Source organism: Zeugodacus cucurbitae, chromosome 5 (assembly GCF_028554725.1).
Source record: "Zeugodacus cucurbitae isolate PBARC_wt_2022May chromosome 5, idZeuCucr1.2, whole genome shotgun sequence".
NCBI lineage: Eukaryota > Metazoa > Arthropoda > Insecta > Diptera > Tephritidae > Zeugodacus > Zeugodacus cucurbitae.
The window spans coordinates 46209094-46281182 of NC_071670.1; the positions used below are offsets into that span (position 1 = coordinate 46209094).

Here is a 72089-nt window from a genome sequence, read left to right on the forward strand (position 1 = left end):
AATTCCAAAGCATTCCACAATGCATCCACATAATTCGCGTTTATGTGTGCATTGGTGGATATACAACTCTAAGAACACACCATTGACATACAGTATACTCTCGAAAAGTAAATTCTCAGAAAGTAAATAATCGCGGAAAAGTTAATCACCTTTAAGAATACACATGCACCTCGAAAAAGTAAATTTTTTAATTTACTTTTCAGAGAGTGTGATAAAAAATTCGAAACGAAGCAAGCAGCGTTTTTTACGATGTTGCAAAAACACTTACACTCTTGTTTATCGCGTCTTTTTAGTAAATAAACTCTCCTACTTAATCCACTGGTTTCAAAATGAAAACGATGCAAATCAGGTGTCAGATTTTTTGAATTGTCGTACAAAAATAGTCAGAAACAAGTAAGGAATGGCTAAGTTCGGGTGTAACCGAACATTTTATACTCTCGCAATTTATTTATTTAACTTTATTTATAATATATAATACACAATTTGACCCACATATTCATCATATATATTGTATAAAGTCCATTGAAAGTTGGAAACTATAATATTAGGTTAGAAGCACCGAGGTCCTCAGGTTCGATTAATGGGGCCTTGAAAACCTATGGTCTGATTTCGGCGAATTTTATAATGGGGCTGCCACACTATAAAGGTAGTATTTGTGCAAAGTTCTGCATCGATATCTTCACTAGTACTTACATTATATATTGTAAAGTAAACGATTCAGATAGTCTTCAAAGTTCTGTTATATAGGAAGTCGGCGTGGTTGTGAAGCGATTTGGCCTATTTTCCCAACATATCATTGGGATGTAAGGAAACTATTACAAACCAAGTTTCATTGAAATCGGTCGAGTAGTTCCTGAGATATGGTTTTTGACCCATAAGTGGGCGACGCCACGCCCATTTTCCATGTTGTAAAAAAATCTGAGTGCAGCTTTCATCTGTCATTTCTTATGTGAAATTGAGTGTTTCTGACGGTTTTCGTTAGTGAATTAACCCACTTTTAGTACTGTTCAACCTAACTTTTGTATAGGAGGTGGGCGTGGTTATGATCCGATTTCTTTCATTTTTGGACTGTATTAGGAAGTGGCTAAAGAAAACGACTGCAGAAAGTTTGGTTTATATAGCTCTATTGGTTTGCGAGATATGTACAAAAAACTTAGTAGGGGGCGGGGCCACGCCCACTTCCCTAAAAAAATTACATCCAAATATGCCCCTTCATAGTGCGATCCTTCATACCAAATTTTATTTTCATAGCTTTATTTATGGCTTAGATATGGCACTTTATGTGTTTTCGGTTTTCGCCATTTTGTGGGCGTAGCAGTGGTCCGATTTTGCTCATTTTCGAAAGCAACCTTCCTATGGTGCCAAGATTCATCAAGATATCTTAATTTTTACTCAAGTTACAGCTTGCACAGACGGACGGACGGACGGACGGACAGACAGACATTCGGATTTGAACTCCACTCTTCACCCTGATCACTTTGGTATATATAACCCTATATCTAACTCGTTTAGTTTTGGGTGTTACAAACAACCGTTATGTGAACAAAACTATAATACTCTCTTTGCAACTTGATGCGAGAGTATAAATATATTGCAAAAGAAAAAAAACAAAAGAATATTCAAGATTTTTTCTCTTCATAGTAAATACATATGTATGTATGTAAATGTAAATATGTTTTTCATGTAAATCCATATGTTTTATTGAAGCAAATAAATGAATGAATTTTTTAAGTTTAACAATGCATTTAATATTATAAAAACAGATAATTTATGTATATATTTGGAAAAGTAAATTACCCAAAATACCAATCGATTTACTTTTCGAGAGTATACTGTACTAGTATTAGCAGCAGTGAAATATTTATGTACGTATCTTGCAACAAATAACACATACACGTGTTTATCCACCGTTAGAAATCAGCACGAGAGGGAGGCTATACATAAATTATATCTCTCAAATATCACCACAGGCATTATTTCACCAACCTGTTATATTAAACCGCTGCCGACGTGCGTGCTTTATTGTTGGAATGAGAATCTTGGATACAGGCGATTTCCCGAAAATTCAATAAATTCTTGTTTACATTGTGAAACGTGTACGTGTTCAGGCTGCAGTGTGCATCATTGGATAATTAAGGAATTTTTGACAATTTTTTTATTATTTTTACCATAATGAAAAGTATAAAATTCAACTTTCATTTTGTGTCTTTTAGCCCAAATCAAATCAGTAGGCTGAGATAAATCAGTAGGCAATGACCAGGCTACTGAGTTATCTATGAAATTTAGTATACTATACTATGTACATACAGCATGTGAAGCTTTCCTAAATTGTTGCATGTAAAGTCAGTTTTCGTTAAAAATATTTACATGCCGTACAGAGCTCTGTCAATGTTGTTGATGTTGGTGGGCTGGTATTTGTGACTATGTAAAATCCCTAGAAGCGATATCGATGCAAGTGCATTACATTGCGTGGCAATCACTCTATTCACATAATCCGTGGGCAGGGTATTTCGGTTGAGTGCCTCACGCTTATTGCATTACTGCAAGAGCCAAAGCGACCACGACCAGAGCGAACCAATAAACACAATGCAACAGTAATAAATAGGAAACGCTAAAAGCTTGTACAGATGTGCATATATACAACACACCAAATTCCAATATCTCTGCAACAGGTGAAGTCCAAGGGCATATGATCCGCCTACATGGTGTAATGATTTGAATGAAAATTCTGAAGTATTGACGTGAATATCACAGAAGCACTTAGGTATGTAAACTAATTTTGGCAGCTTACATCAAAATTGGCTACGCGTTTTGACTTTGGTGTTTCGAACTCAATTTAGTAAAAGAAACCATGGCAACGAGTGAGGTACATAGAATATTTGTATTTATCTCTGAGTTTAAATCGGAACATTTCATAAATTTGGAAATAGTAAAAACAATTAGTAGATATGTATATAGGAAAGCCTACATACTACCATAAAGTTACGTAGTCGCTTTATAACTGTGGACGAAAGAGAAATCTGGTAAAGACAAGAGATTTCCTTTGTCTCTCGAAATGGTAGACTTCAATCAACGAATTATTGGACCAATTTTGCAGATCTTCAGACGTCGCTTTTTTATATATATCAAGAAGCTGGTGCAGTGATTAAATATAACAAGCTAAAAGGAAACTATTTTATTTATTTTTTCAAGGGACTTACTTGATGTGAAAATAGCAGAATTATGAAATAAAAGAAAAAGGAGGTAAAGTAATCAGACAGGCAGCTGAATAAAGACATTCGGTAGACAACTAAGTTGCAGACAATCAGCTAACAAAAGAGACATTAAATACGGTTAAACAGTATTACCTAAATAATTTTATAGTTCAGGTACATAAATGTCATCAGCTCATACTAAGCTCATCAACTCATATTAAGCTATTACCCATCTGCTTTAACGACATCAATGCATGTGAGATACCTTGTGAGTAAAATAATACTGACCGTTGTATGGATGGCTGATGAATAGCGTACTCAATCAAGTCGCGCTCAGCCATTCATCACTACACCTCGTCTATATAAATCCTCATATTTCCATGCATCAATTTATCTTGCTTATGTTTTCAGGTGATAGATTACCGGCAGAACTATTCAAATACGGCGGCGAAGAACTGATAAGGTGCATGCATCAGCTTCTTTGCAGAATATGGTCGGAAGAAAGCATGCCTGACGATTGGAATCTCAGTGTGCTCTGCCCAATCCATAAAAAGGGAGATCCCACAATCTGCGCCAATTACCGTGGGATCAGCCTCCTAAATATCGCATACAAGGTTCTATCGAGCGTATTGTGTGAAAGACTAAAGCCCACCGTCAACAAACTGATTGGACCTTATCAGTGTGGCTTTAGACCTGGAAAATCGACAACTGACCAGATATTCACCATGCGCCAAATCTTGGAAAAGACCCGAGAAAAGAGGATCGACACACACCACCTTTTTGTCGATTTTAAAGCTGCTTTCGACAGCACGAAAAGGAGTTGCCTTTACGCCGCGATGTCTGAATTTGGTATCCCCGCAAAACTAATACGGCTGTGTAAATTGACGTTGAGCAACACCAAAAGCTCCGTCATGATTGGGAAGGACCTCTCCGAGCCGTTCGATACCAAACGAGGTTTCAGACAAGGTGACTCACTATCGTGCGACTTCTTTAACCTGATGCTGGAAAAAATTATAAGAGCTGCAGAGCTAAACCGAGAAGGTACAATCTTCTACAAGAGTGTACAGCTCCTGGCGTACGCCGATGATATTGATATCATCGGAAGCAACAACCGCGCCGTTTGTTCTGCTTTTTCCCGCATGGATAAGGAGGCGAAGCGAATGGGTCTGGAGGTGAATGAGGACAAGACGAAATATCTCCTGTCATCAAACAAACAGTCGGCGCATTCGCGTCTTGGCTCCCACGTCACTGTTGACAGTCATAACTTCGAGGTCGTAGATAATTTCGTATACCTGGGAACCAGCATCAACAACACGAACAATGTCAGCCTCGAAATCCAGCGCAGAATAACTCTTGCCAACAGGTGCTACTTTGGACTGAGTAGGCAATTGAACAGTAAAGTCCTCTCTCGACGAACCAAAATCAAGCTCTACAAGTCGCTTATCATTCCCGTCCTGCTGTACGGTGCAGAAGCTTGGACGATGTCAACATCAGATGAGACGACACTAGGAGTTTTCGAGAGGAAAATTTTGCGCAAGATTTATGGTCCTCAGAACATTGGCAACGGCGAATACCGCAGACGATGGAACGATGAGCTGTACGAGTTATACGACGACATTGACATAGTTCAGCGAATAAAAAGACAGCGGCTACGCTGGCTAGGTCATGTTGTCCGAATGGACGAAAACACTCCAGCCCTGAAAGTGTTCGATGCAGTACCCGCCGGAGGAGGCCGAGGAAGGGGAAGGCCTCCACTCCGTTGGAGGGACCAGGTGGAGAGCGACCTGGTTACACTTGGGATCTCCAACTGGCGCCGAACTGCGAAGGAGAGAGACAGGTGGCGCACTATCGGTGATTCGGCTATAACCGGCTAAACGGTTGCAACGCCAATCACACATGTTTTCAGGTGCACCATACAATTTTGCTGAAATAACTTGTTGCTACTTGCCCCTTCATCGGTAGGCATATTAAAATAATGGCATCATCAAAAAAATTAGACGATAATTTCGCGCGTGTAGACAACGCTGTCAACTTGATGCAGGGGCTGTGAATTAGCAGAGGACTAAAAACAAAACGAGCAGAACATGAAATATAAGGACATTCAGGCAACTAACCAACCGGAAAGGCAAACCAAATCAAAACAGCAGTACAGCGGCCTACTGGCTAGCTCAACAACAAACATCGTTAAGTTGATGCTGGCGGCAGTCAAGCAAGAGAATTCAAATAAAATGGAAATAAGCAAATGTGAAGCGTTGCGATAAAGTGGAATAAGCGGAATTCAAAAGAAGCGGGTGTGCTATTGATTGTCTTGATGATGATGATAATGTTGCTACCTATGATGATAATTTTACTATATAGTAAGAATATTTATAGCGGTAATGATTTTTATTATAATATGTATAAACTGAAATCAGTTCACGATAAAGAGCGGCGGTGCGTTTACGTGACGATGTGTTCATTTATAAGTGTAAACTTGCGTACCCTTCCCTTTTTTCCCTTCAACTTACTTTTCATTCGTATTTTGAGCAAATATTTCATGCTTCAATTCCGAACCGTTTATATACATACTTTTCGGACATTTATTTCCACACGTAAAATATTATGAAGGAAAACTTGGCATCCTTTTTTCATTTCTCTATTTTCTTTACTTCCTCAAATTTTCGCAACAGTGCCCACGGTTTCTTCAACCATCTGTTGCTTATCAGCTTTTTCTGTGGTTTTAGTTGTTTAGTACTTTTTTGTATGTTGCTTTGCGATTTTACAAGCCAAGAAAAGCTTATATATAAAAGATTTGTGGTTTTTGTATCTCTCCTATCTATCTCCTCTTTGCTTTCCGCGCAAAAGTAAAATATGTACAGACTGGAAAACAAATATTCACAAAGTGTGTAAGCATTCGCTCAACAAATCGTCAAGATCACAGTTGCGACCCTTGCATTTTGACTTTTTAACAAACTCAAGCATACATTTAGCTTCTTTTAGTATATTTTCATTTTAGTTCATCTATATTTTTCAGAAAAATACACTTTAAAATCTCGTTCTATAAGTGATGCCATTTACTTTGTTTATTTTTATTTCCACCAACAAAAGTCAATATTTTCCCATCACAAGTTCAAATAAAGGATTTATAAAAATGCTAATATAAGAATAACATGTAAAATATATATGGGGTCAAGCAAATATGTATAAAAGTAACTAAAAATGTTGCTGCTAGATTACATGCATAAAAAACCAAAAACTGAAAAGGAATCGGAAAATATTAACTCAGTTTTAAACTTCTCTTTTATTCTATTTGGCTCCTCCGACGTTAATTTTAAATCACACTGAATGTATTTTATATTTGAAGTATAAATCAATTGTTATAAATTCAATTTATATTAATTATATTGTTTGGCTTTGATACTAACCATATTACGAACGCATGATGAGTAAGCAGAATTTTAAACCTCAACATACACTTACAACATCATCTGTATACCTATTCATAGTGATTGATTATAAATATTGATGTGACAGCACTTGGATGAAAAGCTGCAATTTGCCGATAATCCAATATAGAGCCACATAGAAAAACCTTCACAGCAGTCGTTAACGGTCAATTATTTCAAAACGCACAACAAAATGAAGAAAATGTTAGCTGAACTGAGCAGGTGAATTGAATAATCAAACTATACAGAATAACACACCATACTTAAATGCGTATGATACTCAAGTGCTGCACTACGAGGATATTATTTAGTGAGAGGCATCTCTTTTATACAAGTAAATACTATATGTCTGCATGAATGCACTTATTGTATATCCACACAATATGCATATTCCTATCAACTTTCGTTTACACATGACGCCTGTCTTTTTGTGGCCCACATTCCTTTATGCTGCCTTTTAACTTCAACTACTTTGAAGAGTCTATTTAATTCATAGCTGGTAGTATTGTGCGCACCTTTTGTGAGTTTATCAACTTCGATTTGCCTGTATATATGTAGTACATATTTCCGATGTTGTCCAGCTGTATACGGGAGACGAATCGAACTTACATTCTGCGGGCTTACGCATTTATGCCACTCACTGCCATTGTGTTTATAACGGGTGATTTTTTTGAGGTTAGGATTTTCATGCATTAGTATTTGACAGATCACGTGGGATTTCAGACATGTTGTCAAAGAGAAAGATGCTCAGTATGCTTTGACATTTCATCATGAATAGACTTACTAACGAGCAACGCTTGCAAATCATTGAATTTTATTACCAAAATCAGTGTTCGGTTTCGAAATGTGTTATCGACAAATTTTGTTCAGCGATGAGGCTCATTTCTGGTTGAATGGCTACGTAAATAAGCAAAATTGCCGCATTTGGGGTGAAGAGCAACCAGAAGCCGTTCAAGAACTGCCCATGCATCCCGAAAAATGCACTGTTTGGTGTGGTTTGTACGCTGGTGGAATCATTGGACCGTATTTTTTCAAAGATGCTGTTGGACGCAACGTTACGGTGAATGGCGATCGCTATCGTTCGATGCTAACAAACTTTTTGTTGCCAAAAATGGAAGAACTGAACTTGGTTGACATGTGGTTTCAACAAGATGGCGCTACATGCCACACAGCTCGCGATTCTATGGCCATTTTGAGGGAAAACTTCGGAGAACAATTCATCTCAAGAAATGGACCCGTAAGTTGGCCACCAAGATCATGCGATTTAACGCCTTTAGACTATTTTTTGTGGGGCTACGTCAAGTCTAAAGTCTACAGAAATAAGCCAGCAACTATTCCAGCTTTGGAAGACAACATTTCCGAAGAAATTCGGGCTATTCCGGCCGAAATGCTCGAAAAAGTTGCCCAAAATTGGACTTTCCGAATGGACCACCTAAGACGCAGCCGCGGTCAACATTTAAATGAAATTATCTTCAAAAAGTAAATGTCATGAACCAATCTAACGTTTCAAATAAAGAACCGATGAGATTTTGCAAATTTTATGCGTTTTTTTTTTTAAAAAAGTTATCAAGCTCTTAAAAAATCACCCTTTACATGCGATTGTCAATGCTCGCAGTTCCGCTTTTCACTTTAAATTTCCATTGAAATTCAACTTTTACTACTTTACTGTACACTCGTGCGCTTTACACGATGAATGCTGAGTCTAAACTAAGTACAGTAATACATAGATCTATTTAGGATAAAATACGACTCCTCTAAATGCATGTATGATCAATTGATGATTTGAAAGAATAATCTTCAAAATGGCAGCTTAGAATCGCTCTCGCTTTGGCCTCTATTTTATAAAACTCGAATCTTGGTAGATTTCCCACATAATTCCTACATCCTACATACATATGTATGCATACGACATGGGTTACAAATTTTTGGTTTAACAATAAATCACTTTTTTAGTAAAAATATGGCTTGTAATGACTCTCCCAATATTGGATACTGTTTCGACAGTGTGATGATCGCATTCAAAATAGGCGTACATTATACTACTCATCCGAATGACAGTGTTTTCTCCAGCGATCTTCATTGGAGTATGCGAAGGAAGAACTAGTCGAGATGTACTTTTCTGCACATACATACATAAAACGTGAACGCAAAGGTCAAGAACGATAAACAAGCCGGCCCATCAAATGGTCAATTAGGACAACAATAAGTGTCGATGAGCAAAGGCTGTGCTTAAAAAATCAAATGCAAAGTGAATTACGTAATATTACAAATATTTGTCAGCAACGATAGTGTAAAAGGACAAAAGGAAACCGTACATCTGTGTTCAGATTAAATAATATATGGCATTGTATTAGAATGAGGACATCGATAGGTCAAATACAGATGACAAAAGAGCGCAGAATATGTATAAAGTGAAATACTACACAAACTTAAGTATGAACAAGTATTTCAACTAAGGAATAATAAATAACACGAGCTTTTATTGTGAGTCGCTTGTGCTCTTATCTTCTCCAATGGGCATTGCTGTCCCATGTCATCATTGTTATAGCGATCACATTCAAGTTTAATGTATGCATGACCTTGGACTTGCGAAGTGGCTATGTACTTTCTTTTCCTTCCACATTAATTTTTGCCACTTACAAACGACCCATATAAAATTCAAATGTTGCCAAATACCTAAGCAGTTTTTTGAAATCCTATATTGGCAGCAGTACACTAACTAAGGGACAGATAAACGATTGGGAAAATGTCTTTGATACTTATTAACCTTTCTATTTTATTAGCTTGGTAATCCGTATGAAAATCAAACATTCTATTTTACCTACTAAGATATTGAAACACAAAATAATTGCCATAATTGTATACAGTTCCAACATAGTCAAAAATTAAATAGAACTCAAAGGGTATTTCCAATAAATAACTAAATAGAATAAATTTAATAAATCGTTCAAGCATTTCTATAAAGTAACAACAAAATTAGTTAGTGATCAATTATTGTGCTACTCGTTGTTACAAAAGTAAGTACTTTTGAAAAGCCGTAGAATTAACCACTTTAAATATTACGCCTGAACTATTCTTCGCAACACTTAATGTCAAATTGCCAAGTTAGAAATTTAAATGGCACCCAAAGAATTTCGACAGCAAGGCGTATAAATATACAATGTCAAAGCGGAGGACCGAAAGAGAATGCGTACAAAAGAAAAAACATCTCAACCGCTTAGGGCGTTTGCCACCTTTTGAAATAGCAGTGCGAATATTCAAATTTATTCCGTTTTTCGTTAGCCAAGGTGTACACCCCCCAAGTTTATGTATAAACAAGTTATGCAATACATATATGCATACAGTGCAATTTTGAACGAATTGCTTGTTTCTTCATTTTTTCTTGATGATGGTAAAGAAATATTCGACGCTGTGAAAAGGAATTTTCGCGCACCGCCACCTCAATAGTAGCATTTGATGTATGTACATATGGAAGAGTATATGGGAATTTCTTACATACAATATACCTTCTGATACTCTGGCAACATGTTGCACAGAGTATAATATTTTTAAATTCTATTGCTTATTTAGCTCAATACTTAAGTGAGCTTGTGTGAGCTATGAAAAATCAATAAATTTAAATAGTTATGTGAAAATCGAAAATACCTTTTTATACAATTTATTTTTCACTTTTTATCTTCAATCAGGTACTATGTTCAATTATATTGGAAAGATCAAAAATGTTCACAATCTTTTTGTGTGCCAGTGCTCCCACTGCTTTTTCCTTAATGTTCCTTCGCCAGCAGATGCCATGTTTTATATGTTAATATCATGTTGATATTTAAAAAGTTTAAATTAGGTTATCAACAAACTCTTTAAGTGAATACAGTACTCCAACTACGAAGTAAAAACTCAAGGAGTGTACCGTCTGCCACATTAACGTGTCCTAATTGGCCATAAAGTAATTTTGTATACTATAACAACTATAACAACACTGGAAAGCAGTAATAAAAACCCGGTACCTCAAGTACTTTTGTTTCCATATATATATGTATGAATATACTATAATATAAAATTACGCATACTCCGCAGCTTATAATATTCAGCTGCAATGCAACGGAAGTGATACGTAAAGTTGATTGTAAGGAAATTGGTTTACACATTTTTATGTATGTACAAATGCCTACGTCACATATGTTTTTAGTATAATTAAGAGACCAACACACATAAACGACAGCTGCCAACGAGCATCGTCTTGCCTTTTTTTCCTGCCAACCACTAACTACTTTTCCTCTGTTACCATTTGTTTCGCAATAAAAAGTGAAATTTATGTTAATAATAATATACCAAGCTACTTTTCTTATATAAAATGTATATGAAAATCTTTTGGCTAAATGAGTCAAACCGAAAAGCACACTCATAGCAATTCACCACATAGAAACAGCTCAATCACCTCATCACGCCAGAGAACACTACACGTTAACACACACACACATACAAATTTCAACAAAAAGGAAGAGAAAGCATACCACAGCACTTTCCTTTCGATACAACAACGATCGCATCGCACCTCCGTGTTCACAATATCCCGATTTTCAGTTACTTGGCATCCGCTATATATATATATATCAACATTTAACAACCATTATATACATCATTTGTATTTGTAAACTAACATCACTAACTATACATACATTTATCATAACATTTTTCAATATAAATACATAAATAATTCGTAAATTATTGTATAAAATAATCCATTTTAAACTTAATAAATTATTATAACGTTTATTCGGAAATAAGTGTACCTTTTTTCTTACGTACATCAAACGTGAATACCAAGGTGAGTTAAATTTTGTACTTCTTTACTTAAAGAAAAATTAACGAACACAAAGCTACTTTGACACTTTATAATCACTCTAAATCAATCTTTTCAGATGATAATGAATACATGAATAAAATGAACCAAAATGTACCAAATAAGTGATAAAATCAAACACAATTCATTGACAGTTATCTAGTAACTTTCCGATGTCATGAAACATTAAATTCATCTTTCGCTCAGTTAGTTTATATATCGTGCATGGGCAAAAATGCTTAGCACTCAAAATCAAAATGAATATGAATGCGTTTGTAAAAAATATGAAAACACTACTCCATTTAGACTTAATGCCATCTCTGTATAGGCATTAATGATTTTTAAACTAGTTCGACTGGATTTAATTTGAGGTAAGTACTAGTCTCTGAGTCTCAATTATTATAAATATTAAGAGAAAGAGTAAGTAAACAAGGCTGAACGGTGTGAATTCAGGGGTTCCCTTGTTTTTATACAGTACCCGAAATAATTAGAGAAGCAATAGCGGTAGTTAAAGAGCATATTAACATTGCGATTTTAATTAGAAAGAAAATCTAAGAATAAAATGTCATGTTGCTTGAACATTCTCATGCCTTTGCCTCAGAATAATTTTTTGAACCGATTACCTAAATTTTTTGGTCTGGCGTGTTTTTTTCTTTTCAACACATTCAATGGTCTTTCAATAATTGTCAATAAAAGACAGGCTCAGAGGCATAATTGTTATGCGCTGAAATCATTAATTAAGTAAATTTCCGCGAAATGAATGAATACCAATAAGATTTCTTAATTGCGAAAAAACTCAGGCATAATCAAAAGCAATTAAATATTCGAAAGATTAAAGATAATGAGGCAAGCTCATTATGTATACGTCACCGCTAACTCTCGCTATATATACAATTTATGAGTTCGATAAAAATTAAAATATTTAATCTATACTAAAGCTGAAGAGTGTGTTTGTTTGTTTGAACGCGCTAATCTCCGAAACTGCTGGTTTGAATTGAATAATTTTTTTGTGTTGGATAGTCCATTTATCGAGGAAGGCTATAGGCTATATAGCATCAGGAGCGAAGAAACACTGGTGAATGTGTAAAAAACGGGGGAAATTATTTATCTTTGAGAGAACGATTGGACCATTCTTGATGAAATGTTGAGAGGTTGTTCGTTGTGGATCTTGGAAGGTTTAGTCGGAAAATTGTAAAATTCCAAAAAGTGACTTTTTTCCATAATTTTTTTTTTTTTTCAATCTATCTATAAAAAAAAACATTTCGGAAAAGTCGTAAATTGGCAAGTGGCAACAGAGAATTCAGATTTGCAAATGAACGGTGACATCTACATTGAAGCATTGAAATTCATATGCCATCACCAAATCGTCAAATTAGAGATGTACATACGACAGAATAACTTTGGAACAACAAGTATAAAGAAATGTTCCATTATTTAATGAGCAGCAAAAGACAACCTATAATGAATTGATTAAGGCTGTCCATGATGGAAATGGTGGACTTTTATTTCTTGATACGCACGGAACGGTGGAACTGGGAATCCTGATTGATTCTGATATCATTGATTTTGGCAACAATACGATCTCAAAATGGCATTACGTTGGCTCTCGGATCTACTGGAATTGCAGCAACGCTACTTGAAGTTGGAAGAACGGCACATTCGACATTGTAGCTTCAGTTAAACATGCAAATCTATGAAACATCTATGAGATGAGCCCAATTTTCTAGAACCACTTGACAGAACAATGAAAGATCTGTGGAATAATAATCGTCGTTTTGGTGGCGTAATGACACTGTTATTGAAAAACACATTCTGTTATTTCGAAATCAACAACGGCGGACGAATTGAACGCATGTCTCAAGTCATCGCACACAACGGCACGCGAAAACCATATGATTGACTATGAATATGCGGGTGTTCCTGCAACAGGAAAGCACCGCAGAAGATTTGCAAAGAACTGGGCAAATTCTGGTTAATACTTCTAATGGTTTGAAATCAATCCGAACAGTAGCCAAATTTATCGTAACTACGATTGGTTGAGTGCACGCAGATTTTTAAATGCCAAAAATACCGATGTCGATTATTTAATATATACGACTTAAAGTCAACTTCCGGGAGATTTGTGTTCATACACATCGATCGATCATGTCGAAAATGAAGACGAAGCTGTGAATTATCCAGTGAAATTTCTAAATTCTTTGTCATTATAATGCTTTATCATTTATTATGCTTCGCAATCTTCAAGCAGCTATCGAATAATGTAATAGTTGCAAGAATTTTTTAAAGGGACTTACAAGGGGTAGAATGCTTGATTCCACGAATTTCTTTGAGTTCCAACGATTTGCCATTTCAGTTCAGACGTATTCAGTTCCCAACGAGACTTGCATTTGGGATGACAATCAACAGGTCTCAAAGACAGTCGCTGGAGGTGTGTGGCATAAATTTCATTCACGAGTTGAAAAACCATCTCCTCTGTACATTTACGCACCGGAAGAGAAAACAAAAAATGTTGTTTATTAAGCTGAGTTACATTGAAAAAAATTTAGAAAAATCGCAAATAAATGTTTTCCAACACTATACAAATTCAACTTTGTTTTCAAAACAAATAATTTCACGCAGTGCAACGACTGCGGAGTCAGCTAGTTATTTATAATTTGTAAGTAAAAAATTATTATTATTAAAAAAATGTATTCTTTTAAATTTTCATTTTTAAAAGTCTGTTTGGATCAAATTTCAGCAGTTTGACTATGTATAAGGTAAATACTTATGTAACTATATAGAAGTAAATAAATTACAATTTTCCACTTTTTTATAATAGTTAAATTGCAAAAATTAAATTGATTGACAGTACACACTCCTTTGTACTTTTTATTAAAATGTTCTTAAATCAGCTGTGGAAATTCAAAATATTTCCTTTATTACTTTTCTCGTTTAAATTTATTTACCTAAACATAGAACATCCACCGTGCAATATAAAATCCATGCAATATAAAAACAACAATAAATATACAAATACAATCATAAAGAGCATTTTCTATGACGAATAAAAGCTCAACAGGCGGAGATATGAGCGTTCAGACATTCAAATTGATAAGGCGAATACATATAAATATTAAAATGAAACGTAAATGCAAATTTTGTCTGGATATGTATAACTCTTGATAATGCTAGTTTAAATAGTTCGTAATATACATATGCCATTCATCAAAACCCACAACACATGCGTAAGTAAACCCTAGTGCTCATATATTTATAAATAACATGAGTAAGCTTGTAAGCACAGATGGTTTTAAAGCACAATAGGGCAACATAACACACGCGGGTTGTCATAGTGATGAATATACTTTTCCGATCTATATATAATAATCTCTTGAATAAAAAAATTTATTTTTGTGTGTGCAAATGGTCCTCTCTCTTCCTCTGTCATTCATCTTGTTTGTAACAGTGGTAGGGACAATTTCAACTAAATGCGAGGTTGTATGAAACGAAAGCACAACTTAATAGAATATATTAATTATTAAAAATGGGAGGTTGGCACCAAAAATATTTAAGCGTGTTCGTATTCTGAAGGTTCTTATACTGAGCAATATATTATGACATGTGCAGATTTTAATTAAAGTAAATTAGAATTAAGATTAGAACTGAACATTCAATAGTTTTTTACAAATCTGCACCTCATAGTGTGCATCAATCCATATTCAAATATGAAAGTGTTTATTAATTGAATTACTATTCAAAACTAAAAAAGTTCTTTGTAAAATATATATATATATAGATAGAATAACGGAGTTATTCACCTTTTCTCAAAGCAAGTTGCTACGTTAGCAATATAGCTTGTATCCTTTAAGGACAGAAAGAAAGCTTGTGTAGAAGGTTCTTTTGCATGCACCTCTTAGTCCGGACCAGCACCAAATGATTATTACCTGTTCCTGTCAATGGCAATGTCAATGAATTTTGAATTGATTATGAAAATAGCAACAAGTGTTTCTATAATAGTGACATTATGAAATTTCAAAATCTCAACAAGTTGTTGAACCAAACTGTGCATATTTTAAATAAATCAGATTATTCTAAATAATGTATTAATAAATTTAATGTAAAAATAATGAATTTTTATATACTATACTTAATTTTTTCATCGTTAGAAATGATTGGTTCATAAGGTGAACAGAAGGATTAATAACACAGCCACACAATAAAATTGTCATGTCTTGGGGGTCTGTGTGTTTTATGTTTTTGGGGTCGCTGAATCCGAATTCGAGGTATATTTAACTTCATCAGATCAGGGTTTTGAGATAACCCCGGAAAGCCAATATGGCGGACAGCGTTTTTAAAACTTCATCGGAATTGCTTAAAAGTCGAAGGTTCTCGGGGTCGCTGATTACGAAGCCGGTGTCGGTTTTTCAAAATTCAAAATGGTGGAAGCAATATGCCGAATTTTTAAAATTCATAAATGAAAAATATATCTAAACTGTGATATGAGCATATGCATTTGGGTAACACAATTTAATTATTTAAACCATTCCTTTCTTCTAATATTTGGGAAAATAATTACTAAAACTGATAATTCATTACTAGTAGTTTTTACAACAATCAAATCAAAACATGGCAGATAAATCCGGGGTGCATATTTTTGTATTGACAAATATGTCGGTTAGTTATATAAAATAGTGAGATAATAGTATAAACTTAGTTCTGATTAAGTAATTTATATCGAATATAATAAAATATTTGGAATAGTTTACATTATGGGAAACAACCACTATTGAAACATACCATTACACACGTACCTGAAATTTAAAACCAACAAAACGTTATATATACAGTATCTAAAATACGGGGTAAAAAATATACTGAAATTAATTGTTGGGATTTTCCAAAAATATCTTTGATCTACATGATAGCACGGTAACGGTAGAAATATAGGGGATGAAAAATTTAAATTTAACCTACTTAATGATTACTAGCCCAGAAACATTTGAAAACAAAATTTTAGCGCTACTGTCAGAACAAAGATCGCTTCTTTACCGAACTCATTCTCGGAATTTAACAATTAAATTCCCTATTTAAGTACTTAATTTGTTCTTCATAAAAAAGGACACAAAGATGTGGTAGGTATTTATCACCCACATCAGGTAAGTAAGTAAATAAACAAAGGACATTGATTTTAAAGCACACGCCTTTTATTTAATTACCTGCGATCGTTTTAAATAAAAGAAGTGTTTAATCTTGCAACAAACCATCGTGGTTGCCACAGGTAGAAAAAACACGAAAAAGGCTATATAAAAAGACCGAAAACATTTTCTGAAAACATTAGTAAATCGACATTTCTCGAGTAAGCATCGACCCTAAACCAAAAAAATGCAAAGTGTACGAATAGTGTACACAAACCAGCAAATAAAGGTTTTAGAGGCGGAGTACGCAGCAAATAAGTTTGCGAAAGGTGCGCGACGAAAACAAATCGCACAACGTATTGGAGTGCAGGAAATACAAGTGCGAACTTGGTTTAAAAATAGAAGAGCGAGAGAAAAGAACGAGAACTTCAAAACCACAACGACTAGCGCACCGATAGAACAAAGTACCGTACCAGCTTATCAACATACCTCTTTAAAGAGGTCAAGAACTGACGATCTGAACTCATTCAAAGCGAATAATCTCATTCAATCAAATTGGATTTTGCCGCCACCTGCTTGTCAACATAGCTCAACAATTGAGAACGAGATTATGGGGTTCACTGCGAATGATCTCAATCGATCAAATTGGATTCAGTCATCACCCGCTTATCAACATTCCTCAACAACTAACGATCTGAACGTTTTTGAACATATCTCAACTGACGATTACAACTACATCATGGAATTTATTGGGAATAATCCATCAGATTGTATTCAGCCACCACCCGCGAAAAAACCTAAGATACAGATATTGGAGCAATTGGTGCTTCATCCGGATACAAATTGCTGGATACGAATTTAAGATGTCTTCAATGAACTTCCACCATACTGCATTAGTAGAACATTCAATTAAATAATGTTCTCATATTCTAATCATATTTTTATAGAAATCATTTTAATTAAGTAATTGTGAACAAAACTAGAAATAATAAAAAACACAATCTCTAAAAATATTTATCTCTTTCCTCTTTTATAATTCAATTACATGTATTTATAACGAAATTTCTGAATCTATCAATCAGTTTTAATTTGCATCCGATAATGCGGAGTGTTTATGAATTTGGAGCATATTCAACTGCCAATAACAAAACTCAGTCAACGGTATAATGCTTACAACAAAATTATGTAAATGTTCGCCTTCAACTTCAAAACCGAAGGATATATTTATCATAAAAAATAGAATAAAAATTGGCACTTGCCTAATTGAATTGTACCATAGATATGTGTTAGGGATAAATTGTAATTGCTTGTGAAAGTAATTGAGTGATGATAATGATTGCAGAATAGCTACAACACGCTTTCACACTGCAGTAAACATACAAACAACATAAATTAACATTGTCACACCTTTCCTCACTCCCTACTACTCTCACATTTCCCTTGCGTCACTCTCATTTAAAATTTTTCTTTCAATTTTATTATAAACAATGGCAACCATAAACACTTAGGTTGTATTGTTCTCAACGAGCGTGCGAGCCATTTATGCGGCGCGTTTCTGTGAATGCAATAGTAGCGCACATTTGCAGTATATGCAAAAGAATAATGACTGCTTCCGTCGAGGGTAACATTCTGTTGTGTGAATAAGGTGTTACAAAATATTGCTGCAAGCTTTGCAACAGTTTGTGGCAGTAGTGCTATGATATGTGTAAACAAATGCAACAGAATGCCGCTGTACCATAAATACTTCAGCAAAAACGAACCCACATCAAGAAAACAAACTCTATGGTACGGAAATATTGAATAGTAAAACATTTGTCTGGGTCATCCCTTCGAACGTCAATAATGTATTGAGTGTATCCCGGATATATTCATATCGACTCACAGTTAATGAGAAATATTTTTAAAATAAACTAAGAGTCTTGGTGGGACTATACACATGCCACTGTAAGCTTAGGTATCGCCTATACAACATGGGCATAGTCTCAACAGAAATGTGTCGCTTCTGTGACTTGGAGGCAGAAACTCCCCTACATCTGCTCATTGATTGTGTAGCACGTCACCGAAGTAGGAGTAAATTATTGGGTCTCAGCAACACAAATTAAAGAATGCATCGACTCCCTCACTCACCATTCTTGAATTTGTAAGAGTGCTGGGACTGATGGAGTTGTTGTAGACTTAGGAAGGGCACAATAGACCACAGGTCGTAGTGCAGTCCTCAAAACTTCTGTCTATCTATCTATCTATAATGCAATCCAGAGATAACAACTTCGTAACGACATTTAGTAAGATTTCTTTATTTAAGTTCGGGTTATTTTCAATATTGTCTAAAATAAATGGATTAAGTATAATTTATTGGGTTCCAGAAATACTGAAATGTACCCGTAACATTCAAAAATTATTAAACTGACGAACATTGTATTTTTGAAAATATTTTTACCCAAAACTAATATAATTTCATTGGAGATTTAACGTTATCGGTTAATATCTATCGATGAATACTTCTAAGCCTCCTCAGTTCACGTTGAATGACACGTACGTTATATTTAGCAATCCTTGCTAGAGCATTTTTTATTTTCCTTTATACTATTTCATAGTATACAGTATACATTATAGAGAACTACCTTTGTTTCATTATATATATATGTTTGTAAAAACTCTTTCAATATTCACCAGGTAGAGAGCACCACCTGTTGGATGTCAAAAGTCAGTGGAATGAACAACATGAATGTTTATAAGCCTGAGTGCACCAGCAAGCTGTGTCACATGTGACTTGTCATGTGACGGCATTGCCGAGAATGTTCTGCTGCAAGTAGTGGTTATGTTTCAATATGCATAAGAATGCATTTGTTAAAGTAAGAAAGAAATATGAACAACAAATATACCGACCAACCTATTAACTTTGTTTCAGTTACAGTCTACTCTCTCAAGTGAGTTTTTATGTCAAACAAACTATGACTAGTTCACAAAGTTGTAAGTTCAATAAAGATGCTTTGTGGTTGGTGGTTTATAGCACAGAAAAGGTGGCAATCCAAGTACTTTTCTTTGAATTATGAATATATTATGTTTCGTTTATTTGGTGCTCATTGTAGACCAACAATGAGGAAGTACCTTGAATAAAACTCACAATAACTGCAACTGGTATATGTAAGAACTTTTTCAGCTTGAGATTTATTCATAGAAAGTTTAATTGTTAAAACTTCTAAAACTAGAAAGACGGCGGTAATAAATGATATATTTACCGAAAAATATAAAATAAAGTCTATATACAAATTTTTTCAGGAAATTCCCAAAGAGATTATTGTAAAACATATTTAATAGAGTATTTATGACAACTCGAAATAATAAAGTCAAAAGTTTCAGTTAAAATTCCTGCTAATTCTTGTTTATCGGAGCGTTAAAATGCTGACAGCTTACTTATGACAACATACTGATAACACATTAGCAAACAGTGTAATGTAAAAACATTTCTTATACATATATGCTTTAACAATCAAAAATGCCAGTGGTTATGCGCTGTTAAAATTGATATTGAGCAATATATGTATGTACGATGTATATTTTCCCATAGATGGTACATTTATTGTCCATTTTGAATTTGCGTGTTGCACCATTTCAATGCACGAAATACCCTCACGGGCACCATTTCACCTATCTGCTATGTTAAACCACTGTTGATATGGTAGTCATGCAGGCTCAACCATTGGAATGAAAGTTTTGCCACAGGCGATTTATCGAAAATTCAATAAATCCTCGTTTAGAGTGTGAAGTGCGTACATATTGTGGATGCTATACGCAACAACAGACAAGTAATGCATTTTTGACAATATTTCAACAAATTCCGACAAAATATTCAATTTTTTTTTTTTCAATATATTGAAAAGCTGAATTCCAATTACAATTTCTCGTTTTTTAGCTAAAGGCTATAGCGAATGAGAATTTTCACGGCTTTGGAAAACTCTGCATATATGGATATATTTATGATTTTGTTTAAGAATTCTACTCTGAAATATATATAATATAATCACAAATTTTGGATTAAAGAAAAAGAAAAAAGGTATTCTTATCACTTCAATGATAGATTTAAAAAAAAAATACTGCTTGGAGTTTTAAGCCAATGAATATCACTTATATCAACCTCATCTTAAAACACGAATACGTCTTCATAACCAAGGGAAATGTACTTTATATCAGTGCGTGAGAAAAAGTCTTAACGGAACTCGTTTGCTAAGCTGTAAATGGCGTTAGGCATTCATAAAATATGCAAAAAGAAGCAAATTAAGTAATAAGCTCAACATAGTTTAATAAGAATGCCTTTGGTACGTAAGAAATTTGCATAAGCAGACAGGAAAGTGACGACGAGCTACATAGAATTGATAAATATAAAAAAAAAAATCGAATGAAAAATCAAGGCTAATTCTATAGTTACTGATAATAAAGAGACGATGAGTTTAAAATTGTTCCCTGCAGAAGCTTTATGAGAATGAAACAAATCGTTGTATTTTATCATTACGGCCTAGTGTCAAAGTGAAAAAATTATAAGAAATATTCGAGCCAAGACAACAGTAATGTGTATGTAAACAGCTTACCAGAAAAATAAATAATATATTTATGTATATATATTTTTAATATCAAATATATGCATTATTAAGAATAGAATTCCTATCTGGTTTATATAGTATTTTTGAAAAAAAAAACAAACTCGTAAGCATAGTTAGATAATTCATTAAAAACGGGTTTTTATCATAACATTAATAGTATTAGATAAAAGTCAGTTACAGCATAATATCCTTTAAAACTTTCATCAGTCATCATTAACTCATACTATAAGAACATAAAAATACTATAAGAAGAAATAACATAAGTGCAAAAATCATAAGTCAGAAAAAAAAAAATTACAAAGATAATAGAAGCCCAGACGGGTAACGAACTCTTTACAAAACCGTTTTTAATACATCTTTTTCAAATTTCCCACATAAAAATATAAAAAAAATTGCCTTCAAAGTTGAATGAAATAGTCGCTTGAATAGCTTTAAGGTATTCAGTGTTTTGCATATTGTCCGCAGTTATTTGCAAAATCAGACCCTATTATCACTTACCAAAAGTCACAAATTATTTACATAAAGCAGGGCTGATCGGCGCCATGAAGGTCGGAAGTGCAGTCAACCCAACAAAATAAGAGCAAATACAAGAACAACAAATATTTCAAAAACAGGAAAAAGCAACAAAATATGAAAATTTATCGTAAAAGGTAGAGTCATCAGTTTAAGTAGAAAAAGCCTCTACACTTGGTAGTCAATCAAATACGAGCTCTTCATCAGCACACATCACATGCATCCTCCTATTTTCATGCATCAATTTGTCATGATTATATTTTCAGATGCTGATTATTTCTTTACCGCTGCTGTGGTTAATTTTTACAAATAGACAAACAGAGCTTCAATCTTAATTTACCATTAATTTTTGCTTCAGATGTTGCATACTGCAATCTGTTGATCTGTGTGTTGCGTGGTACGAGATTCTGCAAAAAACATCCAATGAAAACCGATGCAATCAGCTGGATACGTAATTATGCCACAATTTTAAATAAGGGAAGGTGCAAAAGCAGTAATAATATTAATACTTTTCATGTTATACCTAGGGAAATTTTTTTTCTTCTTTTTAATTATTATCCATTTCCCTTTTCAGATAATGTCCTTCTGCTTTACACCAGGTGATATTATCAAATTTACATGAGCATCAATAACCACATGAATTAATATGGAGTAAAGCTAATAAAAAATTTTGAAACAGTTTTATTTCATCACCATCGTCATTTTAAATTACAAAATAAAATTATTCTCACCAAACTTTCTAAAAGAAATAAAATAAAACATAGTATATCATTCCGATGTGTAGGAAAATAAACCGCGATATTAGAATGTGCCGTTCTTCAACTTGCTATGTTATGTAAAATTGATTTATATTTTTCACAAATAACGACATAATTCAAATTATGCTCAACATTGTATATAATATATACAAGATTTGACAATAAACTGATGGCATTTTTCTATATTTGCTAAATAAGAGACAATTGAAAACTTTAAATAGCTCTCCCGAAAAACCGAGTTTTTTGAGTTGTGACACTATTCAAGTAAATGAGCGATGACATCTGTATAGTGATGCCATACTGTATAATTTTTTCTTCATAAACATTAGAAGAGTGCAAGATTAAATTTTTGTTCAAATTTGTTTGTTATATCGAAATTACACTGGAATTTATGAATATCACCGGTATGTCGCATTAGCATCTGGCAAAGTAACATTCGAATTTATTTTTCTTAGAACATTTTACGAAATTTTCACTTTACTAGGCTAATCAAATGTGTCCACTCATACGCCTCAGTTGACCAGTGCATATACATATATTCAGTTCACCATCTATAACAATTATATAAATTTCTGACAAAGCAATGAAGCTACCAGTTGTTTTCTTACTACTTTTTTCATTTTCATTTTCATTATATATTTATTAAAAGCTTCGCTTTCAGCATAGGCGTTGTCTCCGCTGCCGTTTTCCGGTGACAGGCAAAACAAATAAGAACATAATAAATGAGATGGAAAAACGAAAAAAAAACGACAAACGAATAACAAAAAAGCAAACAAATGTTTATTCAACAACATAGAACACTATTGTTTGACGGAGAACAACTTGTAGAAGGTATAGTTTATACAAAGGCGTCTGTTTAAATAAGACAGTCTTGGACACATTTATATGTTTCTTGGTTAGCTAACAGAAGCATATAACAAAAGCCCATTGCACTTAGAAAAAGTGAACGTTTACATTACTTATTGAAAAAATTTTTAAAAACACCTACCATAGTTCGTGTAAGGGACACATTGACGAATTTCAAATGTTATAACTATAATGTGTATATGCTGTTGTGATCATGCTAGTGAAATTGGAAAGCACCATTCATTATATTTACTGAACAAATTTATTTACATATCAAGGAAAGGGTTGTCAAAAACAATACAAAGGCATACATACTTCTAATAGACTTAATATATCGGTGAGGTATTTACACACAAATGAAAAGGATGCAACAGCTTAGCACATACGTAATAGCCTTTGTGAAGATAGTTTATTATACATAATTTGATTAATATAGGAAAATTTTTGATTTCAAAATTATGTTTATAAAACCTTGAATTAAAAGCCTACTGAATCAAACTATTGAACTCCATATAGAAACAATTTGTTTCCTTTATTAGACCACTTAAACATATTCCGTAGTATTTACATATAATAAGAAAAGTTGCGAGAATAAGTAGTTCCATAAAGTTCCTTTACTCACTAATTTTAGTATGAGAGTGATTCTTTCCTCTCCCTTCAATGGCATTGTGTGTGTAAATAGTAATAGCATATGCCAAATATGAATATGAATTGTGAATATTTTTGAATAAAATGTGTAACTTTGATTGAACAAGAACAAGACTGATAACAAGAAGCAACATTTCAGACACACTCTTGTTCACTCACTCCTGAGGAAGCCATTTCTTTTATAACTAGAAAAAGTTTACTTATTCTTTTCACTACGTGCCTTCTGGCATTCTTGTATCGTAATTCGAATTTGACAATGAGACACATAGCCGTAGGTGTTGTATTACATCGAAACTTTCTGCTACAATTTTCTTTCACTTCTTCAATAATTTCATGAAACCTGTGTACACAGATATATAACAATAAAAAAGTTATTGATCTGGCGAAAGGAATTAAAAAAACTGAGAGATGTACAGTATACACCTAGACTGGGGTTTGAAATTAAATGGGTGCTTAAAAGTGAGTATACGAAAAATTGTCACTTACCTTATTTGCCACTTTTAAAATATCTGAAAAGAGAAAGAGAGAAAAGTATTAGAAATTCATCATAAAAAAACAAAACGCTCTTGGATTATTCAATAAGAAGAAAAATTGCCAATGGCTTTAGAGTTGCAAACGCAATGATTTTTTCATGCTGACCGGCAACAAGTATATATAGTAAATATATGTATGTACTCGTATGGATTTGTTGCGTTTTGTAAGCTACCACGTTACATACGCTTTGGTGATACAGTAACTTTTTGCATTGCCAATTTTCGATTGCTATTCTCGCTTTCATTTGAAACTCAAATGTCCTAGCAATTCGGCCACCAATCTACTATAAGCGCTCCGCACTTTTTTGATCCTGGTAATCTAGTAGCACGCTGTGTGCAACTCAATGGTGACGTGAGAAGAACAAAAGAATTATGCAATACGAAAAAATGCTCGATAAAAACTGTAATTATGGGGCCATAGTAAACTAGGCAAAGGTAATGGAATTCAGTGCGACATGATCAGCCAGGCATGTTGGTTTCTGCGAATGGTGAGATTTCAATTCTCTTCTCGCAATAACTATATTATTATTTCTTTCATACTATACAGCAGCTTCCGATTGCCAGCAGTAACCACCCACAACAACAACAACAGTAATGAATACTACACATAGTTATAATGCAAGTAAAACAACAGGCAATGAAGCATTAACAGCGGGAACCCGTGAAACAAGGCGCTCGCCAGCACCACCGTCGCTCATTGTCAGCTCATTTTTATTATTAGTTTTGCTAATTTTCAATTTTTTAAATTCGATTAATCGTCAATTAAATTTTTTTTTGAAAATTGTAATTTCAATTCAGAACTCTCTACTTAGCTGACTATTTCTTGCTTATCAACATGAAACACTTCTTTCCTGAAAAAATTTATATCAAAAGTTCGAAAAGTGAGAATGTGGTATTAAAGAAGTGTGAGTGTATTTCAACTTGACAGATATTTCTTAATCGTGCAATAGCCGAAACATTAAACTGTTAAGCTGTCGTTATATTTGTTTTTTATTGGCTTATATAATGTCATCAACAATAATGCAAATAAACATAATTAAATAGATATGTATAAGGAAAAATAAAAAAAATAAATCTTGATAAAAATTTTTCAAAAAAATAAAACCTATAAAAACATATTAAGTGACAAAAATGATGAAAACAAAAAATTAGTATTTATGTAGTACACATAAAAAAATACCCCCTGACATTTTTTTCAACAAAATATTGTATGTCAAAAAATATTAAGCGAAAAAAATGATGCAATATAAAAATTCATAATTCTATAGATATTGTATGTAGGAGACAATAATAAAATGCACCTTGATATTTTTCTCAACAAAATATTACATATGACAAATATCTAGCGACAAAATTTATGCAAAACATTAAATAATATTTACATCTCCTTCATACATATTAACTATGCTTGGTCACTCATATTAAATCATAGAATTGCAACTTACATTCAAACATTGTTTAAAATTGTCCTCGCACGACATTAATAAGTGTTTAATTCATGAAAGAAACATGAGAGAACAAACGAACGAACGCACCGAAAAAACGAACAAAACACGCACAACGAGCACACCACTTGATATATTTTATTGCAGAAGTAGCATGCGACTTTTAAGTTTTTGACCAAAAAAATGCGCAATCACTTTCCACACATTTTTCATTATTAAAGCAATGGATTATTATTATATCATTTTCACACATTTATAACACATTTTATTAGAACAAGAAAAGCCATTAAGCACAAAAAGCATAAGCAACTAAGCATTTTAACTACGCAATACACACAATAGCACCACACTTTTTACTTGTCCTCTTATAATTTATACACTTTTTTACACCATACACTTTTGATTTAATAAACACTAAACACATAATATAATTTACAAATTACTATTATTTCACTTTTCTTTATCAATTAAATTTTCCTTGACGCGAATTATTTTTTACCGAAGACCGTACGCGAAAAATTCCGATTGACAACTGATCTGCTGCTGATGCTGCACTTATTTGCGTCGCCGTGCATTCGTAGGTGGTCGTGCATTTAATTTATCGCATGCAAATATTCTTATATTATTCGTTACATGCTATTTATTTCAATGCAATTTTGCGCATGGTACGATAGTGCGCGACTTCTATGTAATAATTAAGCGAGATGAAAAATTATTATTTATTAAAATGTTTTTAAATAAATTAAATAAAAATTAAGGCAAAACAAATCATAATAAAATTTATTAACTACGTTTGATTGTCAATATAAAATTTTTGAATTAGAACTTGCATTGTTTAAAATTATCCACGAATGTCATTAATAAATGTTTAATTCATAAAACAAAAAACGCACGAGCTCACAACTTGATATATTTTTGTATTGTAACATGCGACTTTAGAGATTTTAACCAAAAAAATGCGCAATTACTTTCCACACATTTTCCATATTTAAAACAATAGAATTATTAAGTTTATTGCATTATTATCACACATTTATGACATATTTAATTTCACTGAAGTAAAAAATCCAACGAGCACATAAAATATGAGCAACTAAGCATTACACACAATAGCAAAACACTTTTTTCTTTAACCTTTGCTATTTTCCACGCATTATTTACACATTTTCACTACACACTTCTTCACGCCATATACCTTTGATTTAATAAACACTAAACGCACAATATAATTTACAAATAATATTAATATTCCTTTTCTTTATCAATTAGATTTTCCTTACTGCGAATTAATTTTGTTTTTTACCGATGACCGAACGCGAAAAATTCCGATTGACAACTGATCTGCTGCTGATGCTGATGGGTGATAGGTGTTGTTGGGAGATGTTTTGTTTCAAGTCCATGCATGCATAAATGCAAATGCATTCGTCGGTGGTCGTGTAATAAATTTATCGCATGCAAATATTCATATATTATTCGTTACATGCTATTTATGTTAATGCAATTTTGCGCATGGTACGATATTTTTAAATAAATTAAATAAAAAATAAATATATTTACTACCTACTAAATGAAATTTTCTATTTATGAATGTGGTGAACTTTTTTATGTATTTTCGTTAATGTTTTGGAAGCAAAACTATTCATAATAAAATGTATACAAGTAGTATTAATGTTCTGATCGTAGAAAATTTTAATTACAAGTGTAGATACATACATATGCAAAAATATACATACATATTAGGAACGTTCGATTAAACATTTAATTATTAGGATATTAATGTATGTACATATCTATTTTAAGAGATACACATATTTATGAACAAAAAAACAATTGCTATAATGTTATAATAAATAAATGTGCATGCAACGCCATTGCCTAACTTATTTGAAGCAATTTTCACTTGGTATGGATATCAAAAATAGATAAACATCTTGAATTCGGTAGCGCTTCCCCTCAAATGTAAGCATAAAATCTTCAGTAAGTCAGTATGTAGGTTTGAGTGTGCGATGATGTAAAGCCAACACGGTGTAGCGCGTAATGCTTCTTTGTCACTCACTCGAAATGAGTGAAGTCATTAATTTTGGCGCTAACAAAATAACCTATAATTTTTACTATGTAATTTTTACGCCTCATTATTCGATTATTTCTAAAGTGAACTCGTAGGTAGTATGGTTTAATTGGTTGGTTATAAATATGTGAAAAATAATGACAATATTTAATAACCTCAATTCAGTCCTATACTGAAAAATATGATATACTCTTAAAATTAAATATGTATATCGCGGCGGCTCGAGTTCATTTTTAAAACATATTGGCAAACCCTTATCTCTTTATTAAAGCTAAATTTCGGTCATAACATTAAATTATAAATTTTTTATTTCTTCTTGAGATTTCTTGTAAAAGGAAATTTAAAACATTTATCTGCACAATTGACAACTGTAATTTAAACATTAAAACCTTATTATCAGTGTGAAGCTTTTAAACTCACACAGCTTCAAAACTTTCTAACACCATTGTTGGGTTTAGCTTGTTAGATTTGTTGTTTTTGTACCATAAAATTGCACTGAAAGTTGTCAATGTCAGCGAAAAACCACAACAATGTTGAATGGTTTCATTCCGGTGACACATGTTTATGGCTGTTGTTACAAGTAACCGTTTACAAACATACAAACATACACACATACATGCATATATAAACGCCTTCGCGGGGATTGCAGCAGAACAGACAAATTCAAAAGCATACAAATGTCCGTTTGGAAATTTCGAACCGAGTTTTCGTGGTACCACCTAGAACATCTGAAGCTCCACAATTCAACAAAAGTCTCTATAATTAAATTTAAAAAATTAAAACAAATTTTACATTTGCTTTCTCATATGCCAGCGAGTAATTATTGTTATAAAGAGCAAAATTCCTAGTGAGTTCTTAATGTCTAGATACAAGAGCACGTGATATGTATATATGTATTCGAAGTACTTTTACAAGTTTGCAAGTTTTCACTTGTTTGCGAGTGTAATTATTTTTGCCAAAGGATTAGTGATAACTCAAAAAGAATGCGGAAGATTAGTAGGAACTGTCATACAAAATTCTATAATTAGTCCTGTTAATATTGCAGCAGCATCAAATCAGCATATTGCACGAACAGTCAATGATACTACACAGCTCAGGACATTAAAAAAGTTAACATAAATAACTGACGTTTGGCAAAAATAGGTCAATATTTCCGAAAATAAAAAAGCGTTATGCCAGTCATTTGCCTGTCGTGGGCAGATAATGCGGAATTTTGGTTCCAGGGCTTGTTTAGCAAGCACTTTATGCATTTACAACGTGAATCAGAGGAGTATCAGAGGAGAAATCTTTTTTTTTTGGCATTTACTTCTTAGTTAGATATTACTCTATATTGAAAGCAGAACTTCGAATTTTAATTACAGTTATTCCAGTTTGTACTGCTTTTCGCTTCATCGCCTTAAGCTCTTCCAGTTAATTATTAATTCATAATTCATCTATTAGAATTTTTCCAAGAATTTCAGAATTATTATATATTACAAATATATATGTATATGAGTAGAGCTTTGTTTTGACACTTGTTAAGTTTTCCCAATAAATAATAGCTTAGATGCAAAAGTTAAAATTTAACCGAGTTTACAATTTTTTTTATCAAACATAAATATTTATAGTTTGTTTTAAAATTTGGAAACTTTTGACAAAGATTTAGTCCATCTTTTTTGGTTAGCTTTTGCGAATTGTCATACATTTTTGAATAGGGCACCTTATTATTCAAAAACTCTACAAAGGATAACAAAAACGTGTGACCTTCTTTGTATTTGGAAAGCGAATAAAATGTAACGTGCCACCTTGCTGTGGAAACAAAATCTCAGCTGTATTATCTATGAACATTTTATTATTATGTGGTAGTTTATATCAGTCTACGCTGTGGGATGAGCACCTGCTTTGTGTGTAACACTTAAATATAACCATTTGCATAGTTTACTCAATAAGTGATTTGCATATCTGAGTGTGTACGTGTGTACATTTAAATGATTTAAAAGTAGCTAGGGCGTGCGGTTACCTGTTGGTTCAACGCTTAACGTTGTTATGCACATAAAAAAGAATGTAAGCAAATGCTCCACAGTCAATGCCATATTATTTTGGCAAAACACTCAACCATGACTGCCATATTTAATGCTGTTCTGTCCCCATTATATATTTCAATGTGAAATCTCTTTAAATAGTAGCGAACTCAATGGTAATAATAGAGACGGTTCATCGATTGTTCTGCCAAGCAAAATATTTCTCGTGTGTCTTGTATAATCATTCAATCGAAACGTGTTACAATTTATTACTAACGCAATTTGGACCCAAAAGCCACAGCTAACACCACTACTGCTATACGAAAGAAAATCGTAACATTAGTTAAAACAGTTTTCTGCATTCGTTAGCTCTGAGTTGGATGTATTTTTGGAATATTTGTGTGTACGTGTCTCCCTTGGGTGCTTGAAATGATTTCGTGACTACTCTGACAGCATACACAAATTTGCTTTTGTACAATTAGTTTCAACGTAACGAGTTGTAAGTGTTTCATTAACAAATTATGACAGTTTCATTGGGAATTCTTAAGAGATTGTTTCGAAATTGGTCCTTTGAGATAAAACGGTACGTGCAGAAAAGTTTCAGCATCAGGCAAATATCCTCTTCGACTATTATACAAGTATTTTAACTAAACTTTCGTTTTTAACTTCGGTAACCATGCCTGTACATATACTATTATTACCATGTCATCTATATAATTCATATATATGTCTGTATGTATGTAGCTGAAGAGAAAATTGTTTAAGTAATTAAAGCATAAAGAGTATCAAAATGTGTCTTAAGTGGCAATAAAGTAATTTTGTAAATTAGAGCAGCTGCTCATGAGGACGACGATATAATAAAGCGGTACATTCAATTATTCGTATTTTTTTCACAAAGATATAATTAAATGCATGCATAAAATCATATGTGCGTGCTTACAAATATGTATTGTAGCTACTATATACTGAGTAACGCAACGATATTACATATACGCAACAGTATATATGTTCAATTGCTATACAAGAAGAAAAACTGATTGTAAGGAACTTGTTATGTACATATGTAAGTATATATTATCTGTATTACCTCCCATATATGTGCCATTTATGTAAATTTGACTGCATGGAGCTTGTTAATAAGAAAATATGTCCGTTTAATTTTGCCATTATGTATTTGTATGGTGAACATATGGAAATCTTAATTACATGCTCGTATCACCCCTATGAAAATTATTAAATAGCGCACTAACTTTATTATGCATTCCAGAAAGAAAACCAGAACAACTAGAGAAAAAAGTATATTTCATAGCTCTCTGGGGTTAATACAAATAGCTAATTTTGAAGGAATGCATTGTTCAATGGCACTAGAAACAACAATACCGATTTTTAATTTTGCCTTACAAAATCTAAAAGCAGCCAACCAAAATTTACCCTCGTCTATGTTTCGATTCTTGTATATTCTATACTCAATAGAATGAATTCACAAAGCATTTTTTTTTTCAAATACGAATCTAAATATTGTATACATAAAGATGCAATAATTGGAAACTTAAAAAGGATTTGTCATAAAGCAAAATTTCTTCAATTTGTACTTTGAAGATACATAAGTATATGAGATGTACTTGTTCCACAAGAAATAATAATAGTAATTATGAAAATGTGTTTTTTCTCATAAAACTAACTAATTATTATTAATATATATGCATTACTTTATACTAATAAGGGTTATGCAAATATTTTCCCACAAATATATTAATTTTTATGATTTCATTAACTTAATAATCTACAAATATGGTTTTATTCATTAGATACTCAACCGAGTAATCACACAAATGAGTATTCAAAGAAGTAAAGCCCAAGTGCACACAAGCGTAAAAGGATATGAAGAGAGAGGGATATTCAAAGAAATATTTATTATAATCTTTTGGGGGGAGTACCCCAAAAATTTAACTAACTCTATTCTGAAGTAATTTAAAAGATATTATTAGAATGAATAATTCTTCAAAAAATATTTGATAAACACCATGAACCATTTTAAATTCTCTTGACATTTATCGTCTTCACATTTCAAGCGGACGCACCAGGCGTATGAGCAGCATTTGTGCGCAGAGTTGGAAATACATAAAATGTCAATAAATAGAAATAAATAACGTATTTTATAGTCACTAAAAGTCAAAAGAATGGTGGCATAACAACAACACAAATTACCCCAAAGAATTAAAAAATTCTGCGACCATTACAATCTACTGATAGCAGTTATCTAGGAATTTTCCGATACCATGCAACATTGAACTCGGTAAGTGTAACTCTGCTGTGTAACCACGCACGCTTACGGTTTGTTTTTCCGGATAATGGCTATATGATTGCGGTTCGAATTGTTCGCTGATGGTGCATGTTAGCCACATTTTTTATTTTTCACTTTTCACTCTCCACAATGTTGGTTCAACAAATAAAACGGTTTAATGAAGGCTTCAATTGTTTTTGTTATTGTTAGTTACCACTTGGTACTAAAAGTACAGCCAGAACAAAATGCTCAAAATTAAAAATAAATAAATTGTGTAATAAAAATAAAAAATATTTTTCACAGTGTCATTTAAAAAATAATGTTCTCTCATAGAGAACGAAGGAATTATACTCAATGTGCATGCTTTGTTGCACTAAAAAAATCAGTAGCTCAAGCTCCTAGTCAGCTAATGAGCAAATCGAGAAAAAATGTGAAGCATGCTTTCAGGCGAGGTCTTTATGAAATTCCCAGCACTAAAACCACACTAAAAATTTTTCATTTATCATGAATAATTTCTGATTTCAGCAAAAATTAGTAGTAAATATGCAGCAGCAACAAAGAAATGAGGGCTTATCACAAATTATAACTTTGAATGTAATAAGTTACTTGAACTTTTAAGTAATTGACCTCTAGACTACTATCAAATATATCTTCAGGCAACCAAATTAAATGAATGCATCGCAACAGCAAAAGTTAAAAATATTCCTAATTGCATAAGTCGAAGTACAGCTTACACTAATCTGACCAAGAGACCGCAAGATAAAATTTTGATGACAGGAAAGGAATGTAAACTACGCTGAATCAGATTGGGATGAAGATAAATAAATAAAAATGTCAACCCAAGTTGCTTCATTCATTTCCATAGCTTACTCTCGCCATTAAACTTTTACCCGATTATATAATTTTTATTTTTTTTACTGGCATTTTTGTGTAAACTGTTTTTTCTCTGCCGCACATTTAAGTGCCTTGAAATAAATGACAGTAAAAGGCATGCTTGGAGGCAAAAGCTATTGCGCGTTGAAATCGTTAATTAAGTGAATTTCCACGAAAGATAAAAATCCCAATAGGATTTAAAATCATACAGAATCAAAAGTCATTAAATATTCGATGATAAAGGTTAAGAATACTCGTTACGTATATGCCACCGCCAACTCCAGCGTATGGTGAAATATACATAAATACGACATTTTATTAATTTATGTTTGCTGTAAAATTACCGTAAGAGCTGTAATCGACTTGTTGTTAAAATATCCAATCATATTACTGACTATTAAGTCCGACACACTGATGGGCTCATCTCTACTAGTGGATAGCTGTTTGTAACATATTTCTGTAAGGTGATCTGCTAGCGATCCTTATGGTTAATATTTTAGATAGCGATCTCATTTATACTATTTATTTAGTTCTCAAACTTTAAGCTAAGAAATTGATATTACCAAAACAATGAATAGCCAAGGATCACATAGTTAAAGTTACAACAAAATGCAAAGTGTTAATAATTTTTCACACTTACCCAACGATAAATCGACATTTCTCGAGTAAGCATAGACCCAAATCCTAAACCAAACAAAATGCAAAGTGTTAACAATTTTTCACACGATAAGATCAAGGATAATCGTATACGGACAGTGTACACATACCAACAAATAGATGCTTTAGAGGCGGAGTACACAGCAAATAAGTTTGCGAAAGGTGCGCGACGAAAACAAATCGCACAATGTATTGGAGTGCAGGAAATACAAGTGCGAACTTGGTTTAAAAATAGAAGAGCGAGAGAAAAGAACGAGAACTTCAAAACCACAACGACTAGCGCACCGATAGAACAAAGTACCGTACCAGCTTATCAACATACCTCTTTAAAGAGGTCAAGAACTGACGATCTGAACTCATTCAAAGCGAATAATCTCAATCAATCAAATTGGATTCTGCCGCCACCTGCTTGTCAACATAGCTCAACAATTGAGAACGAGATTATGGGGTTCACTGCGAATGATCTCAACCGATCAAATTGGATTCAGTCATCACCCGCTTATCAACATTCCTCAACAACTGAGAACGACATTATGGGGTTCACTGCGAATGATCTCAATCATTGGATTCAGCCACCATCCGCTTATCAACATACCCCAACAACTAACGATCTGAACGTTTTTGAACATATCTCAACTGACGATTACAACTACATCATGGAATTTATTGGGAATAATCCATCAGATTGTATTCAGCCACCACCCGCGAAAAAACCTAAGATACAGATATTGGAGCAATTGGTGCTTCATCCGGATACAAATTGCTGGATACGAATTTAAGATGTCTTCAATGAAACTTCCACCATACTGCATGAGTAGAACATTCAATTAAATAATGTTCTCATATTCTAATCATATTTTTATAGAAATCATTTTAATTAAGTAATTGTGAACAAAACTAGAAATAATAAAAAACAAAATCTCTAAAAATATTTATCTCTTTCCTTTTTTATAATTCAATTACATGTATTTATAACGAAATTTCTGAATCTATCAACCAGTTTTAATTTGCATCCGATAATGCGGAGTGTTTATATGAATTTGGAGCATATTCAACTGCCAATAACAAAACTCAGTCAACGGTATAATGCTTACATCTCTATTTCATAGTATACAGTATAGAGAAATTCTTTGTTTCATAATAAATTAATGTATTTCTTGAGTAAGTATCGACCCAAATTCTAAACCAAACAAAATGCAAAGTGTTAACAATTTTTCACACGATAAGATCAAGAATAATCGTATACGGACAGTGTACACATACCAACAAATAGATGCTTTAGAGGCGGAGTACGCAGCGAATAAGTTTGCGAAAGGTGCGCGGCGAAAGGAAATAGCAGAACGTATTGGAGTACAAGAAATCCAAGTGCGGAAATGGTTCAAGAACAGACGAGTCAAAGATAAGCAGATTTTCAGAAATGTAAAATCTTTAATTTAGAATAAAGATGCTTATTATGGCCAATATCAAGACATTTCGCTTAAAAGATGCAGATCTGAAGATCTGGATGAAAAAGGTCTCAGCAATTCACGACCGGTTTAGCCACCGGCGGTAAAGAATGTGAGAATGTTAGAGCATCTAGTATTCCATACGATGACAAATTGCTGGTTTCCACTTTAAGGTGTGATATTGCACTCATGGTACGCTTGTTGGAATTTGGCCCTTACTTGAATTTCTTCACTTATTTAATCTCAACGAGAGGAGACGTGTGCGCGGATCGTTGCGATTTTTAATTGTTTTCATTTTCGGTATTCGTTATAATATTAATCGGTATATTAGTCAGTAAACATTGTGGTTGACCAGGTACGCGGTCACACACATTATGTATATACCTAAAAGTTCAAACGCTGAGTCTTGCATGTCACAACCGAAGACATGTGAGTCCAAAAGACGACTGAGCAAGATTATCTCTATTTGCCTTTCTTTTATACATTACTAGCTGACGCGGAGGCGAACTTTCTTTTGCATTAGAAGCAATAAATTAGCATAAATTTTATTTTTACTTTATTGACTTAATTATGTTATTAGGATAGTTTAAAAAATTAAGTATTTTAATGATTCTCTATTAGTTGTGTATATTTTTACTGAACTAAACTTTACTAGACTAAACTATTAAAACTATTTAAACGGAATTGGGTGCACTCTTTCATGATCATCTATGTAATTTTATATTGGTATATTATGACCAATCGACAGCCGAACGATTTCTACTCGACTTGCACTCCTACTCGCTGAGAGCACTCATAAGCATCTCGATATAAGGGAACTGTGAAACAGCATCTCAAACTCATTGCATACCGCTGCAGCCGAAACAATTGGTCTCCGGCAACGCCAAAAAACCAGTTGGTACGATGAGAGTTGTCGCTCCGCAGTGAAGAGAAAACAGACTGCCTACCTCGCAACGTTGCGATCGACCAAAACACGTTCGGGGTGGGATAGATATCGAGAACTGAAGACGTAAAAAGAAAGAGGCCAAATTGCGTGAGTATGAAAAGCTTGAAAAGCTGGCCGACATGGGTAATGCTCGAAAATTTTATGAAAAGATGAGGCGATTAACAGATGGTTGCAAGACCGGAACACTATCATGTAGGGACCGAGAAGGTAAACTGGTAACGGATGCCCAGAGCATACTGGGATTAAGGAGGGAACACTTCTCCGACCTGCTGAATGGCAGTGAAAGTACAACACCAGGAGATGGCGAACCCGATTCCCCAATCGATGACGATGGAATAGTTGTTCCATTACCCGACCATGAAGAAATTAGAATAGCCATTACCCGCTTGAAGAACAACTAAGCGGCGGGGGCCGATGGATTACCGGCCGAGCTATTCAAATACGGTGGCGAAGAACTGATAAGGTGCATGCATCATCTTCTTTGTAGAATATGGTCGGAAGAAAGCATGCCTGACGATTGGAATCTCAGTGTGCTCTGCCCAATCCATAAAAAGGGAGACCCCACAATCTGGGCCAATTACCGTGGGATAAACCTCCTCAACATTGCATACACATAGTCCTGTCGAGCGTATTGTGTGAAAGACTAACTGATTGGGCCGTATCAGTGCGGCTTTAGACCTGCAAAATCTACCATGGACCAGATATTTACCATGCGCCTTGGAAAAGACCCGAGAGAGAAGAATCGACACTCACCGCCTTTTCATCGATTTTAAAGCAGCCTTCGACAGCACGAAAAGGACCTGCCTCTATGCCGCGATGTCTGAATTTTGTATCCCCTCAAAACTAATACGGCTGTGTAAGTTGACGTTGAGCAACACCAAAAGGTCCGTCAGGATCGGGAAGGACCTCTCCGAGCCGTTCGATACCAAACGAGGTTTCAAGGTGGCTGACTATCGTGCGACTTCTTCAATCTACTGCTGGAAAAAATAATACGAGCTGCAGAGCTAAATAGAGAAACGTATGGGTCTGGTGGTGAATGAGGACAAGACAAAATATTTCCTGTCATCAAACAAACAGTCAGCGCACTCGCGTCTTGGCTCCCACGTCACTGTTGACAGTCATAACTTTGAAGTTGTAGATAATTTCGTTTATCTGGGAACCAGCATTAACAACACCAACAATGTCAGCCTCGAAATCCGGCGCAGAATCACTCTTGCCAACAGGTGCTACTGTGGACTAAGAAGGCAATTGAAAAGTAAAGTCCTCTCTCGACGAATCAAAATCAAACTCTACAAGTCGCTCATTATTCCCGTCCTGATGTATGGCGCTGAAGCGTGGACGATGACCACATCCGATGAGACGACTCTTGGGGTTTTCGAGAGAAAGGTTTTGCGCAAGATTTATGGTCCTCTAAACATTGGCAACGGCGAATACCGCAGACGATGGAACGATGAGCTGTACGATTTATACGACGACATTGACATAGTTCAGCGAATAAAAAGACAGCGGCTACGCTGGCTAGGTCATGTTGTACGGATGGATGAAAACTCTCCAGCTCTGAAAGTGTTCGATGCAGTACCCGCTGGAGGAAGCCGCGGAAGAGGACGACCTCAACTCCGATGGAAGGATCAAGTGGAAAGTGACCTTGCTTCACTTGGTGTTTCCAGTTGGCGCCAAAAAGCAAAAACGGAGACACGAGTGGCGCACTCTGGTGGATTCGGCTATAACCGCTTAAAGCGGTTCCCACGCCAAATATATATATATATATATATTATTACAACCTTTTCACACAGGAACTAATTGATTATTTCATTAAACAGTAATTGCTCGATTTAAATCTCATTTTTCTACATTAATTTCTAATTGAATTTTAATCTACTTGAAAATGTATTGTCTGCGAGTTGTTGTTCTCGCTACACGACAATAGATGTCGCTGCTGGAAATAAATAAAAATATAGCAATCAACTGATGAAACTTACCCACTTCTTATGAAAAGCAAAAACAGCTGATCGATTATCGAGTAAACGGCAGTGTGAAGGGCAAACACTGGTTTCTCAATAAAAATTGATCAATTAATGTGCGAAAATGTTATTTATTACTCAGTTAAGCGTTGTGATTTTTTTTTTTTTGAAAAATTGCTATGTTCATTCCGTCTTCTGGTATGTTAAATATTTATCTTGATAGACCAGTGACTTATAAATGCTTTAAATTAAATATCAAAAAATGTTTGTCATAATTAATAACTTACATAAATGATCTGAGATTTGAACTTATATTTCACACGTACCTGAAATTCAAAACAAAAAATTATTTTTTAAGTTATCAAAGCTTGAATGTATAAAGAAATTTTAATAAATGTAATTGTACTAAACAACAGATCTACAAAACCATCACCACACAAATATAATTGCTTTGAATTTTCTAGTTCTAACTTAACGGTAATTTATTATGTTTTTATATTTTTCATCTTTGTATTAACAGTCTCTGATTGAGAAAGCATGTGATATTATTGTCCATTTACATTGTTTTTGTTATTTTATTTTATTCTCAGCCCAAAAGTTTGCTTAATTATTCTTAATCAGATTAACACATGTCATTTGTCTTTTATTTTGCTCTGAAGATTGAATATGTATTGACACCAAACTTTTTGTACTGATCCATATTTAAAAATATCAAAATTAAAGAGTTTTTTATTGCTTGCCAAAACAAAATATTAAAAAATAAAGGAGAAAATATTTTTTTTTTTAATTTATTCAAGTGAAAAATTATTAATTAATATTTACAAATAATTTCAGACGTTCAGCTTATTTAGTTTTGACAGAAATTAACTAAAACTATTTGAAACAGAGGTGTGCTAAACTGATTGAGCGCAGTATAAGTATAACTACATATGGTGAAGAGCTGACGACAATCTTAGAAAAACATATTAGTTAGAACAGACTCACCCAACAAACAATTCGTACACGATTAGGATACTCACTTCGTCAAGTGACCCTGCTAATAAGTTCGGTAAAGAAGAAATCCCGGTGCGAACTTGGTTCAAAAATAGACTTACTAAAGAAAAGAATGCCACATTCAGAACTACTACGACTAGGTCACTTGTATTAGATCTAACGACCTGGATGATATTATGGAAGTCATTGATTAAGATCTTAATGCATGCAGCCATACATCTCAGATAGATATAGTGCCAGGGCAATATAGGTAAGAACTCAAATTATAACTAGACATCATAGCGAATCGAATGAAACTTTAGCATTCAATCAATTCCATGAATCCCGAAGACACGTTCTCATAACAGCCCTTCTTAATTCGTAAGTAAACCGAATTAATACCTTAGCCTATAAGCCGCCTAAAGTGATATCTAAGTATATAAAACGAACGATCTGAACGATTCTGATTTTTGGCGAGAAATTATAATACTTTCATCAATCAGACATATTTCATAAGCTAATATATACGTCCTCATACATTGAGCGACACAAGGAGTTTATGTTTATAGGCAATTTAGGCGCATTCGAATTGTCACTATCACAAATCAGTCAACCACTTAATATAATATTTACTTATGATTGAATTATGTAAATGATGATTTGATTGAATTATAATAAGAATTGAATTGAATTGATTGGTTGTGTATATCTGTAAATTGTCGTTAATATCGAAAAATCAGAATAAATTTTTTAAATTTCTAAAATTAACTTTTTTGCATGTAATTACAGAATTATATAAAAAAGGGAGCATATTGTGTGGGCAGAATCGATCACATATTCAACAGAATAAATGATTAATATACAGTATCGGACAATACTAAAGCACCCCCTAGTGCGTTTTTTGAAATTACTGTTTTTCTTAAAACTAGGAGTTCAGATATATAAACTTTTTGCATATATTATTAGGCTACATATTCGCTTAAAATAAAGCAATTTAATTTTTATTATTTTGTTGTGATTTTAAAAATTTCAAGGAAAATATACCATAGCCCTTAAAACCACATCGGAGAAAACTAAGGCACTCCCTATTTATTTTTTGGTAAAACTAATTAAATTTTAAATCAGCATCAACTAAATGATTGAAAACATGTTGGAATACCTAATAGAACTTATCCCAAATAGTCCTGAACGAAGTTTTGCAAAATTTTAGACTGTTTAAGACTCACAGCGTAGCAGTATTTACGTAATAAAAATTGTAAGTACAATAGGTAATAATCAGAATATAAGAACAAAATAAAAGTCGTTGTGAAAGTGGTTCATCACTACATAAAATTCGGATAAAAAAATAAATTCAGTAATAGATCCCCTCTAATAAGAAAATATCGACAAATACCAAAAAATTGGCGAGTAAGGAGCCTACCTCCTGTAGAAAAGTGGCAAAAAGCTTATCGGTAGAATGTATTTTTGATTAAAAAACATTTACATAAAATAATTTCTAGCGAACAAATAAAAACAAATTTTAGATAGTCTCTTAATAAATTTACATTTGGCAGACGATCCATTGAAGCGCAGTAGGTCACCATACACCCAGCCAAGTAGCCAATCACTTTAGTAAAAAATTTAAAGTTAAAATAATTTTTAACCAAAGCTTAAATTGATTGGAAAGACTAGTAATTGAAAATTATTTTATCATTTAATTAATCTGAGGGAAGTTTAAAAAGTTTCTTTCAATCACTAGTATTATAGCAACTAAAAAATATGGTGGTGGTAACATGTTGGTCTGTAATTTTTTTTCTGGGTAAGAGATCGAGGCAAACGAGAAAATAATAGGAATGATGGCCCCTTTCGGGTACTCCGACATTAATTAAAATGTGATACTGCTATAAATTAAAGTGTTATTTCATTTAGATGGATGTACCAACGAGATAATGGTCATTAATACATCTCTGACCAAAGTAAACGCTGCTTCATTTAGATGGATGTACCAACGAGATAATGGTCATTAATACATCTCTGACCAAAGTAAACGCTGCTTGAAATCTAATAGCATTGTTGTTTAAAGTGTTTAGTTTATTCTCCTGAATTCAACCAATGGTTTAAATAATAATTCTATACATTTATGGTATCGTTGATATGAAATTTTTTGAGAAAAACTGTAGAATTACAACTAAGACTGGAAAAGGACATTATCGTCAAGTCGGAAAATGCTAATTATAATATCTTATCTTAAATATCTTAAATATGAACACTATTTAACTCAAATAACACATTTTCAACAAAATATTAGCACAGAATTAATTACACGAAATTAAAATTCAATTGCCTGTAAATTAATATAGCAATAAAATCGAATTATTTTATGTAAATTGATTTAAAAACATTTAATCGAATTATCGTATTTCATCTTATAGTAGTTAGTATTTATTGTTCAAACGACTTCCACAAATCACACAAATTTGTAAATAATGCTATAAAAATGCTGAAATGTGGTTCTTGATTACAAAATCACAAATTAAACTATTGCACTTGCTTTCACCGTCAATTGCTTATGACGGTAATGGAGTGATGATATTGCGTGTGAAATAGATGCAACACACTTTCATGGTACAGCAGACACACAAACACTATCCGCTTCACTCTCATCCTCACCCTTTCTACTCTCAGATTCCCTTTACGTCACACCCACTTACTTTTGAAATATTTTTCTTTCAATTTTATTATAAACAATGGCATTCATAAACACTTAGGTTTTGTTGTTCTCAACTCAAAAAAGCTGACAGGCAGTCGCGCGTAAGAGCCATTTCTGCTGCTGTCTCCATAACTCATTCTGAATCATAGAAAAAGCGACATATTTAAATGCTCACAAGAAACTAAAATGTTTGATATGGATATACTAGCAAAACATTTGTTTGGGTTAAACACAAAGTAATTTTCTGACTTTTTCTGAGAGAAATCTGGACTTTATATGATTTATCCCACTTGTTAGAATATTTTTTATTGATCTAAATACTATTTCATATTTTCTGTATGCTTGTTTATTTCGAAATTTATTTTTGTTTAAAAAAATATTTGTGGTGCCTATAAAAAGTCAGTGGAATAAAGAAGCATGAATGTTTGCAAGCATGAGTGGCTTACAAGCTGTATCAATTGAAACTTGTCACGTGACGGCAATGCTGATAATATTCTACAGCAAGTATTAGTTTCGCTGCAATTTGCATAAAAATACATTATTTAAGTAAGACACAATAGAAACAGGGAAACATACATAAAAACGTATGTATGTGCATGTACAAGTAATGAATAACCATTCACTATTAAAAACCAACACAAGTAGGTAGCTTCGTTATTGATGTCGATGTATATTTTTCTCATACATGGTACATTTATTGTCCATTTTGTATTTGCGTGTTTCACCATTTCAAAGCATAAAAGCAAATACCCTCACGGGCACTATGTCACCTGTCTGCTCTGTTAAACCACTGTTGATATGGTATTCCTGTAGGCTCAACCATTGGAATGAGAGTTTTTGCCACAAGCGATTTGTCGAAAATTCAATAAATCCATGTTTAGATTGTGAAGAGTGTACATATTGTGAATGCTGTGCGCTATATCGGAAAATAAATGAATTTTTGATACTACGTATATGTCAACGAATTCCTCTTAAATTTTCAATATCCTGGAAAGCTAAATCCTAATTAAATTTTTCGTTTTTTTTTAACATAGGCAATAATAATTGAAATTTGTAATGCATTGGAATATTGTGCATATATCGATATTTTCTTAATTTTGAGATAAATACTACTAAATGACTGAATTCGTCTGCTAAGCTGTAAATTGGCTAACGAATTCATACAACATACAAAAAAGTAAATATTTTAATAAGCTCAACATAATTTCATAGAAAATTATGCATTAGGCATACAAGAAAGTGACGACGAGCTAGAACTAATGAGTATAATAAAAGTCGTATTAAAACAAAGACATTATAAAAACAGAAATTCATCGAAACAGTCGTGTATACACATATAGAAATTTCGAAAGCAAAACTAATCATTGTGCATCAATTCCTTTGAAAACCCTTGAGGAGAAGATAGTAACTCCTTACGAATTAGCATACTTTACTTTACAACTTTCACCATCTATCATTCTCACACAAATAAAAGATGTCCAAAATCTACTTCCCAAAATCAAAAATAAGAAATTTGCAAAGATAATAAGAAAGCGACAATGAACGAATTCATCTCAGACCATTCTCTATACAAGTAATATGCTTTATGTTTCCATTTCGCTCTAATAAATATTGAAATATATACCCTCAAAATTTTTTGAAATAATCGCATGAATATCTTCAACCAAAAGTAAAGTTCAAGTCTCAAGTATTTTGCATTTTGCACGCAGTTATGTTTATTTAGAGAAACATATCCTATTAGCTCGTACTGAAAATCAAAAAGTATTTACATAACAGACCGGCGAATCGAAGGTCGGAAGTGAAGTTAAGCCTGAAAAATGAAAACAAACATAAGAATAACAAATAGTTCAAGGACAAGAAGAAACGGAGAGCATAAGAAAATGGGAAAATACAACGTAGAACAATCAAAGTTAAATTTAAGGGTAGGAATACAAATGGAAAAGTGGACTTTAAATACTACCAATGTGCAAAGTGAGTGAACTTGGATTCGTTACTAAACTAAAGAATTTAATTCTAAGCAAAAGTACGAAAACTGTATACTGTAAATACTATCCACCGAGCAGCAAATTACGAACATTAAACTACTACAAAATACCAATAGTTTTCCTGCATACTTGTTAAGTGGTCTAGGCTTAAGTAGTCAAGAGCGGCTGTAAATTAGCTGAAGGAGATGCAAATTAATACAAGTTAAGCTTTAATTTCACTGCACTTTCTTTAGTTTTTCGATGAGAGAAATTGGAGTGGATATGGTGAGGCTGAAAGTTCCAGGAAAATTGCATATTTTATTATCTGTGGTAAGTGAATTCAAAAGGAAATAAACGAAAAAAATGTTTTCTCGCCAGTAAAGCTCCATTTAACTAATTATTTCAATTTCTTTCTTCTTCTTTCGAATTCTTCATTCTCCTTAATTCTATATTTAAATAATCAGTGCAATGCGGGTGGAGTTAATTAGAAATGCATAAAAATATTTTTATTTCCTAGTTGAAAATTCTGTGCTTATATTTATTTATTTTATTATATTTATATTTGTGCTTATATTTGGTGTCATGCAGAGTAGATGTTAAAAATTGCAATAAAAACACATTAATACACATATGCAGCATGTATGAAACTCATATTCGATACTTTATATAGTAGTTATCGCGGGCAGCTGTCACTGTAATTTCATCAGTGAGTTCATCATATCCTCCAGGACATATTGGACGGAAATCGCATTATACTTAAAATCCGTGGGCAGGACATTTCAGTTGAGTGCCACACGCTTATTGCATTACCGCAAGAGTCAAACGAACTATGCTTGACCAAACTAAACCAATAAGCACCTTAATATTGTTGCCAGCACGAGTAGATGGGTGTACAGTGAAGCAAAATTGCAGAGGAAAAGTGTAATTAAGTATATATGTACATATCTTAAGTGAGCTGGAAGATAGAGCTAAATCACGAAATGCAGCCTCTTTGTTACGCTAACGACGAGGCCAAGGTAATATTTTGCCGTTCATGTAAGAATTAAAACTACTTTGTTCAACAAAAAAAACATCAAAGCAAGTTGGAACAACGGCAAAGTCAAACTTTAATCTTTGCTTCATGGCGCTAACTATTTGAGCGTCAACAGCATCTGATGTTGCAAGTTAACACAAATACAGCACAGTTTGATAGCAATAAAAAGTATATGAAAGTTCGGCTGATAACAAACAAAAAACAAAAATTAATTTCGAATAAGTTCAGATTTCTTACATATATGGCGAACTGTATGTATTGATATTCAACTAATATTTAGATGATCGCTTGAGTAAGGTTTGGCAAAGCTGCTACATGCATTTACTATTACTGAAATATTTAAGAAATACAAGCACCTGCATATACATATTTTCCCTCTATTTATGCATATTTTTGGAGTCTAGCAAATTTTCTTTATCTCATGGGAAATTCATAAAAGTTTTAAATAAGTGGCAATTAACCCTCTGTGACTGACGTGATATAGTTCTAACAATTCTAATGACGTGGTAGACTACCAGACACCATTTCTATGTCTTATATTTTCCAAGTTCCGTTTTGTAAAACTAATAAAACCATTTTTATTTATTGTTTATAAGTTTAAGTTATTATTTATAAAGGTATTTTTCTAATTCAAAGCGAAAATTGATGTTATGTGTTATTTATCGGTATGGCATGATTTTTCGGCAAAAAACATAGACCTGTATTAGATCATCAAAAAACAATTCAAAAATTAATTTTTTTGAACAAATGTTTTTAATTTTTTATTATTCAGACTTCAATTTAACAGTTGATAACAAAAAGTAATAAATCCAGTGGTAAAAAAAAAATTAACAAACACGTTAAATGGCACATTAAAGCCTATAACTTAACAAACAAAAAATATGTCATGTTATAAATTATGAAGCAAAAATTTTAGATTTTGCTTAATTTACACTTGAGTTAAACAGTCTTAAGACTTGAGATCATATGTATATGTATAAAATCTACAACTTTTCCTGGCAGGTTTCCCAAAGAAGCTTGGAGCACTGGAGGCAAATTGGCCTTAAGCAATCACAACAGCAATACCTTGTTACCCTTTTTATTTTTTGGGGACAAATTGAACACAATTGTCTTCCACTTTGGATTAGATTGAATAATTGGTGGAGGAGGGGGTAGATCTTGGCCAAGAACCCTGGTGAGCATCATTCTTAGTTCTCGTGGCAACCTTTCATTGTACACCCGGAATTTCATATGGTCTAGCACCAATTCTCTTGCCAGATTGAGCATAAATGTTTTTCTTCTCATTTTTACATCACTGTCAGTACCCATTTGATATACATAAAACAAAGGCATTAGCACCAACCATATCTTGTACTCGTTGAAATACTGCCATAGGCCATCGAAGAGTTTTTCGACTGCATGAATATATCTAACACTTTTTATCAATTTCGTCAACTTCTCCTTTTGTATGGTTGTAATTTGCTATCATAACAGGTTTTTTTATATCAGTATCTGATTGCTCTATAATAACAAAACTAAAAAATAACAATTTTACTGACGTGTTGTTTAGGAGACACTATGAAAATATAACAAAAGTACTGATGTTATTGTCTCACAGACACCTACCTTAATATTGATGTGGTTGACTCGCAGACACTTTTTCGCTTAAAATGACACATGTGCTTACATCAATTGATCTGAACAAACTAACATAGGCATGAGTACACAATAAGAAGGTACAGAGAACGAGATAGTAGATGTATGGAAAATAACGGTACAAAATACTCTTTTGTGTCTGTTGGTGTCTGCTAGACTACCACATCAGTCACAGAGGGTTAACTACAAAAGAAAGATAGCCTTTAAGGAAATGAACACTAACCGCTGTATAGCAAGCCGATGGTCAATTTGTAGCGTCATATTAATTTCATATGCCCTCATATTTTCATATGATGTAATTATCAAAGCGCAATATTACTTATCGATTTTGTGGTTAATTTTTCCAAATAGGCAAGCAACCGGAGCTACAATTTTCGTTTAACTCCTCCAGAGGCTGAATGCTCGCAAACTGTGTAATGTGTGGAATGAAAGAAACAAGCTACTTACTTGCAGCTGCCATTTCATCTTGAGATGTAATTATTAATTATTTTTAAATGAGGAAAGGTGCAAAACGAATAATTTTTAATTACGAAATTTAAATAAACTGGTAATAAGTAAATAGAAGACGGTCTAACAGTGGAATTGTAAGGAATCAGTAACGCAAATAGAAATAAGACTTAGCATTAGAAAAAACTTAAGCAAATGAGAATAGTAACACACAAACAATACACCTATTTCAATACGAAAGAGAGCGTGCGGATAAACGTACAAAAGAATACAAAAGTTTTATAGGATTTCAACTGTTGCTTTTAACTAGCTCAATGGCTGACTACATGATAAGTTCTCACCAAGCAACAAATTATAGCTGTGCAAATATGTAAGATTTTCTCACGCATATGTAAGTACACCTGCACAAGTTCATGTGAGAGCATTTCTACCTCCATAATTGCAGACTAAGTTAAGCCATCATGGCAGACAACATTATCACGCACATACGCAGCAAGTGTGTATTAAAAGCATTAGAGTTATATGCATGAAACCAAAATTATTCTGTCGTAATTTATAGACAAATGAAGAAGCAAGTGATAACAGAAAACTTTCGAAACTTTTATCGTACGGATAAATATACTAAATTGTGTAAATTTCAGTAGAAAATTGTATGCTTTGGTTAAGTAGGCAATAATATTGTATATCTATATAATTAGACCAATATTTTTTTATAAACATTGGAAAGTGCAAGTTTACATTTTTCTTGAAATTTGTTTGTTACATAGAAATTGCATTCCAACTCATTTGTCTTAAAACTTTATACGAACTTCTGCCAATTTCAATTTGTCATTGCTTAGCATCTTACTATAAAAAATATAAAGGGCTTCAATAATCATATATTCTATATTCCATATTCACACCCAGCAATAAGTATAAATCTCACAAAATATTCATGTTCATACAAAAGTATAGCATAATGAACAAATGATGTCAAAAACAGTGCGGTAAAGAATAAAGAAATATAGGCAAAGAGTTGAAGGTAGGGGTGGTCTGTTATTTTTAAACATTCGGTTAATAACCAACTCCAAAAATGTCCCAACTTCCCATTTTCACTCTGCGTGCCTAACCAAATGCGTCACTCATACGCCCCACTGGACCTATGCATTAACTTACGCGCTCTTTATATAACCACAAGCACCTTCAGTTCAACGTTAAACTATACAAATTTCTGACAAATCGATGAAGCAACAAGTTTACTCCTTCTTTTTTTCATTTTCAGTTTTCGTTCGTGGCAAAACTAAAAACTATATACATTGCTAAACAAAAATTCACATTCGCTCAATAAATCATTAGACCCACAGCTGCTATTGTATGTGATTTTAGCATTTTCAATTCCACTTTTTTTACTTTTGCACTTTGAATGTCGACTCTTTTGTTTATTTTGATTTGTATTGATACGGTCAATGTTTTCCGACCACAAGTTCGGACAAAATATTTAGTTTTCATTATGTACACAAAGCTTACACTAAAAGCTAAAACCCTTTTACATTTCAAAATCAAACAGTTGATGCAATGATTTAAGCCAATACGGTGTACTTAACAAAAAGTCAATATGCTAAAGAGTGAAGTAAAATGAATGAGATAATTGCAATTGAAAGGAATATTATTATTCCACAAGGCGAGGATTGAGTTTTATCTTCTGGTTTCATTAAAATACTTTCGAAATGTAAACATTACTAGATAATAGTTTTGTCAGGGATTACTATAGACTTCAAGATTTATAATAAAACTTAGATTGATTTTAGCAAAGCTATATTTGGAAGCCTTGAAACAGCCTTAACCTTCATAAATCTTAGGTCAGATAATTGTAGTTATGTTAGGTTCACTTTAAAAGGCAACGTTGATGACTTATTCCAATCACTTTCTTTAGAGTTTTGAACACAACATCTGTTTTGCCACATTCTAATAAATTGGGGCACATCTCATGTTCATTCAGATAGATCCACGATACAAAACTATCTACAGTGGTATAATTGTAGTTTCAATTGCAGCTTTTGCTTTCTGCGGGTGCACTGTTTCAGCACGTTACTTCCGCTACTTAACTTCCGTTTTCCGGTGATAGGCAAAATAAATAAGAACAGAGATGAGAAAGAAAAACAAAACAAACCGACAAACGAATAACAAACAATCAAACAAAGGTGTATTCAACACCATCCTACATTATTATTTGAAAGACAACAACCACTGAAAGTATTGTTTATACAAAGACAACTGTTTAATAAGACTATCTTGGACCCATATGTTTATTTGTTAAAGAACTAACAGTTGAGTAAGAGTATTGTGGAGGAATTGTTAAACGCAATACAAATATGTATATATTTCAATAAACTTCCTAATCTCACTAATTTGAGTACAGAAAATCTTCTTTTTTCTCACTTCAATAGCAGTTTATACTGTGTCATTGTGTGTAGAGTAAATGGTAAGAACACATATACTAATACTATGAATATAAGAATATTTGTCAATGAAAAACACCTGAGATATGTACGTGTAGGTTGGTTTGAAATATATATATGTTACACTGATAACATACCAACATAAAGCAACATTTCAGACACACACCTGTTCACCCACTCCTGTGGAAGCTTTTTCTTTTATAACTAAAAAAGTTTTACTGCCTCACTTATTCTTCTCACTACGGGCCTTCTGGCATTCTTGTATCGTTATTCGAATCTGACAACGAGACAAATACCTAGGTGTTGTATTGCAATAAAACTTTTTGCTACAATTCTCTTCCATTATTTTTCTTTTCCTTTAACAATTTCCTGAAAATGTGTGCACCCTAACCGGTAGAATTTTATTGACACGTGCAGATACATGTAGCAATATAAAAGATGTGTAGAAGATTGGCGTAACAAATTTGAAAGCGAAAAAATGTAACGTACACACATAGATTGAGGTTGGCAATTAAAGGGGAACACAAAAGCGAAAATTGGCGTAAATTGAAACTCACCTTATTTCAACTGCAAACTGTTGGTCTGGCGTTAAAGCGCTAGTTTCAAAGTGTCTGCAAAGAGAACAAGAAAAACAAATCAGAAATCGATCGAACGAAATATTCGATGAATATTCAATTCACAAGTTTTGTGAAAAATTGCCAACGGCATAGGCATTTACAAGTGTTTCAATACAAACACTTCGATATACAAGCAAATTTATATGAAAACGTAGTAATAGCGAAGTAAAGAGTATGCACGTGATTTATACATAAATCATTTACAGAAAACGTGTTGTTCAAACTGGAGCTGGAATATTTCCAATGGCTATGGAATGGCAAGTGACGGTTTTTAAAGAAAGATAGGAAACTATATCGATCAAGATTTCAACATAAAAAACCTAAAATAAAACCATTATACGCTTAAAACATCTACATAAAAGACCGCACCATACTTATAGCATCACCTTCCTGCACAAGAACCACGTATTAACCTACATATTCTCATAACGAATATCTCTGCACATGTGTAAGATATCACGTTACATACGCTTTGATAACACAGTTACTTTTTTGCCATTGTGAGTTTCCTATTGCTGCTCTCGTTTTCATTTGAAGCTCAAATTCCCTTGCAATTCTCCCACCAATCTATTTTAAGCGCTCTGCACTTTTTTGTCTCATCCATGACATCGATTCTGGTAATCTAGTAGCAAGCAGCGTGAAGCTCAATGGTAGCATGACAAGAACTAAAGAGTTATGCAATACGAAAAAATTATCTTTAAAAACGTGACTGTGAGGGCATATACTAGGCAAATGCCATAGAATACGGTGGGTAACTTCATCCGCCCGATTGGTGAGGTTTGAATTTACAGTTTTTGCTTTTTACGTTTTTAGTTCTTTTTTTGTTTTTATTTCCTTCAAATTAGTTTCCTAGGCAATAGACATATGACTTCCTACACACATTTGATAAACCAAACAAGATTTTCACATTATTTTGCCCTGCATATATTACTCATACGACATGTATAACCTTCTTAGAAAAATGCAAATATATCCAGATTATGCACCACAAAATAACATCATATACGAGTATGTGAAAATAATTTAGGATTATTGAATGAAAATAATTATTATAAGAAGTCAAACATATTCACAATATGCTAACTGTCGAGAACTAGAAGATATCACAAAAAGATCAAATATTCAATATCAGTTCTAGATAAAGGTCAGCGGCCTTGACGCATATAAAAATGAGAGCCACAAAAAACCACTTTTCCATACTAGTATACAAGTTTATATAGGTAAATACCGTGTTTCCCTCACACACAAGCTCTTATTGGTTTAATTTTCTGTAGCAAACGACCGCAATTCAATTTACCTAATCTCTTTAAATGTGCAGCGCTCCACACCACTTAGGTGTGTCATTGTGGTTCAATTGGCCATGCGTCCGTGGACTTTAATAAATAATTAGTTTGTTGTTTCATTAACTTTGCTAAAGATTAAATTTGACATTTGCATGCGATCCGATTAACAAAAGCTTCAACACATGTCATTATGCTCATTTAATTATTGCACAGGCAAAATCATTAATGTAAAAGTAATGATGCTTGTCCTTACTTAACTTGTACTTTACGTACATATGTATATTTGTAAGTGATTTTGCAACCTATCTATGAAAGCTTTGTGTAGTTGTACCCTTAGTAAATAGCAAAAGCACTTTCACTAGCAAAACTTAACAAAAATCGTATGCTAATTGGAATTGGCATATTTTTTTATTTCCAGTCTAATTATTACGAAAGTATTGATATGATTTTACAATCATTCCATGTATGGGATTAACGAAGATTTTCATTATTATTCGTATCAAAATTTTGTTCATAGTAAATATATGTGATTCGTCGATAAAGAAGAGAATGATCTCAACTGCCTTTATTATTCCAATAATTTCTAAAGGATATTTTATTTCACACTTGAGTTTGTATAAAATTTATGAAATCGTTAACACTTCCGTCAAATGTGAGCATAAATTCACAAGTGCGTGAGTATGTGGGCTTGAATATATAAAGTAGAAACAAAGTTCAAAAAGCCTTTACGGTTCGTTACGCTGTTACAAGGGTAATGTGAGAAAAACAACAACAGCTGCGAGTGATACATAAAAAACGCGTAAAATGAGTTATAAACCCATTTTGCAAGAGTCCTTATTACGAACATCGTAATTACTGCACTTCGTAAATGCACCCATAAACTGCCTACTTGCAGAAACCCAGCGGGAAATTTTTGATAAACATCTTTAAGGATTTATAGCCAATACGTTTGTTCACAAGACATAGAAACTTCTTACACCTTGTCATTATTTATGCATACTTGATGCCTGATGACGATTCGAGGCTATGTGAAACATCATAAAGGTGAAAATAATATGTAAATACACGCGTATGTATCGAATTTGAATAACCCAACTGTGCTATAAATGCACGAATTTATTCGCGAGTGAGGTGAAGCCATTACCTTTAGCGTCAACAAAATTGCCTTTCATTTTTACTGCATCAATTTTATGCCTCATAAATTATATACGAATGTAAGGACAAACTTATAATACAATCCCTTTATTTATAAACTAAACTCGTAGGTCTTATGATTTAAAAAGTGATAAGATTCAATACCACAGATTGTAGAAAATACCTTTTAATAAAAAACTTAAATTAATTTGCTTTCTCATTTCTCTTTCTAATAGAAAATACATTTCTGTTATTAAGTTACAAAGTTTTATAAAAATACGGAAACTGTATACAAACCCCGTTTATTATATTATATTAAATAATTAATTTTACTTTTTTTTTGTTATCCGAACTTACAGCGTTTCCAAACTAATTGAACCCCAACAAAGAGAGCACTATGTGTACCTAAACTGGAACTCAATACCACATGATGAACATACAGATACTCATTTTACTTTTGAAGTTTAACATATACCAACAAAGTCTTCTAGCTATCAGCTGATAGCATTTCTGACTAGCGCTGGTGGATTCTAGTATAATTCTATGGTTAGTCAAAGAGTACCACATCACACCATCAAACCACAAAGACAGCAAAGTGGAAGAGCGGATTAATAATGTCCGTTAGTAAGCATTGTAGCTTCAAAGCTTCAAAGCAAATGTTGAAAGTCAATCGCTGCCAAAGTAAAAGCGAAATTCTTCAAATCACAAGCTTATGCAACACGACACTTGAGTAACCGAAATTCCCATAAAATATCCCCCCGTAGTAACATAATATCGGGCATGACTTTCATCACCTGAACTTCCATTCTCCTCTATTTATTTGCAGTTTAACTTCGCTTACTTCTCCACGTAATGTCCTTGGAGTATTATCAATTAATTATCATATTTGAACAGAATACCAACAACCAACACAACTATTAACACATCTGCGCTCATTGTTTGCTCAATTGTTCATGTATAAATCACTAAATTAATATGATTAAATATACTTATTCGAATTTTTACATATTGCCTCTGTTTTTTTTACTCACATTTCCACACAATTTCCACAATTACACATGAATATGTTACTCTAAAATTCTATACATATTTAATTAGATCGTAACAAATGGGAATGCATCAAATGATTTACTAATTAGAGAAAATTAATTGTGGCTGAACTGAATAACTACGTAAAATCACATTCTCTAATTTCAAATTTAAAATGCAGTGCGAAAATGTGATCGCTTGTTTGTTGAATTGGCAACATCATGCTTATGAGCATAAAATCACAAAACACAATTGCCAGAATATATGAACCACAGCAATTTTATTCTACGTACACTGGTTAGGCAGATGAGTGGGTTTAATTACTGAAAACACCAATTGCAGTTTTAGGGCAATGACAGCACAATAATTCAATGCAAATGCATACGCGGTAAAGTGGAAAATAAATTTTCGCACACCAAATTGATGCAGCTGCAGGCAAGTGTTTTAATGTACATATACACATACTTTTACATATGGTTGCTGCACGGTGGGCGTCAATGATAAATTGTTCCGAATCGTGGATGTTTTAGAAAAAAAGGGAAATGGCTTTACATAACGATATAATTAAAATGGTATTCAACGTATCTTGTCTCAAATTCAGTTTTCATGTAAACAAAATACCAATTTATTTTATTTTTAGACGTCTAATTATTGTTAGTCTGCACAAAACACGAACATTTTTCGGTAAACAAGTTCCAGCTACATGAACAATATTCATATTTACTGTTATATTTACTGTATATATTTGGGCGCCTCTCAAAATAAACCAGTCTAGTGAAATTCTATCCCCTGCTAATTACTTTTGCTAAATGGCATAGTTTGTAAGCTATCAAAATTTTGATTATTTTAAGATGCTTGACCGAATTTTGTGCACAACATGTCTGAAGTGAGACAAGAAAAGAAAATAAAGACATCAATGCAGCGCCAACCACGCAAAAGGTAATATGCACAAAAATTCAGCAAGAGTCAAGAACGATAAAAATAGCCGTTCCATCAACTGCTCAATAATGCGTGTCAATGAGTGAGTGCTGTGCACATTCAAGTCAAATTTGTTGCATTTGTTGTGGGTCGATTGTGCTCTTTATCTTCTCCAATGGGTTTTGCTGTTCCATGTCATCATTGTTAGATCGTTAATATTCAATATTAATGAGTGTATGAGCATCAATTTTCGATTCGTACCACTTGGTTTGCTACTCAACTTGTTTGGAAAATACAAAAATAATGAGCTTGTTGAAAGCCGATATTGATTGGAAGCAATACATTAACGAAGCGAAACAATTAAGAAGGAGAAATTGCGTTTGATACTTATTAACCTTTTTGGTTATTGACCTAACAACTTTTACTAAAAACTAATAGCGCCACGTCTCCGAAATATAAAACGTAGTGCAATTACAACATGAATGAGGTAAGCATTAGCAAGACTAAGGGCACCCAGTATGCTTTGAAGTTAAAAGAAACTCATACATAATATTAGATATAATAGTACTCCTAATCATTCCTTTGTAATTAAGTACGCTTCAACTTTTCTTTTGTATCACTTGACATCTCGCTTGTCAATTTGGAAATTTAAATGCTTTCTCAAGTTGTTCGACAGCTACGCGCATACATTTGAAAATCTCAACGGTATAAAGCAGAGGAAGAAACGATGAATAAGCACAATATAAAAAAGTATTGACAATTGGTATCACCTTGGTGATGTGTTGGAATTTATAAATCCACCTTAAAAAATAACCCATATACACTCTAACCGTTTTCACAAAGAAAACAGCATTATGCAAAAAAAAAATATATATAAATGTTTGGCTGCTGCGAAGAGGAATTTCGCTCTTCACCACCACTAAGCTCACAATTTATGTACATGTATTGAAGCTTTTGTTTTAATTTAGAATATAGGTGGAATAAATTGTGAAAAGATATCTACATATATAATTTTTTTCCTATAATAATTTAAAGTACCTCTTTAATTTCCACGCAGTATGTTTATACACCATTAAATACGACAACATGAACACACACAATAGAATTAATTACATTGCAGTTAATTACGTGTAAAAGTATTTGGAGGATTACAATGAGTATAACAGTATAACTCTCTATTGTGGAATTTACGTTGAACAAACAATATTGCAAGAGGAAACATACGTACACGAAAATAAAGTAGATAGTACATAGAAGTCATTAGACTGTATTTTCGGCAGCATACATATACATAAGTAGTCGTAATTGCTATTTATGCCCCATAGCTTAAGTAATCATTAATTAATGCATGCTTAGCATAAAGTGTTGCATGTGAATTAATTAAGGCTGTTGCCAAGCTTTTTGTAATTGATTTAAAATTAATATTCCAAAATAATTTTTAACCAGACAACTTACTCGGTTAAACGATGATATTAACTTTCATATACAACTAAATCTATTAAACAGTTTTAAATTCGTATATGCAATCGATTTTATTTTACCACATTCTCACTTTAGTCAGTGTTAGATTTGGGCTTAAACGTATTTGTCACCTCAACATATTCCTCCCGTTTCTTTTTACTTTACAGTTTAGTTTTTAATGCATTAAGCATTCAGCAGTTGAATTACGCACACGAGCGTCAAAGTTTGTTATACACTCACATACTGACAAGCTTACTTTTCCATTTGATACCATAACCCTCAGAAGTTTCTTTCTAGTTCGTAGCATTTGAATAATTTGGAATTAATTTGAGTAAATCTCTTACTACAAGCTATGCAAGGAGTAAATAATATACAACACATCAAAAGGTATGATCGTGTGTGTCAAGTAAAAATTATCAAATACATATGTATTCCACATTACTTTCTTCGAATTTGTAAGTATTCTTGACATGTTGCGCTTTCATTTCATTAACAGCAGTTGTCGAATTTTCTTACTTCCAAACAAATTTACAGTTAAAACAATAAATAAGAGATTTACTATCCAGTAAATTATTACTCTAACGCTGAAGGCAGAACATCTAAATTCAATTGAATTTATTTAGATTGTAATGCTTCTCACTTTATCGCCTTAAGCCTTTCCAGTGAATTATTAATTAATAATTTATCTATCCGTATTTTTCTAAGAAGCCAATAATATTCAATTATTCTGATAGGATTTCAGCGTATTATTGGCTAACTTACTGTAATTAATTTGCACACTGCATGTGTGTAGCTGAAAGCTCGAAGGTATACATATATATTGTATGTACTATTTACGCAAGCGAGTCTAATATCATATCACTCATGTTGTTTATATAAAATCTCACAATTAGAAAATTACAGAAATTGAATTCAGAATTTACGAATACATAACAATCATGTAACAATCCAACCAATTTTCAACTTATAGCTGAAAAAAGAATTTAAGTAATTTTATTTAATCGTCTTTTCTTATTTTTACTTCGCTGTTTGATTGCTGTTTGTACAGACTCTGTTTGACCAAGCTTTGCAGCACTTTACGATGCAATTTATTATTTTGCAATTTTCACGTTATTTTAGTTCGTTTGCTTAGAAGCTTTGATAATTCAATAAAAAGACATACTGCAGTCAAGTTTGACCGATTTTTAAATATTGATTGGTATAGTTGTTCCTGTTGTTACTCTAAGTGTTTACTTGATACACTAACTTATTGGAGAATGGTAACGCAATGTGAAAAAATTTGCTCAAATCATCCTTGGTAGCTTCAAAATCGATCTACTTCAAGATATGCAAAGTAGAAGGCTTTGCAAAGTATTGACTGTTAAAGCAAAGAGAATAACTGGCACCAAAAAGCGGAAAATAAGGAAAAACTTCTTATAACAACCCCATAATGCATTACATTTTTCCAGTGTATGCAGCCACCTTTAGTTGATGGTAATCGGCAATGACAACTTGTCTTTAATGTCTGCAATCCAGTATACAAAGGCTCATACATATATATGTAATGTAGAATGTAACGATAAACAACGGTCACGCTTATTTGGATTGCAGTCAACGTGCAGACAAGCCGCGGGATAAAAAAGCTTCCTTCAAGTGTTCATACATATGTAAATACATAAATATTAATTAAACAATTGCAATAAATAAACGAGACACTTGTGTGTGGATATCATTTCATGGCAACCAGACAGCCGACTGAGCCTTCACATAACCGCCAATACACTCACGCTACTATCCTACTATTGGAACGCACTTTCAATAAAAGAAATCGCATATAGCTTATCTGGGGCCACCACCAAGGTCGCGCAACATAACTTGTCAACCTTGGCTGATTGAAAGTAAATACTTGAATACAAGTGAATAAAAAGGCAGACACAGCAATAAATGTAGCTGCTTTAGTCGAAACTTTAAACGCGTTTTTCTCGAAACGACATTTATCAAAATTGCTGACATCATAACTCAACTATACATTGACCGATCGCCTACAAATTTAAACTGAGTATTCTTCAATATATTTACTACACAATGACCTTCGATCTCTTTGATTGGTTGAAAATTGTCAATGTGGCATTAAAAAAATACAATTTTTGTACATAAAAAACGACATTTTTTTCTGAACTACGCCATTTTGTTAACTTTTGATATTTTTCGAAAATCGTAGGTCATTTTATAGGAAATATCTTTAACTTTAATATCCGTTTTGAATTTTTTTGTTTCAGCTACTCATTCGGTCGGTCAGTTGGGGAACTTTTTTCGGCACCTCCGAAGGCAACATATAACTCCGTCATTTTTTAATATTTTTGTAAAGAAAAAAATTTGAAAGAGATTCGAAAAAATCGATCGAGTACTTTCTTTTAAAAAAATTCACGAAAATCGCCTAATTTTTCATGGGTTACACTGGTATAGCCCCTTAACAAGGAATTAAAAAAGTGGGCGTGGCAATATTCAAGGGTGGGCAAATAAATAATATATTTTATGAAAACTATAGACCGTAAGTTTACATATTATATAATAAGTAACAGTAGCAAAAATACATAATATTTCATGCTTACATTATACACTCATATTTATCAGATCAATCATGAATATTAAAGTGAACTAGCTAATATTTGAATGTATATTGCATTTATGCATTTATTGAAACTTTAAGTTTTTAAACTCGGCAAAGCATTTCGTTATATTTGTGGAGTGCTGCAATATTTAAGTGTTATTGTGACATCCATGCTACTCAAATCACTTTCATCGCACTTGTATTTTTAACATTTTTTTATTTCCTCTATACCTTTATGAAAATACTTTTATGTGTATGTATCTGTATGTCTGAGACATTTGAAATCTCACGCATTTCTTTCAACAACTGACGCTTTCGCTTCTGAGCAATGCCAACTGTTGCCTCTATCACCGATTGTTTAGCCTCCTTGCCACCCTCATTCTTGACCTTGCTGACAACTGTCTTGGAGCTGTTTGTTGAGTTAACCATGGCAACTCCCGCTGAATTTTTCAAAGACTTTAACGTTTTTATTATGTTTTTTTTTTTTATTTTCTCTACTCTTATATTTGAAATATTATTTCGTTTCTTAGCCAGTATATTCCTTACTATTGCAGGATCTGTGGTTGGAAGTTACATTGCTGAAAAGACCGCTTGTTGCTTTCACTTCTTGGCACTTAAATAAAATAATAATGTCCTTTGACCGCTCTTTTGTAATTTCAAATTATGTATGGGTTAATATAAGTTCGCTAGTAGATGTTATGCCCGAATATAATAAAATATTCAAATGATTGCCATAGTCTATGAGTATATTTAAAGTAGCAATTTCCTTATGAAATTGCAAACTAAAAACTTGAATGTATTTAAAATGTCAAAATTTATTATTAACTCAATAAGTATTATATTTAGAACAAACAACCACAACTAACTGCATATAGCAAAATCATCACAACAGAAAAACTGGCAGCAGTTACTTATGCTCATTATATTCTAGTGAAATGAATTATATTTGTGTGTACGTGTCGCCCTTAGCTACTTGGCATGATTTCCAGACTGCTCTAAGATCATACTCAATTTTAGTTTTGAACAGTTAGCTTCACCGTTGCACCGTAACGTAGTTGCAAGCGTTTCATTAACAAATTATAACAGTTTCACTGGACATTCTTGAGAAATTATTTCAAAATTGGTCCCTTGAGATAAAGCGGTACGTGTAAAATAAGTATACGCGTCAAGCAAATACATTTTTTTTCGATTAAATATTATACAGTATACGGTAGTTATTCACGTTTTTATGCTACACTACTACAGAGAGTCATATTCTGTTACTATTACAAAAATAACCTTAAGTGCAGTTAACACTGAATATTGTTGCTGTTAAGAAAAAAGTAATATCAACAAAGATTTAAATGTGGTTGCCTCGTCTGGTTAAACTAAGTACTTTGACTATGACTCGAATGCATACCTACTTGGTTATTTTGTAAACCGCTATAACAAAACACATTTGCAATAAAGAATCCCTAACATCAAAAATGTATATCTTGACAAAATACTTTGACTGAGCAACTGACAAACTAATTAAAATCCACTTGCATTCGAACCTCTGAAAGTCAATTACCTTTTCGCCATTTGTAGCCAACTTGAGTCTAACAAGGCAAATCAGCCAATCTTCAACACACGCAGATTTCTCGATGATGTTTACCAAACATGGCAGTGAATCCAATTTTAAATGCAAAGTTACACAAGTTGAAAACAGTTACACATATAGTTGTAGGTATTCAAATAGTATGAAGAGATAGGAATATACACACATATACTTTGCAATACAACTTTTACGAATTTCTTTTTAATATTATTAACAAGATCAGTTAAAAAAGCTGTAGTGCCTGCGTTCGGCTTGAAAACGGTTACTAGTGAAGAAGGGTTTTAGATATCTAAGTGAGTTCAATACTAAAATTCAGTTAATGCTGATTATAAATGCTGAGTGCTACTTGAGAACAACTACTCATTGAACCAGAAATAAATCGGAACACCTCTGTCTAAGTTATACAAATACTTTATACTAAACTAAGTATATCAAATAATGTATGACTTTCGATCTTAAACTGTGTTGTGTTAGTACATACCGATCGATCTGAATCTGAAATATTCTGCTTCTTATGAAATTATTATGGTTCGATAAGCTATATTACTAGACAAGCAGTGAGGTAGAGAAAGTAGACCAAACCATGGATGTAGTTAAAGAGGAATTTTTTTCAGTTAATAAACCACTACGACGAGAAAAAATAACTCAAGTGTACCAACTGCCATATTAACATGGTAATAAAGTAATTTTATATATTATAGTAGCTGCTCATGGTAAAGTGGTGCCTTTAATGACATATTTTTTCCATTAATAAAATGTAATTACATACGTGCATATAAATACTTTCATCACATATGCATGTAATAATTAGCATCGGCTGAGTAGGTTACGTATACGCAACGGTGTGCTATGTTCAACTGCTTTGCGACGCAAAAGCAATAAGAATAACTGATTATAAGGAAATTGTTATGCAAACTGAATTTCCAAATGAGAATTTTACAATAATTTGAACATATATCTCTCGTATGTACGCTGAAGCAAATATTCGCTTTGAGACATATTTGCTGCATATATTAGATTTATTTGCAATGACTCAGCACAACTGGTTGTATCGAGCGAGTATTACACTAACGCCATAATGTATTTTATTGAGTGTATTATTATGTGGAAAAATATGCCAACACGATTTCTACTGTGATTATATTTAGATCAACTCAAATTTGGCAAATCCTTTAGTATTTCTCTTTACAACGGCAACAAGGAAATTGAATTTGCGAATTGTACTCAACAATCCCAATTTTTCTTATTGCCTTGTAAAATCTACAGGCAGCCAAATGGACGAGGGTATCGATTCAGTACACAAACCTATATATGCTGAAGATGGAGAAATTATATAAAGAGATAAAGCTAAGCTTTGCAGTGGTTAAAAGAATTAGGCATTAAGCAAAATTTTTACAATTCGTGTTCAAAAAATATGTATACAAGACATAAGTCTACAACAAGTAATAATAAATAGTTATCAAAAGCTGATAACTCTAGAGAGAACGTGTTTTTTTTATGAAAGGCGAATTATTGTTAATTTATATGCATTACTTTATACTAATATCCCATATATATATTAACTCTAATGATTTCATTGGCTAAATTATCTAGAAATATGGGTTAATTCATTAGATACTCAACCGTGTAATTGTGGAAATGAGTATTCAAAGAAATTAAGGTCAAGTGCACACAAGCGTAAAAGAATATGAAGGAATGGAAATATTCAAAGAAATATCTGGCATAGTCTTTTAGGTTGAGTATTCAAAAAATGTTGCTTAAACTTAAAATTATTAGAATTAATAATTCTTCAAAAAAGATTTGTCATTAGAAATATAAATTTTCCTTTTACAACTCCGCTTACGGATTTTTACACTCGATTTTTCGGCCTGATTGAATCAAATTTCAGCAGAACCTAATAAAAACTTTATCATAGAAACACTATGAACCATTTTAAATTCTCTTGACGTTTATCATCTTCTTGTCAGTGCGGACGCACTAGGCATATGTGCAACATTTAAGATATAAAAAAAAAAGATATAAAATGTGAATAAAGAAAATAAATAAAGAGTTGTATAGTCGCTAAAAGTCGAACGAATGGTGGCGGTAGCAACCAATAATGCTGTGACCATTACAATCCATTGTATGACAATTATCTAGAAACTTTCTGATACCATGCAACATTGAACTCGGTAAGTGCTTAACTATGCTGGTTAGCACCAAGCTTACATTTTCGAACGCTCATTAATGCATGAACATACGTTTTTATCTTCTTCTGCAGTAAATGGTTCAGCTGTTGAGGTTCGAATTGTTCGCTAATGGTGCATGTTAGCCATCAACTTTTATTTTTCACTTTTCACTCTCTACAATGTTGTTTCAACAAATAAAACGGTTTAATGCAGGTTTTAATTGTTATTGTTATTGACAGTTACCATTTGGAATTAAAAGTACATCCAGAATTAAGTATGTAATAAAATAAAAAATTAAATTGTGTAATAAAAATATAATGATTTTCCCCTATATAAAGAAGGATACTCTCCCATATAGAACGAAAGAAATATACTGAATGTGAATGTATTGCAAGCTGGAAGTCAGCTTATGGATAAATCGAGAAAAATCTTAAAGCACGCCTTCTGGCGAGCACTTTATGAAATTTCCAGCACTAAAACTCAAGAATTATTTCTGACCACACTACAATTAAGCAAGGCGGTGGGGTAATTTCAATGTATTGGTTCTAATTATGAAAAGCATTCCAAATAATTATGGAAATAATTGAGATGATTTTCAACAGTAATAAGAAGAGAGATGAATGCAAATTAGCATAATGACTTTAAACAAAATTTTCAACCCATCGAAATTCACTTATCTCAATTTTTAACGGCTTATAATTTTTCTGTTCTTATTTAAGTGACATTTTTTGTATAACCTGCCACTTAAGTGCCTTTTAATAAATAATGTCAATAAAAGGCATGCTTAGAGACAAAAGTCAATTCGCGTTGAAGTCGTTCATTTACTGGTTTTTCACGAAAGGTAAAACACACCAATAGGATTGTTTAATTGCGAAAAAACCCATACATAATCAAAAGACATTTAATATTCAATGCATCGGATATAAAGATAAAAGCCTAAATCTCCCCTTATGTTTCATGTAAAAAACACTCGGTGTGGATAAGCGCGCAGCTATGTGTACATAAATGTGACATCAAATATAAAAAACAACACAGCACAAATACAAATACTGAAATGGAAAACAAATCCCTTGTCAATCGCATGTAGAACTAAGCGCTGTCTAGTCAACGTTAATATTGCTAAGACAAAAAGTTAAAAGTCAAATGCAAATACCCCCTGGATATAGCTCGGTATTGTTGCTGGGAGATAGCTTAAATAACATGTGCAAATGTAAGTTTAAATAAACATTTAAGATTTTTAGCGAAGCTATTGACTGATACTAAGATATTATATGAATAATTTGATAATATTTAGCAATTACATCGCAATACAGCCAAAGGCACATACACCGAGTTAAATTTTCTACACCAATCTTTAAGATTTCTATTCGATAATATTTATAGTTGTTAGACAGAAGCAGCATGTCACATATTGTGCAAGATTAGTACGAATGACAATAAGAGCGCTTTGACTCTTTAAAATCCTACGCTATATTTAAACGGATTATTGTACAATATGTCATGCAAGCAAATGAAAAGCCACGAAAGAATTTCAGTAAACAATCAGATATATCGGTGGCGTATGAGTAATCTTATACGTATGTACGATTGTGAACGCTTTAAGGCACATATCACATTATAAATATAAATTTGAGTATACTAAAGCACCTTACTACAGCCGATTGCCATGGTTAATACACTTACAAAAATATATAAAATGGCCTATTGACTAAAAGAAGGAACGTAGAGAAAGGAATGTTGTGCGTTTTGGATCGTTATGGAATTGGCTACAATGTATGGAAAGAAGTATAATTTGCAATCTATTTATCTCTTTTAATCAACACTATTAATAGGAGACGGAGTAAAAGGTGAGTTTTCCAAAAAAAACTATTACGTTTTCTCGCCTTCTGCAGCTTCGTGATAAATGTTATAAAATGACAATGTAATACGTGGTCAACGTTTAACTAAATCACTAGGCAATTTATTTAATTTTAGTAACTACCACTTTTATGTGATTTATGTGCTCTTTTCAAAGTTTCTAGTAAATTAATTACGTTAATGTGCTGTAGAAATTATCGGAAATATATGTTTCAATATAAGTGAGTATGCATATGCATGAATATATACATACATCCATGTACGAGTGTGTGTTTACTCGGATACTACTAAAAGTTAGCATATAAGTTTCGCTCAGTCCTTAGCTCATTAAATTTACATAAACTTACACAATTTCCAAACAGACAAGAAGCAATTAGGTAAATTAACCGTAAGTACAGGTGAATAGTTCTCCAGTATAAACGTAAATGCATACATCATTACACACACATGATTTTTGTAAGGTAATAAAAGCAGATGAGTGCCAGTGATGACACATACTCATTCTCATCGTTACTTAGTAATACAAGATAAAACTTGCCTGAAGTGGAGTTTAAATTTTATTAGCATAAAATATAATCGCAAATAATTATTTGACATTTTATAGCTACTAAATTTGCTTCTCTGTAATTGCATAATGTAGGAAAATATATTTTTTAATTGAAACGCTAAATAAATTCCCACCTTGAATATTATATTTTATGTATGGTTAAGCAATAATACGTATACTCTTAAATTCTTACATTAAAACTTGTGAAATTATTTCCATTGCCTTTACTATGACTCTAGCCGCGTATTATTATTATTTGCTTTACATTTGTCTTTTCTGAGTCCAGTAACCAGAAAATATATTTTTATATCTTTACCATTGTCACATACAGACAAGTACCGTTAATCGATAACAAATTGCAATAAATTCGTATATGTACTTTGGAAGATGGAAGAAAGACAAACGTGAGAATCATAGAAAATCTCAGAACTCTGACCAGACAATTTTCTAAGCATAATTGAATTGCTGTAGCATTTCCAGCAATCATTACGAAGCAATATTACGATAGTTGGTCCCCATAACGCTCATTATTCAATAATCCCTCATTAATCCCACCAGTTTCCGTTCAAAATTCTATTGAAATGAGTGCCGGTGGGTTTTGTTTTATATTTCGGTAAGCTCTTCTTGGAAAGGTGCAGTTTTTAGCAAGGAAGAGGATTAAATTGCATATTGAGCAGCAAGAATGAATTTAGTGAACATTGCTTCTACTGTATTCACAACAAGTACTTTTTTGCAGCTGAAATCACCAGTGATGGGAAGTAAAAAATATTTTGAACATCCAGTATTTCTTTAACAAATACTTGAATAACTAATAGATAAGTAAAATATGCAAAATAGAACAGAATTTAGTATAAAACTGAAAGTACCTTTTTGTAGATTACATATCTACACATATTTAGTTCCTGAGATGTTATTTTTGACCCAAAAGTAGGAGGGCCACGCCCGGTGTTTTCTGTACAGTCTGTATTGTTAAATTCAGCATTTCTGCCGCTTTTCGTTATTGAGCAACATAAATATATTTATTTCCATCACTTTTTTTATATTGAAAAATAGTTAACACATAACCATCATATAGTTCAAATAAGCCTTGGCTTTCATTTGTTATGGTCTACAATTTCCAGAAAAAGATGAATTTTTATTACGATGAATGCTACAAAAGCGTTTTTTTGACATTTTCGTGTCCCACAAATACAATATGTGATATCTGCATACCCAGCTCTAAAGAGTTTAAACAATTCCTTCTTGACATTAGCTCAATTGTGGCGTTTTTGATGAATAAAAGCATTAAAATAAGACAACAAAGATGCTTGGAATAGCAAAATGCGCAAATAAAGTTTTACACAACAATATTTATATGGTTAGGGTTGAGAAGGCAATACAGTGAAAACAACACGCCCATGCACACCAACCAAACAACAACTACCACCTAGCAGTATTTGCGACCGTACCAGCAGATTAGTAAGGCAATATAAAGGTATTAGTTTTTATGTGAACAAAAAACTCTTTAGTAGACAAACACAAACAAGAATAAAAATAATAAAAAGGAACTGCACAAAACCAAAGCAGAGAATTATGGAATAAATTTATCTTGAATATGGACATTACTGCAGTGATGGTCTAAATAATTCTAAGACCAACACGTTAGTCCCTTTGCTTAATATTTAAATTGGTAATGAAAAAGAAGTAATATCGAACATACATCATTTTTACACCAATCCATCGGCAATGTGTTGAAAGTAAAAAATGCAAAATTTTTATTAAACACTTCATGCGTTTGGCGTGAATTTATATTAATCATCATCAATCGAATTTATTTCATATGCAAATTTTACTTGCTACTCTCTCCGCCCACATGTACGTTTTATTTCACATAACAATATTAAGTGCTTGATTGTGCGACACACAGAATTTATTTGCATTTTAGATATTTTTCTAATTTGTCAATAGCACAAATCAGCCAATCGCATACTTCTGATATAATTATGTAAATGTTCGCCTGCTGTTGCCAGTTTATGATTTTCATAACAATTATAATGCAAATTGAAGCTGATATATGTATATGAGAATTATTTCGAAAATTCTAAATATAGCTTTTTTGCATATATTTGCAGAATTGTATTATATGAGTAGAAATACTTTAAGGGTGAATTGTATGGACAAGGTGGAGGCCACTATTCAAGCCAACTCACCGCACGAAAAAGTATACATATCTAAGGTAAATGCATATAAGTAAAATTGTACATATTTAAAATATTATTTTTAACCAAAAATAGTAATAACATCGGATGATTTAACAAACGTTTAAATTCTATTTAACATTTACGCCTTTTAATGTCTAAGCAACCTCTTCCTTAGTCATTACAAACCTAGTTGAGTAATCTCTTCTCAGTTCAGTTGACTTGGAAAAACCTGAGACGTGAACTCGAACTTTTGTGTGTAATTTTAAAATCAGTTAGCAAAAGTATGATCAATAATTATAATTTAATTATAGCATTTAATGATTTTCATTCAGATTTATAAATACAATAAACATTTTACTTACTTACGATCTTTAATATTAAAAAATACTTTTGAAAATATTCATTTATTACCGTAAGAAGACGTAAATTTAACCGGAGGTATTAAAAGACCACATATATGTCTAGTGAAATAATACTGTCACTAGTTTTAGTTGAAATTCCTGCTAAAGATTATGTATGCGTTGAAATTCTTACACTTTGAACAACTCTCCCATGTTTAGTAGTAGTGATATACACAAATGCTGCAATAATAAATGTGTATATGGGATGTATGTTCGTTTTAGGTATTGTACCACGGCCACTATTTCACCTGTCTATTTTGTTAAACCGGGAGAGTTTTGCCACGGGCGATTTGTCGAAAATTCAATAAATCCATGTTTAGATTGTGAAGTAGGTACATGTTGTGGGGTTATCGTTACATTGAAAAAAAATTTTTTTTGACAATATTCCAAAAAATTCCTGCTAAATGTTTGATGTAAATTCCAATTATAATTTTTCATTTTTTAGCTGACGAATAAACATTCTCAATTCGATAAAATTCTGAACACATGTAAATGGATGCGTTATATGATGTACATTGAAATATTTTAGTAAAAAATAGGAAAAAATAAAAAAAAAATTAAAAAATTAACATTTCAACAGCAGGAAATCAAATTATAATAAAACTCAAGAATATTAAAACCCCAAAACATCTTCACAACCAAGAGAAATATACTTTATATCAGTTAACGGAATTCGTCTGCAAAGCTGTAAATGACGTTATGCGTTCATAATATATACAAAATGAAGCAAAGCTCAACATAAGAATGCCTGTGGCATGCACAAAATTGGCCTAGCCAGACAGGAAAGTGACGACGAGCCAGAGCTGATAAAAATAATAGAAGTGGAATCAAGGCAAAGAGCTAATTTTATAGTTGCAGTAAGTAAACACACAAATTGTCACTGCAGAAGCTTTAAAAAAAGAAACAAAGCGCTGCATTCAAATTGAAAATATTTTAAAGACCATCTGAGCCAAAGACAAAAATAATGTGTTATAAGCCAAAAAAGAAGAAATTCGCAAAGAGAATAAGAAGACGAGACAAATAAGGAACACTTCACAAGACTGTTTATTTAAACTTGAGGTTCATATTTCACACCAACGAAATTTGTTATCGAAATATTTACCCTCAAAGTTTTATGAAATAGTCGCTTGAATAGCTTTAACCGAAAGTGAAGTTCAAGTCTGTATATTAGCCGTAGTTATTTGGAAAGCAAACCATATTAGCACCAGCTGAAAATCAAAAAGTATTTACATGAAATGGTAATGACCAGCGAAGGTCGAAAGTGCAATTCACCCTAAAAAGTTAGAACAAACACAAGAAGAACAAAGAATTCAAAATAAAGAAACGAGTAACAATTAAGGTGAGCTAAGTTCGGGTGTGACCGAACATGCTACATTCTAGCGGTTTGCGACTGAAAAAACTATGGAACAAATATGGGTTCCATATGACTTTATTTTAATAGGAATATGGAAACTAGACCAAGGCCATTTACACCCTTTGACCAGAAGAACGTGGGATCAGGTTTGTCGGTATAATTTTATAATTTAAGGAGCCAGATTAAATCGGATTTGTTTACATTTTGAGTATACCTGAATTTAGTTTTGGAGGGCAAGTAAAGATATGCAAAGGTGCGGTTCACTCCGGTTTTCAATTTCAATGCCATACAAGTTACATTGGCTAGTGCCATAGTTATTATACCAGTGTATAGTATAATATATAAGTTCTTAAACTGATCACTCCTATGAATTCATGCGATATCAGTTCGTTTCAAACAAGCACTTTTATTTAGCGTAAAAGCTTCCCAGAACTTGCAACTAGTAAAGTAAAATACAAAATTAATAATATCGAAGTTTACCGTAAAACGTGAAGTCAGGAGAAGAAAACCGACAAAGCGACAGTAACGTTACAACAACAAGGAGATCAAAAGAAATACACTATTTTGCCCCTAATGGAAAAAAGTTTAGTAACAACACTGCAAAGCCTTATGCTTCATTTTTGCCAACTATTTGCACGTCAGTAGCAACAGATGTTGTAAGTTAACACAAACACATCAGAATTTGAAAAGCGTTACAACACCGAAAAACGTTTTTAATACATTAAAGTTGTTTTCTATGATAACAATAAAAGAAACACGAAAGTTTGGTTTTTTGTTAACAAAGCAAAATAAAGTCACAAAGGAAGATAGGGATCTCAATTTACGGTGGCATGAAAAAATAGAAATGGTTCTCGCATAAATTTCTTAGCATTTTCCAGGTTTAAGAAAAGAGATTTTGCTGAATACTTGAAGAATTGCAAGATTATGCTGTCGCCTTTAACAACAAATGAAAACACTGACCGCTGTATGAGCAGCCGATAGTCAATGCGTAGCGTAGTCAATCAAACATAAGCTGGGCCATCCATCAGTATACCTCACATGCATCCTCCTATTTTCATGCATCAATTTGTCTTGATTATATTTTCAGGTGCGCAATATTTCTTAACCGCTGCTGTGGTTAATTTTACTTGAGGTGTTGCATGCTCGCAATCTGTCAAGTAAGTTGACTGGTTCGAAATAATGCGAAAAATATCCAACGAAAACCGATTTAATCAAAGGCAGCTGGAGATGTAATTATGCAATAATTTTAAATAACATATGGAATTTTCGAGAGAATTTCCTTGCTGGAGAAACCGTTATTTTATCTAGGGAAATTATTGTCTTCACTTTTTAATTATTATCATTTTTTGTTTAGAGCAGATGTATTTCATCATCATCATAATTACGTTTCAAATTTATGAAAGATAATTATTTGCTCTACAAAAAATTCCAAAAGCACCAAATGAAAGTCCACTAATGTACAAAAGATGGCAAACGACAAAACATTTAGAACGACAGAATATTAACAATTTAGTTAAAGTAGTTGCTGGTTCTTCAGATAGTCGACATAAATAAATAATGGCATAAAAAATAAGGCGATAACTTCATCATCATCATGAATTCGCTGACTGCACTAAACAATAACAAAAGTGAGCGTTCAAGTAACTAACCAACTCAAAACAAGAACACGGCCGCCTACTGGCTAACTCAACGACAAATATTGATAAGTTTATGTCAACAACAGCCAAGCAACGAAATTCAAATAAAATGGAATTAAGTAAATGCGAAACATGGTGGATGAAGTGGAATTGGCGTCATTTAAAGATACGCGTGGCTTAATAAGAGCATTGATTATGTTGGTATTGCTTATGGAGATCGATGACGTTATTGATATTTTCTACAACATAATTTATGAAAATATCACTCATATGTTGAAAAAAACGACAGTATTTGCCAAAATTATTACAGAAATGTGATAATCAGCAATATTAGAATCCATAAATCGGTAAGGCACAAAGAAATGAAAAAGAAAAAGTATGTCTCTGAAAAAAACATTAAGCAGAGCAATTTGGTAATGCAACAGTAAGCAATCAATTTACACACAACGAAAACGGTGTGAATAAACGCGCAACGTAATCCAAGAATTTATATGATTTGAACTGTTGCTTTTAACTGGTTCAATGGCTGACTAGATGATAAGTTCTCACCATGTAACAAACTCCCCGCTGTGGATGGATAGCCATTATGGCAGACAACATTAGCATGCACATACTCTGACTGCGAAAGTGTATATTATTATTTGTCTTGAAACTTTCTACGAAGTTCTATCAATTTCAATTTCGCATTGCTTTTCCCTTACTATAGAAAATATAAAGAACTTCAGCAATCATAATTTTCTGTTTTCTTAATAATTTTCCCAGTGCGTTAAAACTTCTATATTGTGTATTATTATTGTATAAAGAATTCTCACAAACCAAGAAAATTCTGTGAAAACATTGTGGTACATGAAACAATGAAAAAATAACAATAAAAAAGAGGATAAGTGTTAAAAGTAAATACATCCGGCTATCAGTGTTGAATGATAGTTAACCTGCTTGGTAGAGACCAAACCCAAAAATTGATTTCTCAATACTCTACTTCCACTTAACATAGCTAAGCAAAAAGTGTTACTCATACGCCCCATGAATATATGTAAGTATATGAATACCTCCCTCTGCGAGTATAAGGTATGTTTAAATTGACATTAAAATGCAAAGATTTCTAGGTTAATGCAACTGTTCAATTCTGAATTTCTTAAATCGATAGAAAGCTAAGCCCCTTTGATTTTATAAAACAGACCATTGGGCTTATTTAACAGTTTGTGTACAAAGTGAATATGCTAAAACAATATGTTTTACTGAAGGTAAAGTCAAAATGCTAAATTAAAGAATAATAAATATAATGGATGAACTTTAATGCCAGCAATGCTTACAAATAGAAATTGGTTTTATTATGGTTTATGCGAAATAGTATATATTAATTAAAGTTCCTCAATTTGTTAGAACATCTATTGGATATATAAAAAAAATTTGTGAAAATGGACCATGGTTTTTTAGAAAACATATAATTAAATTTCTCACACTTTCCCTATTTATTTCTCGACCTACATATATAGTACAGCATATGTTTATAAAATTTAAATAAATGTTAGTTTTCAACTTCTTCTTTTCCAAGCATTTTCTAGAGTGTTTTCAACAGCCACGTACATTTTACCAGATGCTTTTGAAGTGCGTTGTGACCTGTCGCTTAAATAGACATTATGTATTCTTGCGGTGAAATTCCTGCTGGAGGCAAGTGAACGTACCATTTCATATACAAATAGATATTTGTGGCACTATCTCAGCATGTAACTTCCGCTACTTAACTTGCGTTTTCCGGTAACGAAATAAAGAATACGAGAACAAATGAGAGAGAAAAACGAAACAAAACCATGAACGGGTAACAAGCAAAAAGAGATCTATTCAACAAAATAGAACATTATTATTTGACAGACAACAACCTGTGGAAGTATTGTTTATATGTATAAAGGCGTCTGTTTAAATAAAACTGCCTTGAACACATTTATTTGTCTATTGGTTATCTAACAGTTGAGTTATAACAAAAGCCTGTTGCATCACGAAAAAGCATATA

At 32.8% G+C, this 72089-nt stretch overlaps 2 protein-coding genes across 2 annotated transcripts; both read left to right on the forward strand.

The window, feature by feature from the left end:
• The first annotated feature begins 16817 nt into the window (after window positions 1-16817).
• Window positions 16818-17432, forward strand: LOC128922148 (homeobox protein orthopedia-like). The gene has a single exon (XM_054231780.1). It carries the CDS (start codon window positions 16818-16820, stop codon window positions 17430-17432), a length of 615 nt encoding a protein of 204 aa, XP_054087755.1.
• A 15116-nt stretch (window positions 17433-32548) lies between these two features.
• LOC128922125 (pituitary homeobox 2-like) lies at window positions 32549-34890 on the forward strand. Its single transcript, XM_054231725.1, has one exon. It carries the CDS (start codon window positions 33835-33837, stop codon window positions 34570-34572), a length of 738 nt encoding a protein of 245 aa, XP_054087700.1. The 5' UTR covers window positions 32549-33834; the 3' UTR covers window positions 34573-34890.
• The last annotated feature ends 37199 nt before the right edge of the window (window positions 34891-72089 follow it).

Coding starts and splice junctions, on each gene's coding strand:
- LOC128922125 (XM_054231725.1), top strand. CDS start 33,835: ATGCAAAGTGTTAACAATTTTTCACACGATAAGATCAAGGATAATCGT.
- LOC128922148 (XM_054231780.1), top strand. CDS start 16,818: ATGCAAAGTGTACGAATAGTGTACACAAACCAGCAAATAAAGGTTTTA.